This window comes from Moschus berezovskii, chromosome 8 (assembly GCF_049115385.1).
Source record: "Moschus berezovskii isolate FMDL1 chromosome 8, NW_MosBer_1.0, whole genome shotgun sequence".
In the NCBI taxonomy this organism is placed as follows: Eukaryota; Metazoa; Chordata; class Mammalia; order Artiodactyla; family Moschidae; genus Moschus; species Moschus berezovskii.
This window is the reverse complement of record NC_142467.1, coordinates 54,998,126-55,070,214: the sequence shown is the minus strand read 5'-3', so window position 1 is coordinate 55,070,214 and position 72,089 is coordinate 54,998,126. Positions and strand designations below refer to the sequence as shown.

At 40.5% G+C, this 72,089-nt stretch overlaps 1 protein-coding gene across 1 annotated transcript; it reads right to left on the bottom strand.

The window, feature by feature from the left end:
• Nucleotides 1–24,990: 24,990 nt before the first annotated feature.
• Nucleotides 24,991–42,460, bottom strand: LOC129558950 (uncharacterized). The gene is made up of 2 exons (XM_088839293.1): nucleotides 42,197–42,460; nucleotides 24,991–25,757 (listed from the first exon to the last, which is right to left on the bottom strand). The coding sequence occupies exons 1-2, from the start codon at nucleotides 42,458–42,460 to the stop codon at nucleotides 25,092–25,094; spliced, it is 930 nt and encodes a 309-aa protein (XP_088695419.1). The 3' UTR covers nucleotides 24,991–25,091.
• Between the last annotated feature and the right edge of the window lie 29,629 nt (nucleotides 42,461–72,089).

Genomic DNA, 72,089 nt, shown 5'->3' with positions numbered 1-72,089 from the left:
ACTGGAGTGGGTTGCCATGCCTTCCTCCAGAGGATCTTCCCCAATCCAGGGATCGAACCCAAGTCTCCCACATTGCAGGCAGATTCTTTATCATCTGAGCCACCAGGGAAGCCCTGGTGTTCTGATTATGTGATTCCATTTCCTAAAATGTTGTTTCTATGGTAGCTTATAAAAGGTTCAAACACTATAACTTTTTAAAAGAATGTATTTATTTGGCTGCATCAGGTCTTATTTGCAGCAACCAAAATTTTCAATCTGTGCTGCAGCATGCAGGATCTAGTTCCCTGACTAAGGATTGAACCTGGTTTCCATGCATTGTGAATGTGGTATATTAACCACTGGAAAACCAGGAGGCCTTACAAATAGCTGTAAAGAAGAGACATGAACGGCAAAGGAGAAAAGGAAAGATACACCCATCTGAATGCAGAGTTCCAAAGAACAGCAAGGAGAGAAAAGAAAGCCTTCATCAGCGATCAATGCAAAGAAATAGAGGAAAATAATAGAATGGGAAAGACTAGAGATCTCTTCAAGAAAATTAGAGATACCAAGGGAATATTTCATGCAAAGATGGGCTCAATAAAGGACAGAAATGGTATGGCTCTAACAGAAGCAGAAGGTAGTAAGAAGAGGTGGCAAGAATACACAGAAGAACTGTACAAAAAAGGTCTTCATGACCCAAATAACCACAAAGTATGATCACTCACCTAGAGTCGGTCATCCTGGAATGGGAAGTTAAGTGGGCCTTAGGAAGCATCACTATGAACAAAGCTAGTGGAGGTGATGGAATTTCAGCTGTGCTATTTCAAATCCTAAAAGATGATGCTGTGAAAATGCTGCACTCAATATGCCAGCAAGTTTGGGAAACTCAGCAGTGGCCACAGGACTAGAAAATGTCAGTATTCATTTTAATCCCAAAGAAAGGCAATGCCAAAGAATGTTCAAACTACCACACAATTGTACTCATCTCACACGCTAGCAAAGTAATACTCAAAATTCTCCAAGTGAGGCTTCAACAGTATCTGAACCATAAACTTCCAGATGTTCCAGCTAGATTTAGAAAAGTCAGAGGACCCAGAGATCAAATAGCCAACATCTTTTAAATCATAGGAAAAGCAAGAGAGTTTCAGAAAAATATCTACTTTTGCTTTATTGACTATGCCAAAGCCTTTGACTGTGTGGATCACAATAAACTGTGGAAAATTCTTAAAGAGATGGGAATACCAGATCCCCTTACTCACCTCCCAAGAAATCTGTGTGCAGGTCAAGAAGCAACAGCTAGAAATGGACATGGAGCAAAAGTCTGGCTCTAAATTGGGAAAGGAGTACATCAAGGCTGTATATTGTCATCCTGCTTATTTAACTTATATGCTGAGTATATCATTTGAAATGCCAGGCTGGATGAAGCACAAGCTGGAATCAAGATTGCTGGGAGAAACATCAATAACCTCAGATATGCAGATGACAGCACCCATATGGCAAAAAGCAAAGCAAAGCTAAAGAGCCTCTTGATGAAAGTGAAAGAGGAGAGTGAAAAAGTTGGCTTAAAACTCAACATTCAGAAAACTAAGATCATGGCATCTGGTTCCATCATTTAATGGCAAATAGATGGGGAAACAATGGAAATAATGACAGATTTTATTTTCTTGGGCTCCAAAATCACTTCAGGTCATGACTACAGCCATGAAATAAAAATATACTTGCTCCTTGAAAGAAAAGCTATGACCAACCTAGACAGCATATCAAAAAGCAGAGACATTACTTTACTGACAAAAGTCCATTTAGTCAAAGCTATTGTTTTTCCAGTAGTCATGTATGGATGTGAGAGTTGGACTGTAAAGAAGGCTGAGCACCAAAGAATTGATGCTTTTAAACTGTGGTGTTGGAGAAGACTCTTGAGAGTCCCTTGGACTACAAAGATATCCAACCAGTCAATCCTAAAGGAGATAAGTCCTGAAATTCATTGGAATGACTGATGCTGAAACTGAAACTCCAATACTTTAGCCACCGGATGTGAAGAACTGACTCACTGAAAAAGACTATGATTCTAGGGAAGATTGAAGGCAGGAGAAGAAGGGGACAACAGAGGGTGAGATGGTTGGATGGCATCACTGACTCGATGGACATGAGTCTGAACAAGCTCCAGGAGTTGGTGATGGACAGGGAAGCCTGAGTGCTGCTGTACATGGGGTAGCAAAGAGTTGGATGACTGAGCGACTGAACTGAACTGGACAACCAGGAAAGTCCCTGTGAAGTGAACGTATTAGTTACTCAGTCACATCCAGCTCTTTGGGATTTCATGGACTGTAGCCCTCAGGTTCCTCTGTCCATGGGATTCTCCAGGCAAGAATATTGGAGTGGGTTGTCATTTCCTGCTCCAGGGTATCTTCCCAACCCAGGGATTGAACCCAGGTCTCTTGCAGTGAAGGCAGATTCTTTACCTTCAGAGCCACCATGGAAACCCCAGGGAAGTCCCTACATGGCTTTTAAAATCCTCTGGGTTCTCCATTGGGCTTCCCTGGTGGTTCAGACATTGGAGGAAATGGCAACCCACTCCAGTATTCTTGCCTGCTGTTGCTGCTAAGTCACTTCAGTCGTGTCCGACTCTGTGTGACCCCATAGACAGAAGCCCACCAGGCTCCCCTGTCCCTGGGATTCTCAAGGCAAGAACACTGGAGTGGGTTGCCATTTCCTTCTCCAATGTGTGAAAGTGAAAAGTGAAAGTGAAGTCGTTCAGTTGTGTCTGACCCTTAGCGACCCCACGGAAGTATTCTTGCCAGGGAAATCCTATAGATATAGGAGCCTGGTGGGCTATAGAACATTGGGTCCCAAAGAGTCAGACATGACTGAGTGACTAACACTTTCAACACTTCTACTTTCTTTCAAGCTCTCCATACCTCCATCCCCCACCCACGTGCCACTGTCACCTCCCGGATCACCACACCCCTCACTCTGGTCTCTAGTCATGCCAGACTACTTAACTTTCCTTGCTCCAGCTGCTTATCTGGAAAGCCTTTCCTTCCTTTCCTGTCTCTCCCTTATCCACTTCTCCTCCCTCACCTTCCTTCCCCACCAGACAAAATCCCCTTTCTTAAGAACATCCTATTTACCAGGAAGCCTTTCCTAATGCCCCCCATTGAAAGTACCCATTCCCTCTCTGCATCCCTGTAGCTCTTGGCTTTTATCTAAATAACTCTTATAAATTTTTTGTACTCTAATTTTTTGTATATGTCAAATGTTCTCACTGGAGCATATATTCCTTAAGGCTAGGTACCCTGTCATAACATTTTTTATCTTTTTAAAACTTAGTAAGTTGCTTTCTCACGGTAATAATAAATTCTGGAACATTTACTTAGTTTTGCACACTGTTCTTAACAGTTTACAAGCATATCTTCTTTATTCCTCACAAGACTCAGAGCCTCTTTTTTAAAGAAGTGGAAAACGAGCTTCAGAAATGCCTAGTAACTAGCAGTAGGGCCAAATACAGAAGATGGCCAAACCAAGGCTGAAAAGTAAGTCAATTAGGTAGTCCTTGTCCAAAGACCATGACCCTACTAAACTTTATGTTATCCTTGAAAAAGACTTTATTTTAAAATAAACATTGTGCATGCTTGTTCAGTTATGTCTGACTCTTTGTGACCCCATGGACGGCAGCCCACCAGGATCCTCTACCTATGAAGTTTCCCAGGCAAGAATGCTGGAGTGGGTTGCCATTTTCTATCCAGAGGATTTTTCTGACCCAGGGATCAAACCTGTGACTCGTACATCTCCTGCATCAACAGGTGGATTCTTTACCACTGAGCCAATTGGTGAGCTCAAAATAAAAATGACACTGATTAAAATACCTATACACACTGAAAGAGAGGGGAAATAGACACAAAACGGTTTGTCATCTTTAAAAAGACTTCTTTGGAGTATTTTCCAGATATTGGAAATTTTTCTAACTGAAAATATGAGCTGTGATAAATTTCAACTTTAGTATCAATGTCAGCATTTATGTCATAACTAGCTAATGGTGGGTTAAATGAAAAGTCATCATGTAGATACAACATTTTGACATGATCACACACGTAAATTAATGATAAGTGACAGGTCATATCCAAAGGGAAATCAGGGAGTTAGCTTATCAAGTACTCTAGAGCCACTGGAAAAATGATTTTGTGAGCAGCTAAAAAACCTGAAGAGGGAGAATAGAATACTTTTAAAATATTTTCTTATTAAAGATATTGGCAATAAATAGATTATGCACCATGGTACATGCATTATGTATCATGAGAATTAAAGAAGAAAATTAGACCTTACTTGAAAAAACTGAAATTAATTTCTTTGAGTAAATTATTGGATCACAATGGCTATCCCTGGAAATATTATCATTGTACAGATAAAGGATTAAGAAATTAAGAAATGACTTGGTCAGAGCATTAAACCTAGTCAGGCCTAAATGCAGTTTTATGACCCCTAATTCAGCTGTCACCAAACTGTTCCTCTCTGATATTCTAATACCTTAAGTGTGCTGAGAAATAGTATTTCTTCACTATCAGAAAGCATGCAATTTCATCTGTTTTTTTTTTTTTTGTTTGCTCTGTGTGTGTGTGCACGCACGCATGCTTAATTGGGGCATAGTTGCTTTGCTGTATTGGTTTCTGCTGTACAATGAGGTGAATAAGCTATATATTTACATATATCCCCTCCCTCTTGGACTTCCCTCCTACCCACCCCCTCATCCTGTCTCTCTAATTGCTCGCAGAACAGCAAGCTGAGCTCCCTGTGCTATACAGCAGGCTTTACATATGGCAGTGTACATACATCAGTCCCAAGCTCCCAGTTCATCCCACCTCTCCCTCCCCACCGCCATGTCCACATATCTGTTCTCTTCATCTGTGTCTCTATTCCTGCCCTGCAACTAGGTTCATCTGGATCAGTTTTCTAGATTCCACACATATGCATCGACATACAATATTTGTTTTTCTCTTTCTGACTTATTTCACGCTCTATGACAGACTCTAGGTCCATTCACGTTTCCACAAGTGCACTCTTGGTAGTAATGCCAATTGGTGCAGCCACTATGGAGCGCAGTATGGAAATTCCTGAGAAACAAAGCCAAACTAAAAATAGAGCTACCATATGACCCAGGTAAGTCATATGGGCTTCCCTGGTGGTTCAGACGGTAAAGAATCTGCCTACAATTAGGAAGATCTGGGTTAAATCCCTAGGTCAGAAAAATTTTCCTGGGGAAGAGAATGGCTACCTACTCCAGTCTTCTTGCCTGGAGAATTCCATGGACAGAGGAGCCTGGTGAGTTATAGTCCATGGGGTCACAAAAAGTCAGATATGACTGAGCAACTGACTCTTCGTTACTATGACCCAGCAATCCCACTATTGGACATGTATATTGCTTGTGTGTATGTGCTCAGCTGTGTCCTACTCTTTATGACCCTGTGGACTGTAGCCCACCAGGATCCTCTGTCCCTGGGATTTTCCAGGCAAGAATATTGGAGTGTGTTGCCATTTCCTCTTCCAGGAGATCTTCTTCACTCAGGGATTGAACCTGCGTTTCCTGAGTCTCCTTCATTGCAAGTGGATTCTATACCACTGAGTCATCAGGGAAGCCCCTGAGAAAACCATAATTCAAAAAGACACACGTACCTTAGTGCTCACTACAACACTACTTACAGTAGCCAAGACATGAAAGCAACCTAAATGTCCATTGACAGATGAATGGATAAAGAAAATGATGTGTGGTTTTTTGAAGTGGAAAAGGTCGCTATTAAATCATTTATAGAAGTTGTTTATCTCATACTTCTTTCCTTTCTACCATACTGACTTCTATAATTTTTTTGCCTCCACCACTCAACCACAACTGCTCTTCTCCAGGCCACCGAAAATCTCCATGACACAAATAAATTCAGAGGAAGCTTCTTTTCGAATACCTTGTCATCTCTGCACTAAAGGCACAGTCCATCATTGTCTCCATCATCAGACACTCTGCAATCCTTCCCCTCTTTTCTAGCAGTCTGGACACTGGAAATAGTCTGGAGCATCTGACAATGGTGCAGGGATCCTGAGGGTATGAATGGAGCATCCCCAGAACCTGCTATAACATCTATTTTTAGATGTAGCTATTGCGGGAACAGAGCACTGAATTCCACATTAAGTACGTCCAGAATCTCTCCCCATATAAAATTGCTTCAAGACTGATATCTTTTATTTGGTCTCATCTTGCTTTATAGAGCCTAAATACTGAACCTTTTTTGATTCACCTCAGAGAAACTATTTCATCTTGGGTGAACCCAGCCTTACTTTCAGAGCTTAAAAATGTTTCCTATTAGTCCTCTGAATTTCCACTAACCTTTTAGAAGATAGCATTAAAAAGGAGGGGGGAATCTGGGGTCAGATAAATCTGGTTTTGAATATCAGTCACTTTTATTTAAGGAATTCTCGTAAGTGCTCAGAGCCCTGGTTTCCTCAACTGTAAAACAAAGATAATGTTAGTTTCTCTTTCATGTGCTGTTGTGATGATTATGTGCAATGATTTATATAAGGCCTTTAATGTAATGCATTAACAGTATTAGGGTTAATTGTGTTCATTGGACTCTGCTAGGATGGCGGTTTCATTATCTCTAATAGGGCAGTGTGTGTTCTTTAAAGCACCAAGCTCTTTACTGACTCTGAATTTTGTACCAACTCATCATTCTTCCTCATTGAATAAAAATTGTCTGGGCCCATTAACTCAACTCATGAGATTCAGTAAGGTATTCAATTACCATACGCCCCTTAGATCACACTGGGTTGTCTCACAGCTTTAGTGCAGACTGTGATCAATCTTCAAAAGTTCACTTGTCCCAAGATCAGGGAATTTTTGTTCTTAAACACATATACATATAGATGGTGGAATAAAAGGATATGCACTTATCTCCTCGGAGAGCACAAAAATTACAACTAGCTGTTGAACAACAATTGACAGGAGAATGCTGGAACCCATCAAAAAGTGATACCCATGTCAAAAGACAAAGAGGCCACAGTGAGATGGTAGATGGGGTACAGTCACGATAAAATCAAATCCCATACCCACTGGGCGGGTGACCCACAGACCCAAGAACAATAATATCAAAGAATTCTCGAATTGTTTTGAAGGTTTGGAATCCCACATCAGGCTTTCCAGCCTGGAGATCTGACAAAGGGACTGAGAATCCCCAGGGAATCTGGCCTTGAGGGTCAGCAGGATTTGTTTATAGAACTTCCAGAGGACTGAGGGAAACAGACTCCAGTCTTGGAGGACACAAACAAAATTTTGCATTACCAAGACCCAGAGGAAAGGAGCAGTGATACCATGGGAGACTGAGTGAAAACTACCTGCTAGTGTTGGAAGGTCTCCTGCAGAAGTATGGGTCAGCAGGGTCTCACCACAGGGGTGGGGGCACTGGAAGGTCCCCCTTGGTATAAACCCTGTTGGAGTTCACCATTAACCCTACCATATTGCCTGCAGACCCTAGGGCTGGGTTGCCTCAGGTGCAACCCCATCCATCAGCAGATAATTGGATTAAAGCTTTACTGAGCAAGACCCCGCCCACCAGAGCAAGACCCAGTTTTTCCCATTGGCAGTCCCTCCCATCAGGAAGCTTACACAAGCCTCTTAGCCTCATCCATCAGAGGGCAGACAGAAGAAGCAAGAAGAAGCAGTCTCACAGCTGCTAACACAAAAACCATACTATAGAAAGTTAATCATGACGGAAAAGCAGAAAGTTATGTCCCAGATGAAGACACAAGATAAAATCTCAGAAAAACAACTAAATAAAGAGGAGACAGGCAACCTTCCAGAAAAAGAATTCAGAATAGTGATAGTGAAGATGATCCAGGATCTCAGGAAAAGAATGGAGGCAAAGATTAAGAAGATTCAAGAAATGTTTACCAAAGACCTAGAAGAACTAAAGAACAAACAGAGATGAATAATACAGTAGAAGGAATCAACAGCAGAATAACTGAGGCAGAAGCACAGATAAATGACCTGGAGGACAGAATGATGGAAATCACTGCCACAGAACAGAATCTAGAAAAAAGAATGAAAAGAAATGAAGACAGCCTAAGAGACCTCTGGGACAACATTAAATGCACCAGCATTCACATTATAGGGTCCCAGAAGGAGAAGAGAGAGATAAAGGACCTAAGAAAATATTTGAACAGATAATAGCTAAAAAATTCCCAAGCATGGGAAAGGAAATAGTCAACCAACTCCAGGAAGCACAGAGAGTCTCAGGAAGGATAAAACCAAGGAGGAACACACCAAGACACATCATAATCAAACTGACAAAATTTAAAGACAGAGATAAATATTAAAAGCAACAAGGGAAAAGTGACAAAAATTATACAAGGGAAATCCCATCAGGCTATCAGCTGATTTCTCAATAGAAACTCTACAAGCCAGAAGAGAATGACATGATATATTTAAAGTGATCAAAAGGAAGAACCTACAACCAACAATATTCTACCCATCAAGACTCTCCTTCAGATTTAACGGAGAAATCAAAAGCTTTCCAGACAAGCAAAAGTTAAGAAATTCAGCACTACCAAACCAACTTCACAACAAATGCTTAAGGAAATTCTCTAGGCAGGAAACACAAGAAAAGGAAAAGACCTACAGAAAATAAACCCCCCAAAATTAAGAAAATGGTAATAGAATCGTACAGATCGATAAAATTACCTTAAATGTAAATGGATTAAATGCACCAACCAAAAGACATAGACTGGCTGGGTGGATGAAAACCTGTTCACGTATGCACTTCCATTTACCACATCGTTCTGCTTGACCCCCCTCAAATTGCATATAATTATTTTATATTGTTAAATTAAGCATGTTCCCATTATGGCTTGCAATTGTAATTATCCTTTATTTTGTGCCTGGCTAAACACTGAAGATGTTGATTACAGCCATGAAATTAAAAGACGCTTACTCCTTGGAAAGAAAGTTATGATCAACCTTGATAATATATTAAAAAGCAGAGACATTACTTTGCCAACAAAGGTCCATCTAGTCAAGGCTATGGTTTTTCCCGTGGTCATGTATGGATGTGAGAGTTGGACTGTGAAGAAAGCTGATCGCCAAAGAATCGATGCTTTTGAACTGTGGTGTTGGAGAAGACTCTTGAGAGTCCCTTGGACTGCAAGGAGATCCAACCAGTCCATTCTAAGGGAGATCGATCCTGGGTGTTCATTGGAAGGACTAATGCTAAAGCTGAAACTGCAATACTTTGGCCACCTCATGAGACGAGTTGACTCACTGGAAAAGACTCTGATGCTGGGAAGGGTTGGTGGCGGGAGGAGAAGGGGACGACCGAGAATTAGATGGCTGGATGGCATCACCGACTCTGTGGACATGAGTTTGAGTGAACTCCGGGAGTTGGTGATGGACAGGGAGGCCTGGCGTGCTGTGATTCATGGGGTCGCGGAGAGTCGGACACGACTGAGCGACTGAACTGAACTGAACTGATTGATTGTGAAAATTGATAGATATATTTTACTATCGTGATTATGTAACTATCACTTAATACAATTGTATCATGATTGGTCAACAGAAAAATAATAGAACTCTATATCACCAAAACTAGCATCTAATAATAATAGAAAACTATAATCACTTTTTAAAATCCAGATGCTTATCAAAATTATCTTGAAGTTTTTTGAAAAATACAAATGCCCAGATATTGTCTTTTTTCTCCAGAGCTCCAGATACATTTCTAACGAACAGTCATGTCTAAAGACAACTGGACTATATGAGGATCTTTTACTTTGATCTAGTTTGCTTCACTTTTTCTACTTCATATTCAGTGTTCCCATTTCATTTAGTTTTTGTTTTCTAATTTCTCCATCTCTTCTTTTTTTTTAATGTTGTTTCTCAAGACTTTATCAAGTGTAGTAGAAAAGCTTTTGTATACATATATATAAATATGTATAACATATATATTTGTTATAGAAACATATAGAAAACCTATGAATTTTTGCCTAACTAAATAAATTATGACATTTTGCTTCCACTTGTTTGACTTAGTATGAATAGAATGCTAGATTTCTAATTAAAAATAGATATGCAATAAAGGTTTACTATATAGTATAGGGAACTATAGTCAATATCTTATAATAACCTATGATGGAAAATAATTTCAAAAATAATATATGTGTATTTGTATAACTGCATCACCTTGCTGTGCACCTGAAAGCTAGTAAGTCAACTCTACTTCAACAATATATATATAGTTTTTAAATATATATACACATATAGACACTACTATGTGTTATTCTTGTGGATAGAATATGATACAACATAGAAAATCCCTGTCTTTATTGAAGCATACATTCAGATATAGGAGAAATAAATAAAAATAAATAAAAACAATGTACAACATTGAGTTGTGTTTTGGCTCCATTTTGTACTTAATAACTTTGGGATGCCTATTAGACATCCAAATAGGCAGCTGTGTGTGTAAGTGCAAAGCTCAGAGGCAAGATCTGGGCTGGAGATATAAATTTGGAAATCATGAGTATATGAATGATATTTAAAGCCCTGACATTTTCAGGGAACTTTGTGAGTGAGAGTATACAGAAAAAGAAAGAGATGGTCTGGGAACTCCAACATGTAGAGATCTGGAAGAGAAAAACAGACCAGCAAAAAGAACTGAAAGGGCGTGACCAGTGAGTTGTGAGGAAAAGTATGTTTCCAGACAAGACAACTCTCTGCCTGGGCTGCTCCCAGCCAGTGACAGGGCATGGTAGGGGTGCCAACATGAACCCCTTCCTGCCTCAATGGGCAACTCCGCTTGGGGACTCTATTAGCCTGGCTGAGGTTTTCTCAGGACTGTGCTGTGATCTGAGGCTCTTCCTACCTGTTCCTCTTTCCCCTTCTCCTTTCCCAAGTGTCAGATGAGTCATGTGGTCTGAAAGTTCTCCCTTCCAGCTTCTGCTCACACTCCCTCAGTCCATTCATAGATGTTTGCCTCAATACATCTCTGGTGTGTCTGTTCTCATCAAGCACCTGCTTTCCAGATGAGGCTAATTCTGAGGCTTGCATTCAACATACTTCAATCTCCCCAGGAAATTGTGCCCCAGCCCCCCGCTGTGCCTCTGGACTAATGGCATGTCCTCTATTGGCTGTCATCCCTTCCCCATATCAATTCCCTCTTACTGACCCATTTCCCTTCCACCTTCCAATACACTACTTGCATTTGAAACTTTGTCTCTGAGAAAATCCATACTAAGCTCGATATTATAGAGACACAAATAATCAAAACACTTTAAGTATTCTCCAGCAGTAACTTAGGGATGTTTTGATTCTGGGGTTCCATTCCAGTAAATAGAGACTCTCACATACCAGCTATGTGAGTAAGCAAGTAAAAGGAAATTTCAAATGGCCCTGGACCCACATGGTCAAAAAGCAATTCACACAGTGTCTGGGATTTCCATGTTCCCAAGAGCCATGAGAACAACAGATGGCAGAAATAGTCTAGAGTTTATTTATATGCAGAGATTGTGCAGTTAATGGGAAGAGGCTTAGCAAGTAAGCCAAATGCTAAAGCACACATCTGGATGGATGTTTTGGGCAGCTGGGCATAAATCAAGAGGGTTATTATTGTTGTCAAAGAGCTGAGGACTGTTATAACCTTCTCACAAGGCACCCATAGAAGGTCCTGCTTCCAAAAGTGTGGCCTTCATCAGCCCTGGACCTTGAGTTGTTTGTCTGCATTTGACCTTCACTAACACTCCCTGTTACCTAACAGGGAGTGTTAAATTAGGGCCTGAAAGCCTCCCTCCATTGGACACCACTGCTAACTCTTTAAAGCTGTGAGTTTTAGTCAACTCTTCATAACCCAACTGTGCATTCTCTGTGGCTAATACCTTTCTCATACCACTGTGCCCCATCTTGAGGTAATTTGTTGTTATGGTCTGAATACTTGTAATTCCCCCAAACTCATAAACCTGAAGGTAGTGGTATCAGTAGTTAGAAACTTTGAACATCAGGACAGAGCCTTCACGAAAGGGATTGGTGCTCTTATTAAAGAGTCCCCAGAGAGCCGACTTATCCCTTTACCATGTGAGGCGTCAACAACAAGCCTGAGATCCAGAAGAGGGCCTCCACACATCCACTCTGGCACTCTGATGTCAGACTTCCAGCCTCCAGAACTCTAGGAAATGAATGTCTGCTTTTTATAAGCTACTCAGCCTGTGCTATTTCGTTACAGTAGCTTAAATGGACTAAGACACTTGTTCAACTGCAAAGCAATTTTAAAAGAAGATCAAGAAGCCTAGTTTAAGGAAGCTAAATCTATCCCTTGAGTACCTCCTAAAGGACCCAGCAATTCTACTGCTAAAAATTTACCTAAATAAAATACAATCAAAGAGGAGCACTGTTCTCTACATGGTCAAAAGAAAGTGAAAGTCGCTCAGTTATATCTGACTGTTCGCGACTGCATGGACTACACAGTCCATCGAATTCTCCAGGCCAGAGTACTGGAGTGAGTAGCCAAAATGCAACCTAATGTTTAACAGCATGGTATATGTCAGATAGAAATGCAGTGTGTCAATGATTAAAATACTACACAGCCTTTGAGAATCATGAAGGAATGTTCCTGGTATAATTAAAAGAATATTATAAAAATATGGATAGAATTATATGGAAATTGTTTTTAATGTATGTTACATATATGTATACATGTGTAATGTGTAAATGTATGTATTATGTATGCATATATGTTTACATTTATATGTCCTAGTGTATAGGAAAGAGACTAGAAGGATGTCTATCACAAATGGTAATTTCTGAATGGTAGAATTATCAGTGATTTTCTTCTGCTTGTTTTTCTACAATTGACAATTTTTCTGAAAATGAGAGGTTTCCTTCAATATCAGAAAAGAAACAGTGATAAATACCAGTTAATAAAAAAGAAGGAGCTGTCATTGTGCTCCAAAGACAACCAACCAGCATCCCTTTTGATCAGGGTGGGATGGGGTCAGGGGTGAGGCATTGCACTTTATCAGCCAAAGGGAAGTTTTCATTCATTTTTTTTTTTTTTCTTTCTGTGCCCTGGGCTGTCTGAAGAGCCTGAAGGAAGCTGTGGTCACACTGCCGGCAAGAGAAGATTTAGTGACAGACATGAGGGATCATTGGGCATGTTCTAAGTTAGTGGGAAAGCAAACCTACTAAAGGGAGCTCGTGTGAACCCCTGGCCCTGCAATCAGAGGGCATCACAGAAGGATCCAAGGCAACTCCCCTGCCACTTTCTTCAGAGTGAAGGAGATTTATTCCTTCAAAGACGCAAAACTAAGGCCTTTGTGCTCTTACTCCACAAATAAATGTAAAATTCCCAGAGGTCCACACACCTATAAGCCAGATGCCTGACTTTTTAAATCTTGGATTAAGAAACCACTGGGGCTTCTCTGGTAGCTCAGCTGGTAAAGAATCTGCCTGAAATGCAGGAGAGACCCCAGTTTGATTCCTGGGTTGGGAGGATCCCCTGGAGAAGGGATAGGCTACCCACTGCGGTATTCTTGGGCTCAGTATTCTTGGTGGCTCAGACGGTAAAGAATCACCTGCAGTGCAGGAGACCTGGGTTCAGTCCCTGGATTGGGAAGATCCGCTGGAGGAGGGCATGGCAACGCACTACAGTATTCTTGCCTGGAGAATCCCCAAGGACAGAGAAGCCTCGCGGGCTACACTCCATGGGGTCACAAAGAGTCAGACACAACTGAGCAACTAAGCACAAGAACCAGTTGGCTCTAGGATTTGGGTTTCATCAGTTAACCTTCCAAGAACCCCCATTCTCATATCTGGAAAAGCATGGTCATTATCCTGCCTTGCTCCCAAGGAGGTTATTTGGCAAGCATCTTCTCAGGGACCCAGAAAAAAATTGCTGCAAATACAGACCTCCCTGAGAGCTTGTCGACATCCTGATCTCAGTAAGGAAGGACCTGATGATTTACCTGATGTTGCTCCCCTCACAGAGTGATGATGGACAGCTTTGGGTGGACAACCAAGGATCCCTGGAGTTCTTGGTTGCAAGGAATGGAAATCTGTTTTGAATAACTTAAGGTAAACAGGATTTATTGGAAAGTTGTCAGAGTTCAAGTGAAAGGAAAGAGTGGCTGGGGCACCAGGCTTCAGAAGAACAGGGCTGTGTATCCAGATGTCCAAGGAGGATGACGACTGCCTTACAGCCAGAGAAGCTACAAGGAGAGATGGATTCCACTGCTGCTGCGGTGATAAATCATCTCGGACACTCCTTCTCATCCCTGAGTCATTCACTCAGGTTACAGCACTCCGGGTGCCAGAGTGTGCCTATCTGATGATTTTATGAAGGCAAGAGGGAGGATGTGCCTCCTTGAAAACTGCAATAGAAACTGGTTTCCTGGAATCACCCTGCCAACAGCCCCAGTCACAGTGGGGGCTAATCTTCCTTAACCTGGGTGGATCTCATTTTCACAACCACAAGAAGTCAAACATTGAGCCCAGATATCTCACTATCAAGTCAAATGAAGAAAGCATAGAGAGTCTTATTTACAAAGAAGAAATCCAGACACAGACACAGAGAACAAGTGTAAGGATAACAAGGGGACAGAGGGGGACAGGATGAATTGGGACATTGGGATTGACATACATACACCATCAATGCGACGCATAAAATCAGTAACTAACAAGAGCCTACGGTAGAGCACAGGGAATTTTACTCTGTGGTGATCTAAATGGGAAGGAAATCTAAAACAGAGGGATATATGTATATCTACAGCTGATTCCCTTTGATGTACAGCAGAAACTAACACTACATTGAAAACCAACTATATGCCAATATCTTTTTTTTAATTTTTGGCATATTGTGACAAAAATCAGTGTTGTGTTAGAAGCTGCTTCACTGATATCTACCTTCAACCAGCTTTTCTGGTCTTATTTCATTCAGTTCAGTTCAGTTCAGTTCAGTCGCTCAGTCATGTCCAACTCTCCGCGACCCCATGAATCACAGCACGCCAGGCCTCCCTGTCCACCACCGGAGTTCACTCAAACTCATCTCCACAGAGTCGGTGATGCCATCCAGCCATCTCGTTCTCTGTCGTCCCCTTCTCCACCCACCCCCAACCTTTTCCAGCATCAAAGTCTTTTCCAGTGAGTCAACTCGTCGCATGAGGTGGCTAAAGTATTGCAGTTTCAGCTTTAGCATCAGTCCTTCCAATGAACACCCAGGATTGATCTCCTTCAGAATGGACTGGTTGGATCTCCTTGCAGTCCAAGGGACTCTCAAGAGTCTTCTCCAGCACCACAGTTCAAAAGCATCGATTCTTCGGCGATCAGCTTTCTTCACAGTCCAACTCTCACATCCATACATGACCACGGGAAAAACCATAGCCTTGACTAGACGGACCTTTGGTGGCAAAGTAATGTCTCTGCTTTTTAATATACTATCAAGGTTGGTCATAACTTTCCTTCCAAGGAGCAAGCGTCTTTTAATTTCATGGCTGCAATCAGCATCCACAGTGATTTTGGAGCCCAAAAAAATAAAGTTTGACACTGTTTCCACTGTTTTTCCATCTATTTCACATGATCTTTGTTTTCTGAATGTTGAGCTTCAAGCCAACCTTTTCACTCTCCTCTTTCACTTTCATCAAGAGGCTTTTGAGTTCCTCTTCACTTTCTGCCATAAAGGTAGTGTCATCTGCATATCTTATTTCATTACTGCCTATTAAACCCAGAGTACTTGCAACAATATCTCCTAAAGACTTTGTTCCACTTTGCTGGTGCTGCTAAGTTGCTTCAGTTCAGTCGTGTCCGACTCTGTGCGACCCCGTAGACAGCAGCCCACTAGGCTCCTCTGTCTCTGGGATTCTCCAGGCAAGAACACTGGAGTGGGTTGCCATTTCCTTCTCCAGTGCATGAAAGTGAAAAGTGAAGTGAAGTCGCTCAGTCGTGTCCGACTCTTAGAGACCCCCTGGACGGCAGCCCACCAGGCTCCTCCATCCATGGGATTTTCCATGAGAGTACTGGAGTGGGTTGTCATTGCCTTTTCCGTCCACCTTGCTACTTTGAATTAAAAGTGCCCCCATGCTCACCACACAGTCTCTCTACCGACTCCTTCAGTATATAAAAAAATTCATCCATTATTTCAGGCCCAGTTCAAAACCCACCACCTCCATGTTTCCCAGCCATCCCTACCAGAAGGACCCTTTCTCCTCCAAACTCCACTGTGACTCCATGTCTATAACCCTCTGAAGAGGATTCAGTCTTAGAGTGGTGCTGTGTGAAAAAGCGGAGCCTGAAAAGGCAAAAAAATATTTTTCTCTCATTCCCTACATCCATGGAGCCCTCAGACACCAGATCCCCTCCCGTCACAAAGCATCTCTTTATCCCAGCTCTTCATTACTTTATTTCCTGCTTTCCTCTCTCCCATCTTTATTATGTAAGTAAGACAAACTTCTCCAGCAAGTCTTTGTTTTGTCCCTCTCTGTACATTTTCTGATTCTCTTTTTCTCTTTCGCTCTCCTTCACCCCTCCCTTCTGTGTCCCTGTCCGTCTCTCTCACAAACACACACACGTACACACACACAACCTTAGAAACCATCTGGCAGAGGAACATACTCCCCAGGGGACCGAAGGAGGGAAATTAAGGTGGACATAAAGGGAAACTATATGAAACGGGAGATGCTCTAGGCACTGCCAGATTAATAAACTTTATCCTGTTATATATCTATTACACATTTGGAAAATTACCTCGAAATAAAGTGATCTGTGCACATACATTTTCTTTCCAACTGAATTTTAAGAAATTCCAGGGCAGAGACCAAGCCTCAGTTAACTTCTTTTGCTCTCACAGAGAGCACACCTGATACTTTTTAACCACTCAACATACATATAATGAATTAATGAGCACATGCATTAGCTAATTAATTAACAATAATCAGCGGGTCACCTGTAGCTATGGTTGTGCTGACAGTGACACAAGGAAGCAAATTAATGATTTTCTAGCTTTTGATCCCTAGAAGTTTTATTTCTGCCCTATCTGTACAGATATCATTAATGAGGACTTCAAATAAATGAGATCTATCTAAGAGACAGGCTTACTACCACGAGGAGCTGCAAACCCATTTTGATCTTTCACAGAAAGAAGGGCAGATGGTACTCACAACATACTCACTCTTTTAAAACGAGCTTTAATTTAATTTCCTTGCCTCTGGCAGTATCTTAGAAGCAGCAGAGTGGCTGCGAGAGGATTCAAAAGAGGGTGGAGGCTGAGGGGTCATCAAAGCTGGGAGGTTAGTGGCAGCAGGCCCCTCACCAGAATGCCTATCACAGGGCCCACCTCTCCCATCACCGCATGTTTGAACGCTTCAATAAGAGAGATAATTACTGTTTCATTGATGCAGTACTTTCTACTCCACTTTCCCAAGTCCATGACCTCATTTAATCCTCTAAGCCATCCTGTGGCCCTGTTTCCTTTTCCTCAGCTACCCCTATGCAATCCATAGCCCAAGGCCACAATTTAAAGCCACATTTAGCAAAAAGGTACATACCTACAACATCAGTGATGAAACAAAGAGAGAAAAAAATATTTAGGCCATGTTACAAAACATATATATATGATGATTTCAGTGTTCAGACTCTTAAAAAATAGTTGTGATAACGATGAGCTCAAAACTTATTAAGATCGACTAGATGTCTGTAACTTTCCATGCATTTCATCCACCAAACTATGCTACAAAAAAACATGGTTATTGTCCCAAATTTACAGAGCAATAAACTAGGGCATAAAGAGGTTAAGAGACTTGCCAAAGGTGAAAGCATAATGGACAATGCTTTGAACATGAAAGTTTTCTGCTCCTGTGTACTGAGTCACCATGTTAACTGTTTCCATGGCCAAATTAAGGTAGAAGATGACAAACTGAAGAAAATTTCTTTACTGTAAGACTTTACAGTTTTTAACATGGTGTTTTGCATTGCAGTTCTGTAAAAGCTAGCTTCTGAATTCATTTGATCATGATATACTTTTGTTCTGGTGGAAGTAGTATGCTAGTTAGGGAAAGATGCCATGAGTTTAGCTTCTACCTTGAATTCAAAGCCCCTGGAAAGCTGTTTGATGTTTCCAAAGAAGGCTCTAAGAGCAGCCTCACAGCACATCATGAAAAACAAGAAGAAACATGACCTGCCATCTTCATCACCCCAGGCTCTTCAGTAAGTTGTTGTGCCCATATTTGGAAAGAAGAAACAGGCCTACAGAGGCTTGTCCGATTTGCCTAAGTCGTGGAATCATGATTCAAACCAATACAGGCTAACCTCAGGAGCAACCCTCTGAATTCCTGGACAGTCATACTGCCACTGCCATGTGGGCAGTGAGCAATAAGAATCCCTGAGCCACAGCATATCGCCATGGCAATAGCACAGGCTAAAGGACAGAGCCTGGCTATGACTTTGGGCTGGGCCAACTTAGCTTCCCCAAATCTGTTTTTTCCATCTATAAAATGAGAGCAATAAAACTGACTTTTTAGAGATTGATGTAAAGATTAAAGACTTAGTAACTTGCCTACAGTAAATGCTTGATAAACATAAGCTAATTAAGTAATTAATTCCAAACAAAACACATCACATTTTATAGAAGAGTTTTACTCTTCAAGGTAAGGTGATATTGTCTTCCCTGAAATTTCTCCCAAGGCACAGATGACAACAGGCAGGACAGGAAAGACAATACAGAGTCACAAATCCCTGGTTCATTTGTCTGGCTGGGACAATTGCCACAAGAAGACATGAACACACAGGCTCCATGGATTCTTTTTAGTTATAACCAGCCTTCTTCCCATGCTCTTCTTTGTTGTCCTGTACCCACCCTGTTCAGATTCCATTTAGATTCTCCCTCAAAGAGGAACTGCCTCTCTTAGTCCATACTTCACTTTACTCTTTCTGACTGTTGCCTTCACTTCCATATGGCTTATTTAACCATGTCATGACCTAGCAGGACCCCTCTCACCTGGGCTCCTGAAAGTGGTGTCTACTCACCTACAAAACACCAGATCTTCTTCAAACAGCTGAACCTCCAAATGTTTTGTTCACCTCACATTTGGGACACAGGAATGTAAACACTCTGCAGTCTCTTTGGCCTCTCTGGCCTCTGTGTTATATATAAGCAGGTATTCCATGTTCTCTCAAACCTACTAGTATATTCTCATTCAATAATGTAATATACAGAATGTTTCCAACATACCTAAGGGCAAAAGGGTACCTTTGCAAATACACTAGTGCTATGTGTATATTTCTTTTTATACATTTTCTCCTCTGATACAATAGATTCCTCTTCTGATCAATATTATCCATGAAATAAACAAAAGAAAAAAGTAATGAACCCCAATCTATGAGCACCTAGCACGAGCCACCACGAATGAAACGGCCATCACTAATCCATATGATGTTTTGTTTTGCAAATTAGCAAAAGGGCACTTTCTCTGGACCTCACAACAACACACAAAAGGGCAAGTCTGGGTTGGACTACAGCTCCCACCTCCCCATCCTTCTGGATGCTCTCGGAACATTCCTAGTAACTGTACAGGGTGGCCTCGATCATCTTTTTCTAGATTACCACACTAACTTATCTGTTCTCCCTTCTTTTTTATTTTGACAACATATATCCTATTCTCAACACAGCCCTTGAATTGATCTTTTCAAAATGTGCATCAGATCATACAGCCCTCCTACTTGAAATCCTCACCCTTGGAATAAAATTCAAAATTCTTCACATGACCAACAAGACACTGCCAGATCTGGCTCTTTCTTTCCTCATTCTGAATGCTCTTCTCTTGTTCACTCTGCTTCAGCCACAACGACCTTCTTTCTGTTTCCTAAACACTCTGAGTTTGTTCCCACTTCAGAGTTTTTGTTTCTTCTATTAGTCAACTAAACTGCATAATAACGTGGCTGACCACAATAAATCTTTATGTATGGATATGCCTGCGTCGACAGGTCTACAGGTTAGCTGTGCCTGTGCAGGGACCAGCTCTTCCTCAGGCTGCAAGTTGGCTGGGGCTGGTTCCATGTTATCAGTTGGATTCAGACCTGCTCCATGAATAATATCCTTCCTGAATCACTGCTACCAGTCCTCTTCTTTTCATTGCAAGTGGCAGCAATATGAGACCAGGCTATACCATGTGAATGTTTTAAGAATTGGAGACTATTCCATTGGCTAGAATAAGTTATATGACCATGCCTAGCATCAAAGGGACAGAAAATCCACTCCACCCAAAATGAGAGTGTATCTCAAAGTTACCTGACAAATATGATGGGTATATATCCCTGTTATAGGGCAGTGAGGTATTTGGACCCCTAATCCTATAGATGAGATTATTCCCCATACTAAGAATGCTCTATCCTCACAGTTTCTCATGGCTAGCTCCTTCTGTCTGAAGATGTCACCTCCTCCCAAAGGCCATCTTGGGCCACTGTATTCCAAAAGTACATGTACCACCATACATACTGGGATACATGGCCAATGGAGGAGGAAATGGCAAACCCCCACAGTACACTTGCTGTGAAATCTCATGAACTATATATAAGTTGATATATACAATTGTATATAAGTTGTACATAACTGGATATCAGTTGTGTCCAACTCTTTGTGACCCCATGGACTATACAGTCCATGGAATTCTCCAGGACAGAATACTGGAGTGGGTAGCCCTTCCCTTCTCCAGGGGATCTTCCCAACCCAGGGATCAAACCCAGGTCTCTCACATTGCAGGTGGATTATTTACCAGATGAGCCATGAGGAAGCCCAAACTGTATAAAAATATATGAATAAAGATATGATACCGAAAGATCAGTCCCCCAGGTTGGAAGGTGTCCAATTTGCTATTGAGAAAGAGCTAAGGACAATCACTAATAGCCCCAGAAAGAATGAAGCAGCTAGGCCAAAACAGAAACGATGCTCAGTTGTGAATGTATCTAGTGATGAAAGTAAAATCTGATGCTGCAAAGAAGAGTAATGTATAGGAACCTGGGATGTTAGGTCCATGAATCAAGGTAAATTGGATGTGGTCAAGCAGGAGACGGTAAGGCTAAACATCGACATCTTAGGAATCAGTGAACTAAAATGAACGGGAATGGGAGAATTTAATTCAGATGACCATTATATCTACTACTGTGGCAAGAATTCCATAGACAAAATGAAGCAGCCCCCATAATCAACAAAAGAGTCTGAAGTGTAGTACTTGAGTGCAATCTCAAAAATGACAGAATGATCTAAGTACAATTCTAAAACAAAGCATTCAATATCACAGATATCCAAGTCTATGCCCCAACCACTAATGCCAAAGAAACTAAAGTTGAATCAGTTGATCATTTCTATGAAGACCTAGAAGACTTCCTAGAACTAACACCAAAAAAAAAATGTTCTATTCATCATTGGGGATTGGAAAGCAGAAGTGGGAAATCAAGAGATATCTGGAGTAGCAGGCAAGTTTGGCCTTGGAGAACAAAATGAAGCAGGGCAAAGGCTAACTGAATTCTGCCAAGAGAATTCACTGGTCATAGCAAACACCCTTTTTCAACAACACAAGAGATAACTTTACTCATGGACATCACCATATGGTCAATACCAAAATCAAACTGATTACATTCTTTGTAGCCAAAGATGGAAAAACTGTATACAGTCAGCAGAAATAAGACCTGGAGCTAACTGTGGCTCAGATCATCAGCTTCTCATAGCAAAATCCAGGCTAAAACTAAAGAGAGTGGGGAAGACCACTAAGTCAGCCAGGTATGACTTAAATCCCCTATGAATATGAAGTAGAGGTGATAAATAGATTCAAGGGATTAGATCTAGAAAACAGTTCTCCTGAAGAACTATGGACAGAGGTTCATAATATTGTACAGAAGACAGCAAACAAAACCATCCCAAAGAAAAAGCAAAGCAAGAAGTCAAAGTGCTTATCTGAGGAGGCTTTACAAATAGCTGAAGAAAGAAGAGAAGCAAAAAACAAGTGAGAAAGAGAAAGGTACATCCAACTAAACACAGAGTTCCCAAGAATAGCAAAGAGAGACAAGAAGGCCTTCTTCAGTGAACAGTGCTTAAAAATAGAGGAAAACAACAGAAGGGGAAAGTCTACAGATCTCTTCACGAAAACTGGAAATATCGGAATTGGAACATTTTATCCAAAGATGGGCACAATAAAGGACACAAATGGTAGAGACCCAGTAGATGCTGAAGAGATCAAGAATACATGGAAGAACTGTACAAAAAAGTCTTAATTAATCAGATTACTACTATGGTGTGGTAGTCACCCAGAGTCAAATATTCTGGAGTGTGAAATCTAGAGGGCCTTAGAAATCACTGCTATAATAAAACTAGTGGATGTGATGGAATTCCAGTAGAGATACTCAAAACCCTGAAGGATGATGCTATCAAAGTGTTTCACTCAATATGTCAGCAAATCTGGAAGACCCAGCAGTGGTCACAGGACTGGAAAAGGTCAATCTTCATCCCAATTCTCAAGAAGGTATTAAATAATGTTCTATTAGATAATTGTACTCATCTCCCAGGTTAGTAAGGTCATGCTTAAAATCTTGCATGCTAGCCTTCAGCATTATGTAAGCCAAGAACTTCCAAATGCCCAAGCTGGGTTTAGAAAAGGCAGAGGAACCAGAGATCAAATTGCCAACATTCACTGGATCATAGAGAAAACAAGGGAATTCCAGAAAAAAAAATCTACCTGTGTTTCACTGACTGTGCTAAAGTCTTTGACTGTGTGGATCATAACAAACTGTAGAAAGCTCTTAAAGATATGGGAATACCAGACCACCTTACCTGTTTCCTGAGAAACCTGTATGTGGGTCAAGAAACAACAGTTAGAACCCTGTATGGAACAACTGATTGATTCAGGATTGGGAAAGTACAGAAGGGATGTCTGCTGTCACCCTGTTTATTTAACCTACATGCTGAGCACATTATGAGAAATGCCAGGCTGGATGAGTTATAAGCTGGAATCAAGACAGGCTGGAGAAACAACAACAACCTCAGATATGCAGAATATACCAGTCTAATTGCAGAAAGCAAATAGGAACTAAAGAGTCTCTTGATGAAGGAGGAGAGTGAAAGAGTCAATTAAAAAACTAAGATCATGGTCCCATTATTTCATGCAAATAGAAGAGGAAAAGGTAGAAGTAACGACAAATTTCCTCTTCTTGGGTTTTAAAATCACTGTGGATGATGATTGCAGCCATGAAATCAGAAGACAATTGCTTCTCAGCAGGAAAGCTATAACAAATCTAGACAGTGTGTTGAAAAGCAGAGACATTACTCTGCCGGAAAAGGTCCATATAGTCAAGGCTATGGTCTTTCCAGTGGTCATGCATGGTTGTGAGAACTGGACCGTAAAGAAGGCAGAGTGCCAAAGAATTGATGCTTTCCAATTGTGGTGCTAGAGAAGACCCCTGAGAGTCCCTTGTACAGCAAGCAAATCAAACCAGTCAATCTTAAGGGAAATCAATCTGAATACTCATTGGAAGGATTGATGCTGAAGCTGAAGCCCCCGTATGTTGGTCACCTGATGAGAACAGCCAGCTCATTGGAAAAATCCCTGTTGCTGGGAAAGATTGAAGGCAGAAGGAAAAGAGGGAGTTGGTAGATGAGATGACTAGATGGCATCACCAGTGCAATGGACATGAACTTGAGCAAACCCCAGGAGAGGGAAAGGGACAGGGAGGCCTGGTGTGCTGCAGTCCATGGGGCTGGAAAAAGTTGGACTTGACTGGGTGACTGAACAACAATAGTACATGGCCACAGTTCAGTTCATGTACTTCCAATGACCCTTTAATCCATTATTTATTTTTGTTTTGTTCATTGTATGTATAGATTGAAATTCATTTACTTATATCTTGGCTTACATCTTTATCATATCTCCCATCACTAGGAATCTAAGCAAGGGTTTTCTCTGCCTTATTCACTGCTCTAACCACAATTTGGCATGGAATAACAGTTCAATAAATTTTGGCTGGATAAGTACAGTCTAGAAACCTGTATTTTTATTCCTTAATTCTATGTTTGTCCCTCAGCATATTTTCAATTACTTGCTGTCATACATGAATGTATGTGGATGTAGGGGTGGGCCTCCCTGGTGGCTCAAATGGTAAAGAATCTGCCTGCAATGTGGGAGACCTGGGTCCAATCCCTGGGTTAGGAAGATCCCCTGGAGAAGGGAACAGCAGCCCACTCCAGTATGGGGCCTCCCTTGTAGCTCAGTCGGTAAAGAATCTGCCTGAAATGCAGGAGACGTGGGTTCTATTCCTGGGTCAGGAAGATCCCCTGGAGAAGGAAATGGCAACCCAGTCCAGTATTCTTGCCTGGAGAATCCTATGGACAGAGGAGCCTGGCAGGCTACGGTCCATGGGGTTGCGAGAGTCAGATGCAACTTAGCAACTAAACCACCAGGCATGGGAGACTCAGGGAAGATGATTACATCTACGATGTAATATAGATGTAATATTGCATATACAATGTAATATAGATGTAATAAAAACAGAGGATTTCAAATCAAATTCTGGCATCCTAAGACCAAAGACTCAGTGTTATTGCTAAGAAATAGAAATAAAAATTGTAGATTTTTCTGCTAAGGATTAAATTAGATGATGCATGTGTAAGACGTACCTTAAAGAGAGGAGAGTAGTAAGTGGTGATTTGAAAACGGCAAGACGTGGCCCAGACAGTGGAGGACAATGTGAAAATTATAGGACAATGTGAAAATTTGTTGATGAGTGGCTCAGATGGGACATGTATTTCTGAGGTTTTCAACCAGATTTCCCCAATGATTTCATTGGTAACAAGTGGATTTTCAGACCTCTATTCCTGTTGTCATGAAGGCCATTCAGGTTGGGACTGGCTGTTGGCTGCATTCCCCAAGTAGCCTGTCTATGCTTCTCTGTGCTGAGGGACTATCAATGGCCTTCTTTTGTTTTTTTATTTTTTATTTTATTTTATTTTTTTTAGCAAATTGCACTGCTAATGAAGCTTTTATTTTAATGAGTCACAGTCAAAATCCAAACTGTTGAACAATCTTCAGAGAAAACTGGAATGTGTAAGGCTGAGTTCACTTTAGATATCATCAATGTCTTCATCATCATCTCCGATGTCATCAAACTGTATCTCATCATCATCTCCAGGACCAAATGTATCAGTTTCATTGATTTTAGCATGTTCCGGAAGCTCGCCATATGCCTTCAGACTTCTAGCCTCATCTGCATTGTATTTTAAAATTATATCAGCTTTATTATCCTGGTAGTCCCGGAGACCAACCAATATAATGTCTGAGGTATTAATCCAGACCTTCTTTCTCAGCTTCCCTCTGACGTGACACGATCTCTTAACACCATTGAAACACATTGCTTCCAGACGTCCATTTCCCAACATTTTGATTACTTGGGCATACTCTTGCCCATCTTCTTTGAACACCAGCTCTCTCTTTTCAAATTCATTCTCATTCTTGCCTCTGCGTCTGTTTTTACCTCCTTTACCTTTATTCTTAGGCGTGGCGGTGACGACGCACTTGAGGCCTCTCCGACTTCTCTCCAGGTGGTGGCGGCGACTCCTCCGAGGGGAGACGATGAGGTAGGGTGACACGAACCGGCAGCGAGAGCCCGGGTCGCGTATGCGGGAGTCTAGCGACCGACGTCTTCCGAGATCCGCCTTCACCGATGCTCGAACTAGTTTATACTCCCTCAGGCATTGCTTCAGGTCTACAAAACAGTCTCTATATCTATCCTAAATGATATGATCAGGTTTTTCCATCAGATCCTCATAAAATTCTATCTTGAGAACATGAAGCTGGATTCAATCTTTTAGTTTTTTAAAGGACTCGACACCCATCCTTTTGGAACAGCCTGCTTCTTAGAAGAACTTTGCTAAAGAGTTAATTTTCCCATAAGTAGGTAAGAAACAAACCAGACAGCCCTGTTTTGGTAAAAGGATAAATTAATGCAAAGAGCAGAAACTGACCCCAAAGTTAGTTCTCCTAGTTGCAAAAATATGTGGTTAATTCTCTTATTTTAGAACTGACTTTCAATTAGCATTGGATTCCTGAATAGTCATCCCTCCTCCTTTATAATGATTACCAAAATTTAGTAGTTTAATAATACTTTTGTGGCAAGAGTATAAGAAAACAGTTACTCTTGCTTCCTAGGAGTACAATTCTATAATATTTCCCAAGAGTAATTTGGCATTTACATTCAAATTTAAAATGCACATCCACTTTGGCTGAGAAACTCTGTGTCTAGTACTCTAGGCGACAGGTGTTCTTGTAAAAATATGTGTATATATAAGATAATCTATATATACATCATAGAATATACAGATCAAGATTATATATAGATAACTATAATTCTCAGCATTGTTTGAAATTGAAACAAACAAGCCTACTTACACTGTATATGCTAAGAAACACACTGGAAGGCTGCACAAAAACTATTTGGAACAGTTATTGGAGAGACAGTGGAACCAAAGGCACAGAGAATTAGAAAAGCACCAAACAGAAAGAAGAAACTTACTTTTCCATTTACGGGATGATGATTAAATTTTTACACATGAGCGTGTTTTAATTTTATTTTGAAAATATGTAGATAATAAAAGGAAAGCAAATGTATCTGCCCCTACAGGACTGTGTGAAGTAGACATTTAAGGCATGCAACTTCTCTTGTTCATGTTCCTGGTTCATTTGCTCCCAACTCAGAGACAACATACACATTCTTCCTAAAATGAGAGAACTGACTTCAGCATCTCAAGGATGCCAGCCTGAGGAGGAAACAAACCAGCAGGGAGTCCCTGGCTTGGGGAAACTGGCTGGCTTGGGGAAGTCAACAGGCAAGATTTCAGAGCACCATCAAGCAATGTCATACTATGGAAGGTATTAGCTTGTTCTTTGGTCCTTTTGGGAAGTGAGATCTGTCTCTCCACCCTGGAAGTAATGGTGCATAGTTGGAACATGGGCCTTAATAAGTTCAAAATCTTCCTTGCAATCTGCAGGGAGGGTCACTCTGTCAAGGTCAAACATTAGAATTCAGTTATTTTTTAATTTAATTTTTATTGGAGGATAGTTGATTGACAATGTTGTGTTAGTTTCTGCTGTACAGAAAAGTAAATCAGTTGCACATATATATATATCCACTCTTTTCTTAGACCTTATTAATATCCCCATATAGGTCATTGGAGACTACTGAGTGGAATTCCCTGTGCTATACAGTAGGTTCTTATTGGTTATCTATTTTATGTATAGCAGTACGTATATGTCAATCCAGTTATTTTAACGAAAGGGCCCATGAAATAGGTAAGAAATGGAGAGGATGTCATCCATCCTGCACTGGACAGATCAAGTGCATGTCGTAGGAAAATGGCTTTGAGCATCAGTGACAGGGGTTGGCAATCCCAACAATGACAACAATGGCTTTTTGTTGACTATATGCTCTGAGCCAGGCATTGTGCTAAGCTTGCCACACACACTTTCTCATTAGACCCTTGCAACAGACTGGCCATGTTGATCTTCCAGATTAAATACTTATCCAACAGATTAAGTGGCAGAGCCAGGAATAAAACTACATTGGCCTGATTTCTCAAGCCCAGGCTCTCATCCACTCTCAGACAAGATGCTTTTATTTTTGACCTGACATTCTAAGTGGCTTTTTAGAGAGACAGGGTCACTCAGACTGCCCTACGCAACAGTAGAAAGGTTTATGTATCTGAACACCCATTATATAGGCTTCCTGGGCCAGGGCTCATGGGCACTTTGCCTTTCCCTTTGGCCATCTCAGCCAGAACCAAAATAACTACTTGTTAAGTGCACAGTCATCATTGTATTGATCGTTTCCCAAGCTTCTCTGGTTTGTCCTGATAGAAACCCAACCTTCTATTTCACTCTTCATCCCCCTTCATTTTATGCATCAGAACAACAGAATACTATAAAGGAGATGCTGTTTTCTTCCTTTTATTGTTGCAGAAATGGAGCATCTTGCCCAGAGTTCCTTAACTAATTTTTAACATTTCAGAATCTCAAACTCTTTCACTGATGAACAGGAGATAATAATATGTAACCCTCAGAGGGGCAGAGATCAGGTCTCTGAAGTTCAGAGTACAAAGTAGTCATGCAATAAATTGCGCCTGCTGTCATGTCATTTCAAAGTAGTTATATCACCCTGGGAAGCCATCTACAACCTGTGTGTCCCTGCTCAAGGTATATAACTTCTCCAGACACAACCTGTCAAATGGAAATATTATTAAGCTCACCCAGCTCTAATTATATTTTGAGGATAAAATGGAATAAATACATGAAATAACTCTACCAGTGACTGGCTCATACTCAGAATCGAATATATAAAAACCTCCTCTGGTAAGAATGCTGTTGACATGTGCCCATCTAAGTACCTCCAAGAATTTGATATGTGGTTATAGAAGTAATATTCTCCTTCTCCTTGCCCCTTCCCTCAACCCTCTTTTCCCTAGATTCCTTGAGTAAATATTGAATATTGTTGTTGCTGTTTAATTGCTCAGCCATGGACCGTAGCCTACCACGCTCCTCTGTCTAGAAATTTTCCAGGAAAGAATACTGAATGAGTTGCCATTTCCTTCTCCAAGGGATCTTCCTAACCCAGGAATTGAACCCAAGTCTCCTGTATTGGCGGGTGGATTCTTTATCATTGAGTCTCCAGGCAAGCCTGATATTGAATATTATGTGGGTGTCTGTGTGTCTGTTAAGTCACTTCAGTCTGACTCTTTGCAACCCTATGAACTGTAGCCCACCAGGCTCCTCTGTCCATGGGATTCTCCAGGCAAGAATACTGGAGTGGGTTGCCATGCCCTCCTCCAGGGGATTTTCCTGACCCAGGGATAGATCCTGTGTCTCTTATGTCCCCTGCATTGGCAGGTGGGTTCTCTACCACTAGCACCACCTGGAAAGCCCCATATTGAATATTATGCAGTAATTATTCCCTTCCCTTAATGCTGCCTTTTAGTAAGACAAGACAGCTCTACCACTGGCTCCAGCTTTTCTTCTCATCCTTCAAGTCTCTGAGGACTCCTCCCAGTGGCCTGCAGCAAGATGCCTTGGAGGGGGGTGAATTTTGGCTGAAGTCTGTTTTAGAGATATAGCCCATGAGATTCTCAGCTCTGGCCATATGCTTGATCACTTTCCAGCACAGCTTTTGATGTGAAAGGGAGGAAGTAAGACTCTCTCTTACCCATGGCTAAAAATAATTTCAGAAGGCTGGAAGCAAAGCAGAGGTGATGCCAGCTATCTCCTGGAACAGTTGATAAAACGGCTCCCTCCCGCAAGCCAATTTCATGCATTTCCTTTTCTATCTTTCTGCTTCCCCTACATACTCTTTTTTTTTTTTTTTTTTCTGGGCATGCTAGGGAAAGCCTCACGTAATAAGCTAGGAAAACTGGGTATCCTGTCATCTCATCTTCCACCTGGGATTATCACTTCCTCTTTGCTAAGTCTTCTCACTGAGTCAGCCCACCTGATTAGATGACCTGTTCTCTCCTGTTCAGCCTTCAGTTGCCCAGTTTTTGGATCTCAGCAGCACTGTATGAAACATGCCAGATCTGTCAAAAGGCAAGATGTTTCATAGATGCCTGGAAGCAGGACAAAGAAGGCCGGCTGGGGTATACGATGCAAGATACAGGCAGATTATGACACTGGGAGGCTAGAAACTCAAAGGTGACTTCAACCTTGTAGCCCTTTGATTTCGAAGAGTGGTGTCTGCAGCCTCTAACTGCTCTCCTAAAATCCAGCTCAGTGGAAATTGTCCCTGGCAGCAAGCATGCACATTATGCCTGTCCTCTTGGGACCTCAGGGAGTTACTTCCCATCTGCTATCTGTGATGTGATGATCTTTGTGAAATGCACATGCACAGAGCTAGCTGAGACCTAAAGAGGCCAAAGAATTCAAACATTCTAACGACCTAGCGGGTAGCGGGTGGGGTACTGGGAGGGAGCTCAAGTGGTACAGAACCCACCTGCCAATGCAAGAAACATAAGATACCGTAGGTTTGATTCTTGGGTCATAAAGATCCCCTGGAGGAGGAAATGGCAACCCACTCCAGGATTCTTGCCTGGAAAATCCCATGGAGAGACGATCCTGGGGGACAACAGTCCATGGGGTCACAAAGAGTCAGAAATGAGTGAAGCGACTTAACATACATACACACACATGTGTATGTATATGTATGTATGTGTGTGTGTGTGCATAAATATATATAGCTTCCCAGGTGGCACTAGTGGTAAAGAACCTGCCTGCCAACACAGGAGACATAAGAGACACAGGTTCAATCCCTAGGTGGAGAAGAGCCCCTCAAGGAGGGCATGGCAACCCACTCCACTATTCTTGCCTAGAGATTCCGCATGGACAGAGGAGCCTGGCAGGCTACAGACTATAGGGTCACAAAGGATCAGATACAACAGAACCAACTTAGTACACATGCACACACACACACACACACACACTTATAGCTGATTCAGGCTATTGTATAACAGAAATTAACAAAGCATTGTAACACAATTATGCTCTAAGAAAAAAGTATAAAAAGTATAAAAGCATAAAAAGCAAATATACTCTAATAAACAATTATTTTAAATTTTAAAAATCATTTTAATTTAAAAATTATTAAATTAAATTTTAAATTTATATAAATATATATATTTTTATTTATATAACAAAAATTATATAAATAAATATAAATATTAATTTTAAATTTAATTTTTAAATTTTTAAGTTTCAAGTTTATTTGAAAGGAATCAGAAACAAAATGTGTGGACACAGACCCAGAGAAAGAATTGTGGGCTTGCAAATCCTTTGGAATTAATTGCATATATAGATATATCTTTTTATATTAATTTATATATTAATTCCTCTGAGAGAAGAAGGAGCCTACACAAGTGTTCCTCTGGTTTTAAGTGACAGAGTTGGGATCTATGCTAAGCCTTGATGATCTCAGAGACTGTTTTTTAACCATAATAGTATGACTAAAAAATTACCTGTAGCACCTCTGACAACAGATCATAACCTATGATGAGGGCTGTCTCCGTTGTCGAGAAACACTAGTATGCAGGATTGGTTTCTGTGATCTCTTTTAAATTGCACTGAATATAGCTAACATGAAACCAGGCAATTTGGGGATAAAAAACCATAGCCGATAATACTAGGACACTCATGCCTTGCTGAGCAAGAGCATTTGCTGTTTGGAATAATGACTAGAATAATGATATTTTCCCTGACTTTGTGGTGCATGACTGGCCCTCAATTTATCTTGTGCAGAGCACAGGTGATGCACTCAGTTTTGCCTGGCACCCTCAGGTTACTGTAAAATCACAAGAGGATTACTCCCAAATGACCCTCAGTCTCCTCCATCTGGTTAGGGGCCTTGTTCAGCACATGCAGAATAATTAACACAACTTTTGATTAAAAATTTTCTTTTTAAATGTTGGGATGTGATGTTCACATGGATGGAATGAAAGATTTCAACACCTGTCAATGTGTGAACTCAGGGAAGGAAAGGATGGGACTTGGTAAGCACCAGATATCCATTGTGCAATAAAGAGGTCATGGAATGGATTGTAGGAGGCTGAAAAAATGGAAGCGGCTTGTCTGACTACATGCCAATCTCTACTATGCCTGTGAGTGGAGATGCAATCATTCTTCCCTCTTCCCTGCCTAAACGTTATATCAGCTTGGGACAAAACTGACCTGCACATCTAAGTCAAGTACCAAATAAGCACAAAATACTTATGCAGGGTTTATAGACTACAAAGCATTATTCTACATACTAGGAAAACATAAGGAAAGAAGACATAAAGAGCTTTCTAGCCACTTAAGGCTTATGATGTGGTATGGGCAAGTGAGTGATGGCTTTGACATTGGATTCTGGATCCTAAGAAAGTAAAAGGTCAGGGTGTTATCTTGGCACTTAGTGAGGAGTGGAGGTGGTCTTGAGAAGGCCAGACTCAGGAAGGAATGTCTAAACTCAAAATGAAACCTGAAGATGAGTTGGCCAAGGAAGAGAAGGGGGTTGTATACAAAACAGGGAAGAGCTATGTGAAGGCCAGGAGACCAAGGTCTGTTGTGGTTGTGGTGTGTGCCAGGAAGAGGATTTGGGGGCAGGGGGAGGGGGAGGACAAGAGAAGAGGCAGGAGAGAGAGGTGTGGTCCAGGCTATAGAGGGCTTTGTAATTTGTGCTAAGAATTTGGATCTTTATTTTAAGGGAAATGAGAAGTCATTGAAGGGTTTGAAGTAGGCATTTTTGTAAAGTCAATTTCAGCTGTTGTTTATGCTAATAGCTAGCTCCACTAATTCAGGTCCAACATTAATTATCCTTGGATGGATTTCTTGGATCATCTGCCTGCATTACTTTCCCTCTGTAATTGCAGAACACTGCATGCTTAGGATGGCACCTGGGTTCACAGAATGTTTCTGAACACAGGAATCTGACTAGTTCAGGTGAGTAGAACATGACAGAAATAAAGCTGAGGGCTTGGTTCATGTATGGTGTGGGTGTTTTCAACTCTGTCTTTGGCCATTGAGTTAGCAGTCTTACAGATGTGTTCCTAAATTCTATCAAGGAGGGATTAGTGTAAAGTGGCTCAACTCAACTCAGTATTAGACTAAGTAGGGTCAGTGCCATAGAATGTGGCCTAAGAAGGTTTGCATAGCCCTCTGAGACATGTCCTGGGCTTCCCAGGTGGCTCAATGGTAAAGAATCCATCTGTTAATGCAGGGAACATGGGTTTGATCCCTGAGTTGGGATGATCCTCTGGAGTAGGAAATGGCAACCCACTGCAGTATTCCTGCCTGGAAAATTCCGTGGACAGAGGAGCCTGGAAGGCTATGGTCCATAGGGTCACAAAGAGTCTGCCACAACTGAGCACACATATACACACTGAGCCGTGGCCTAGTGACTTGTGTAGAGGTATTAGCTATCCAGAGTTGAGACTCTTAGTCAAGTCAGACTGACTTCTTGTCTGAATGTCTTAGATTATGCCCACCAAGGATAGTGGAGTGGACTTCACTCCTGCTTCTAAATAAACCAATTTAATGGGCCTTAAGTTATGGAGGTAGCTCTTGTTCACCACATGTCCTTCTGACCAAATATTCAATAATTTAACCTTCTTACACCCTGATTGCTTTTGGTTATCTGTGGTCCACTGTGACACTATCCAAGAACATAGGGCCTTGCCACTTAAATGAATCAAGGGAACACAAGCTACTAAAACAGATTCTTGTGTTACAGTCTTGATCTGAAGGTTTCCCAAGATCTCAGACTGACTCTGAGCCTACCAAAAAATGTTTAGGGATTGATCAATAGACTCAGTTCTATAGAAGAATAGGGACAATTAATATTTTGAAAAGTATTCACTCAACTTGGTCAGTTATTAATGATTTATCGAATACCTATTCTATGCAGAGCTGTCACATCAGTGCAGTGTATGCTTGGAGATAAACCAGGTAAGGTTCTGTGCTTAAAGCTAGAGGAGTCAAGGGGTGATATATAAGAGAGATGACATGCTGCTAAAATGTGAGTGATTTTTCCTTTTCTTTTCCTCAGCTAGGACTCAACAGCTTATGAGTGGCAAGCATCAGGAAACTTGCTCAGCACTCCTTCTTAGACAAAGGAAAATTTGGCTCAGCTTCTTTCACATTTGCCTGTATATGAGATTTTAAGAAGTCCTTGTTTTATTTATTTGACATCAAAACATAATATGTATGTGAGTCAGTGATTCACTTCCATAGGCAGGACTCATAGACAACTCTATTTGCTTTTTCTGATTTTAAATGAAGGCAGGCCACAGAGTTAAATTATATATTCAGTAAACCTGATACTTGACTCCTCTTGTCACGGCTTGACAGTATCCTTAAACTTCAATGGACCAGAAAATACAATTGCACAATTACTGCTCTGACTGAGAGCAATAAAATTGATGGATGGAATGATAAGGATTAGCTAAGATGACATAATCACAACCATATAGCACCCATGAGTACCACCCCTTTCTTCTCCCTAAGTTTAACTACTGCAAACCCACCCAATCCAAACTAATAATTTATGGATCAGATATGTGGTTCTTGATCCCCCCAACCAGCCCCCCATGTAATTTTGCAAGTTATCAATTAGTGAAGACATTATGCCTGATAATGACCATGTTATAAATATTTCCTTCAGTTTCTCTAGTGTTTTCACACTTTTCATAGCACTGTCAAATGCATTTGTGTCAGCTTGATCCTCATACTCCTGTAATACTGAACAGACATTACTTTTCTCATTTTATAAATGAAAAGTCAGAGTCACAGAGTAATGAGATGACACACTCATGTCTATACAGCTGGTGAGTATCAGTGCTAGATCTGGAATCAGGGCTTCTGATGAGCACACTTTTAGCATGGTGATCAACAACATGGACTTGGCTGAGATCAAGTCTCAGACCTACCACTACCAGTTACAAACACAGTGTCAACGTTTATAGCCTCTCATAACCTTGGTTTCCTCATTTGTAAGATGGGATTAATTATAGAATCTACTTCTTAGCATCACTTTGAGGATCTGGCCAGGACAGTGTACAATGCTTAGTGTTCTGACCACCACATAGTGAGCACTCAGACATGGTTAGGTATCACCAGGACTAGCACCTGGTCTGCAGTGCACTCTAGGATGTGCTGAGGTCTGCATTACAAGTACAAAGTGTTGCAACTTCAGCAAATAAAATGAATAAGTCTTAAAACTATGTCTGCACTGGACAGCCGACAATTCTTATTTACCCAGAGTGCTGTCCCCACCAGGGACTGCTCAGGATGGTTGGTGTCACCTTTTCTGCTAGCCAAGGTTTTGCTTTTCATGTATCTTTCAGCTTAGCAGGCTGTGGTGATTCTTCCAAGTTGGCCACTTTTTCCTTTGACTCTGGAAAACTGAAGAGAGCTGGACCACCTGGAGCGTGCTTGAAAAGCTCGCAGCCTGAAGCTCAAGTTGTACTTGCTTTGCTCTCCTATCATTTGTAGCTCCACCAACTCTGTTATTTAAAAGGGCTCATACATTTTCTAAGTGGGAGTTCGTACGTTAGTGCATGCTGTGTAGGAGGTAGGACAGGTGGCTGTGCATGTTTGAGTCTTTGCAGGTACCTGTGGTCAGTAAAGATAGAGTAGACATGATTTCAGTATGTGTTATGGTGGGACATAGCTTCAGGATTCTGCTCCCCTTGGAGGAGGCTCCTAAGAGCAGCAAAGTCAAGTTGTCCAGAGTCTGGTGAAGCTGATGTGGTGTCTGACATGTATTATGTACAAAGCTGAAATTGCAGGATGTTGAAGCAATTTGTGAGAAAAGTTTCCTGGATAAATTGAGAGGAGGATCCCTATATTGAGAAGAAGAGTCACCCCTCTTTGGTAATTCCCATTTTTGTTCAATCTCCTGTAGTTCATTCATCTGTTTATACTTTCATTTATTGTTTATTTCAACTAATATTTGTTGATGGGGATACAGTGGTGAGCAAAAAGCAGTGACAAAACTTGCCTTTAAGAGACTTATTTCCTAGTGTGAGAGACAGACTTTAAAGAAATAATCACATAAATATATAGTTATTGTTTCCTAAATTTAAAGGTCCATGGAAAAGAACCCAATATCCTTCAACTGATGAGTGGTGGCACATACATATAATGGAATATTATTCATCAAAAAATGAAGCAGTGCTGATACTTACTCATATGGAAAACCCTTGAACACATGTTGATATGTGGAAGAAGTCAGACACACAAGACCACATATTATAATTCCATTTATATGAATTATCCAGAAGAGGCAAAACCATTGAGACAGAAGCATATTAGTGTTTGCCTAGGGCAGAGTACATCATGAGAAACACTGGACTGGATGAAGCACAAGCTGGAATCAAGATTGCCGGGAGAAATATCAACAACCTCAGATATGCAGATGACACCACCCTTATGGCAGAAAGTGAAGAGGAACTAAAAAGCCTCTTGATGAAAGTGAAAGAGGAGAGTGAAAAAATTGGCTTAAAGCCCAACATTCAGAAAACTAAGATCATGGCATCCAGTCCCATCAGTTCAGTTCAGTTCAGTTCAGTCACTTGGTCATGTCCGAGTCTTTGTGACCCCATGAATCACAGCACGCCAGGCCTCCCTGTCCATCACCAACTCCCGGAGTTCACTCAAACTCATGTTCATCAAGACGGTGATGCCATCCAGCCATCTCATTCTCTGTTGTACCCTTCTCCTCCCGCCCCCAATCCCTCCCAACATCAGAGTCTTTTCCAGTCCCATCACTTCATGGCAAATAGATGGGGAAACAGTGGCAACAATGGCTGACTTTATTTTTGCGGGCTCCAAAATCACTGCAGCTGGTGACTGCAGTCATGAAATTAAAAGACGCTTATTCCTTGGAAGGAAAGTTATGACCAACCTAGACAGTGTGTTAAAAAGCTGAGTATTACTTTGTCAACAAAGGTCCATCTAGTCAAGGCTATGGTTTTTCCAGTGGTCACGTATGGATGTGAGAGTTGGACTGTGAAGAAAGTTGAGCACAGAAGAATTGATGCTTTTGAACTGTGGTGTTGGAGAAGACTCTTGAGAGTCCCTTGGACTGCAAGGAGATCCAAACAGTCAATCCTAAAGGAGATCAGAACTGGGTGTTCATTGGAAGGACTGATGTTGAAGCTGAAACGCCAATACTTTGGCTACCTGATGTGAAGAGCTGACTCATTTGAAAAGACCCCAATGCTGGGAAAGATTGAGGGCAGGCGGAGAAGGGGACAACAGAGGATGAGATGGTTGGATAGCATCACTGACTCAATGGACATGAGTTTGGGTAAACTCCGGGAGTTGTTGATGGACAGGGAGGCCTGGTGTGCTGTGGTTCATGGGGTTGCAAAGAGTGGGACAATACTGAGCAATTGAACTGAACTTAGGGCTAGAGAAGTTGAGGGAAAAGTGACCGACTGTTAATGAGTATAGAGTTTCTGTTTGGGGTAATGAAGATGTTTTAAAATTGAGTGTGGTAATGGTTGCAAAATTATGGAAATATATTAAAAACCATTGAGTTGTATACTCTAAATGGGTGAATTGAATGGTGTGTGAATGATATCCCAATAAAGCTGTTACAGTTACAGAAAGACCCATGAGAGCACAGAGGGCAGTCTGGTTTGTTGGGCAGAGCCAGAGAAGGGTGCCCTGAAGAAGTGATGTTTGAGGAATTATTCAGGATGTGCTGGGAATTATTTAGGTAGAAGATGGTTAGGAGGATGGGGGAAGAGTGTTCCCAACAGAATAAGATCTGTGAAGTATAGGAGAAGCAGAAAGAAGGCCAGAGCAGCAGGAACTTTAAGAGGGAGAAGAGTGCTGCAAGGTGGCCGAGAGATCTGCATCAGGATCACTTACTATGGGCGGATCCCACTGAGATGCAATGTATGGATTGTCCAACTCATGAGCCCATGAGTAAGAACAGTTATAGGCTGGGGCAGATAATCTTGAGCTTCATATGATGTCCAAAGGATTTTACCAGAGGGCAATGAAGAGGACACAAGAGAGACATAAGACTTGTATTTTAAAGATCCCTAAAGTGGCCAGAAACCTTAAGCCCTGGAAGAGAAGATTATAGTCAGTTTCCCCTATAAGCTTTTGTTTGTAATCTGTTATTGTTATCATTATTTTTTTACAGAATCAGTGGATGGACAGCATGTAGAAATGGAGATATTCATAAAGTGTGTCCCACAGCAATGTAAGAATGATTTGCCAAATGCATGAACCATAGCTCCTCTGTTCAATCAGTTTTAGATTAATAATTAGCTGCCTCAAGTAGGACAGAACATGGAGTCCCTCACTTATCTCCCTGTTCTTATAAGGTTGTTGAAAAAAGACATGTCCTGAGGCTTTATTGATCTGGGTCCTAAGAGGTAGTAAAGTGTAGGGGTCTGGGGCATGGACCCTGGAGTCAGACAGGCCCTAATTCTGAAATTATAGACCAAGCATGTGCCCTAAGCCAGGCATAATGAATCAACAGCAGGAAAGAGATCATGGCTGGCTAAGTGCATCACAACAGGAAGATGTGGTACCATTTCCTATTTATTGGAGGTTTCAGTCATCAAGCATGAGGTGTATCATAACTCATTACCAGTATAGTATGATGGCATTAAGCAAAGAGTGCTGGGCTTGATGGAGAAAGCTCTCAGTTGAGAACAAAGGTCAGTAAAGGCCCTACATTCTAAGTTTAGAGAACTGCCTATTGGTGAGGACAGCCACATTCTCATCCTGCTGCTGAGATTGGTCCTGTGCACTAACCCAGAGTGATTACAAGGTGGATAGATGGTTGCATTTGAAAGAGGTATTGATTTCTTATTGCTACTGCAAGAAATTACCACCAACTTTGTGGCTTAAAACAACATGAAAATTTCATCTCATAGTTCTGGAGACCAGAAGTGTCACGTGAGTCTGTCTCCCTGGACTATGGTGAAGGTGTCAGTAGGGCTGTGTTCCCACCTGGAGGTTCTCTGTGAGGACCCAATTCCTCATCTTTTCTGATGTCCAGACCTGCCTCCATGTCTAGCTTAAGTAAAAGAAGCCAGATGCAATAGGTAATAATGTTGTATAATTCTATATTAGAAATATCCAGAATATGTAAATCTATAGAGACAGAAATCAAATTGTTGGTTGCCAGGAGCTGGAGGAGGGATAAATGGGGAGTATTTATTAATGGATATGGAGTTTCTTTTGGGTGATGAAAATGTTTTGGAACTAGGTAGATGTGGGGTGATTGCACAGTATTTTGACTGTACTAAATGCCACTGGATTGTTCACTTTAAAATGGCTAATTGATATTATGTAAATTTAATTTCATTTAAAAACAGAGCTAAAAAAAATGTACCGCCACAAGAATTTGAATCCCTTCTCTACAGAGGTGCTGACTTCCTGATAGCCTTAGAGAAGACAGACAACCAGCTTGGTGATAGGGGGACCTTACTCAGACAAATTGCATAGGAGTTAAGATCTACTTTCCTCCTGATATCACAGGGAAAAGGCTTCAGTACAGAGGCAGGTGATAAATAGACTTCATGCTTCTCCTACAAGCTAAACCAGAGGAGCCATGAATGTCTATTTAGCACTGGGAATAGTTAGAAAGAATGAGGAAATTATTAGAAAAAATATAGTCATTTAGTGTTTGAATCAGTCCAAGGTTTGGAGAAGGAAATGGCAACCCACTCCAGTACTCTTGCCTGGAAAATCCCATGGACGGAGGAGACTGGAAGGCTGCAGTCCATGGGGTCGCTAGGAGTCGTACACAACTGAGCGACTTCACTTTCACTTTCATGCATTGGAGAAGGAAATGGCAACCCATTCCAGTGTTCTTGCCTGGAGAATCCCAGGGATGGGGGAGCTGGGTGGGCTGCCGTCTATGGGGTCACACAGAGTCAGACATAACTGAAGTGACTTAGCAGCAGCAGCAAGGTTAAGACTTCTCATAGTTAAAATAATTGTAATACTAGCTAACACATAGCATTCAGATGTGATACGCAAAGTACTTTTATGTTTAACTCAGTAAATCCTCAAAAAAGTTCTACAAGTTATATAATTTCATTATATCCATTTTACAGATGAGGTATTCAAGGCACAAAGAGAATAAATAATGTACCCAGCATCACATAGTTAGAAGTGGTAGAACTGGGATTTGAACCCTGGGAAATGACGCTGAACTATTAATGTTTTCAGTGGTTTAGGTTTTTTAGAACATTAGAGTACATTCATGGGTAATTAGTATAAAAATCTTTTTCCCAGTCACTTGAATTTTGTTCTGTGCTTTTGATTCATTCATTCAACAAATATGTGTTAAGAACCCAGCATGTTCAGGGAGCTGGAGCAGTGTAAAGCAGGAGAGAGAGTCATAGGAGATAAAGAGGAAATGAGCCAGATTATGTGATGTCTTAGAGCTTTTGAAAGGCTTTTAGCTTTACTCTCAGTAAGATGGAGAGTTTGGGGAAGATATTTAGCAAAGGAATGATATAATTTGACTTTTTCTTCAAAGAATTATTCTGGTTTTTGTGTTTATAATAGCCCAAGAGTCAGGAGGTAACAGTCCAGGAAAGACATATTAATATAATAGCTGGACCACTGGTAGCAAAGCAAAGAATGAGACATGGACAGATTGGGGTATATTTTGAAGGTAGGGTTAATACAGCTTATTGATGGATTGATTCTGAGATCCGGGATAAAAGCATGAAGTTACTACCATTTCTAACAATAATTCACAACCTGAAGTGTTTCGGCACCAGAACCTTTAATGGTTGGGGCTGTACTCATTATTATAATACTTGTGAAGTGTAATTTTATGGTATTTGAAAAAAATTACTCATGAAAATTTTTTTTTGTTAAGAGAGAGGGCAAAGATAGAGTGCAAATGCATGGAAATGGATTTTGTTAAAACATACCTGATATGAATGTTATTTTCACATGTCAGAGTGAAAAAATGCTGAGAACCTTTGCTTTGGAGGGCTGTTACAGGATGAATCATGTCCCTAAAATTAGATATATTGGAGTTCTAATTCTCAGTGCCTTAGAATGTGACCTTGTTTGAAGATGGAGTCTCTCTAGAGATAATCAAGTTAAAACAAGGTCTTTAGGGTGAGTCCTAAGCCAACATAATTGGTGTCCTTATAAAAAGGGGAAATTTGGATGCAGATGAGCTTGCCTGGAGAACACCAAGTGGACATGAAGGCAGGGGTCTGGATGATGGTTGTATAGGCCAAGGAATGCCAAAGATTGCCAGCAAACTGCCAGAAACCAAAGAGAGGCATGGAGCAGACAATGCCTCATAGCCTCCAGAAGGTGTCAACCTTGACGACATCTTGAACTTGAACCTCTAGCCTTCAGAACTATGAGACTATAGATTTCTGTTTAAGCCACCCAGTTTGTGGTACTTTGTTATGCCAGCCCTAGCAAACTAATACAGAGTCTCTGAATAAAGATGCTCAAGTCACAACTGAGCTGTGAGAGAAGTCTAGAGGAAGGATTAGGGGGCTGCCAGTGATTAATAACATTGAGACTAATGTGAGGTATCTGTGGGCTGATGACCAAGGAAGTACTACCACTGCACACCCAGTGTAGTTTCCAGCCCACAGTAAGTCCTCAGTAAACATCTGTTGCCTGATAGAATGCCTAACTGGAGAAGGGAATAACAACCCATTCCAGTATTCTTGCCTGAAAAAATCCCATGGACAGAGGAGCCTGATGGGCTGCAAGTCCATGAGATCACAAGAATCGGACACAACTGAGAGACTAAATGACCGCTATCAGAATGCCTAGTGTATGTGGACACTTTAAACTTTATAGGTACTTGACAAATACTACTTTCTTTCTCTCCTGAACAGTTAGCTTGAGCACTGAAATTCTGAGCTCTTTCAGAGGAAACCAGAACTGGAAACAGATGTTCCAGTGTCAGCTAGTCAGATCCTATTGCCAACTTTTGGCCTCTGGGTTTCTCTTCCACTGAGTCACTATGTCAAGGTGCTAAAATCCAGCATAACAGTAGAAGTTTTAGGAAGTCCGAAGTCAAGTCTCTATCCTCATGGACCATGGTAATGAGAATGAAAGTGTTAGTCACTCCGTCGTGTCTGACTCTTTGTGATCCCATGGACTGTAGCCCACCAGGCTCCTCTGTCCAGCCAAGAATACTTGAGTGGGTTGCCATTCCCTTCTCCAGGGAATCTTCCTGACCTAGGGATCAGACACGAATCTCCCACATTGTAGGCAGGTTCTTGACCACCTGAGCCACCAGGGAAGCCCAGGTAATGAGAATAGAGAATATAGAAATGCAAAGTAAAAATCAGAGCAGCATAATTATAGTCCTTTAAAAATGATAATTAAAGACTGGATCTACCCAAACTTCTTAAGAAGTTTAAGTTTAGAACTGCTGTTTTAGTAAAATTATACTTTCTTATGACCTTCCATCATTTTTTTTTTATTAACTCATCCATAAGGGTAAGAGAAACATTTCAGCCACTTTGATTTGTTTGCTCTGTTCCTAAGTTATTTTGAACTTAATTTTATTAAATTTCATTGCTTAGGTACAAGCTGATCTTGACAGTTTTTCAGCCTGCACTTTTTATCACTCAATAGGTCATAACTAGTGAGGATGCTGTTTGATGTTCTGGGTGATGATGTAATTGATAACCTTTGTAAAATCTTTACAGTGTTTCTCTGCAGCTTTGTGAAGGAAGTATGCAAATGGGAAACGTTCCAAACAGCAGTAGACCAGAAGAAGCAGACTGCCATGTTTCTTTATGATAGCAGCAATAAAATATATGCCAATTCCAGTGAGCTGAATAAATCTTAGCTCTGAGATGGTGGTGGGGTGGCAGGCACAGTGTGTAATAGCCTGTCCCCAGTTTCTCAGTGACCCGAGGCCTCCTCTTTGAGAGTAACACTGTATGGCCATGCCGACAATGATTGGCTGCCTGCGTTGTTCATAAATAAAAGCAGCCGGCTGCAACAAAGGTCTAAGTAGCTGAGGCTTCATCATTATTTATGAGGCAGGCCTGGGAGAAGAAGGCTCTAAAAGTGCAATTGCAAACACCATCTTCCCCCCAAGAAAACAGCTGACTGGAAAGAAAATTCTAAAAGGAAAGAAGCCAGTGTCGTATGCATTTTCATGTTATAGATGGTAAATAATACAAAATCACAAGCATAACAAAGGCTTTACAAGTTCCAGTGGAAACGAGTTTATTGTTCATGACTGCTGGTCAAATTGGTTGTTTTAGAGAAACTCCTTCTTATTACTGGCTTCTAGTCATTGAGAATAAGTTTGGGTAACCAAATCTTGAATAACATTTTTTAAAGCTCTTAATTCCAGTGATAGGACTAATAGTTGATATATAATGACAATAGGATGGTAGGTTTGCAAAAGATTATTATTATTATATTTTAGGGCAAAGGGAGAGCACTGTCTCTTGGGAGTGTGTTCCTTATGGGTGGATCTCCACTACAGTGTACAGTTGCCTCTTTTTCACTCAATTGCTCACTCTTTCTCAGGGGACTGAGTGATCTGATTGATGACTGTGGGAAAAGTATCGAAGCATCCATGGCTCAACCCTCTTCTTTGTCTTAGGGAGGAACTCTGACAACTTGAAGCATTCTTTCCATGCTTCTCCTATATGCCATAGGTACTACAGGAGCAGACCTCCTTAAATGAGGGGCAAAGTACCAGTGAGCCCAATTGACTTGCAAAACTGATAGCAATTTCTCCCCTTCTAGGTTAATTGTTAATAAAGCTGATTAAAAAAAAATCTTGCTTGTCTTTTGAAAAAAGTTGAAGTGTAATTGACTTACAATATTATACGTTTCAGATGTACAACAAAATGCTTTGATATTTTTATACATTACAAAATGATCACCATAATCTAGTTAACATCTGTCATGTACCAAGTTATTACAATATTATTGACTATATTCTCTATGTGTTTTTAATTCCTAGGGATGATTTACTTTAAAACTGGAAGTTTATACCTCTTAATCCCACTTACCATTTCACTCATCCTCCTACTCCTGTCCCCACTGACAACCATCAGTTTGTTCTATGTATCTGAATCTATTTCTATTTTGTTATGTGTATTCATTTTCTTTAGGCTCCACATGAGTGAAATCGTATATTATTTGTCTTACTCTATCTGACTTATTTCACTTAGCATTATATTCTCCATGTCATCTACGTTTTTGCAAATGGCAAGATTTCATTTATTTTAATGGTTCAGTAATTATATTATTTATGTGTATATTACATCTTTATCCATCTGTCTATCGGTAAACACCTATGTTGCTTTCATATCTTGGTTATTGTAAATAATGCTGCAATGAACATACAAGTGCTTCAGTTCAGTTCAGTCGCTCAGTCATGTCCGACTCTTTGCGACCCCGTGAATCACAGCACGCCAGGCCTCCCTGTCCATCACCAACTCCCGGAGTTCACTCAAACTCATGTCCATCGAGTCAGTGATACTATCCAGCCATCTCATTCTCTGTCGTCCCCATCTCCTCCCACCCCCAATCCCTCCTAGCATCAGACTCTTTTCCAGTGAGTCAACTCGTCACATGAGGTGGCCAAAGTATTGGAGTTTCAGCTTTAGCATCAGTCCTTCCAATGAACATCCAGGATCAATCTCCTTTAGAATGCACTGGTTGACTCTCCTTGCATATATCTGTTCAAATTCGCATTTTTGTTTTCTTTGGGTAAATAATCAGAAGTCGATGTGCTGGATAGTTTCATAGTTTTATTTTGTACTTTTTTGAGGAATCTCAATATTGTTTTCCACAGTGGCTGTATCAGTTGACATTCCTACCAACAGTGCATGAGCTTTCCTTTTTCTCCACATTCTCACAAATGCTCGATAATGGCCATTTTGAGGGTGTGAGGAGATATCTCAGTGTGGTTTTTATTTGCATTTCCCTGATGATTAGTAATGTTGAGTGTCTTTTATGTTTGTTGGATATCTGTATATCTTCTTTGGAAAAATATCTGTGGAGATCCTTTGCCCACTTTTTGTTTTTTGGTGTTGAATTTTGTGAGTTCTTTGTATATTTGGGGTATTTAATCCTTTATTGAGTGTATCATTTGCAAATATTTTCTCCCATTTTTGTAGGCTGCCTTTTCATTTTGTTGATAGTTTTCTTTAATATGCAAAAACTGTTTAGTTTGATGTAGTTCCATTTGTTTATCTTTTGCTTTTGTTTCATTGTCTGAAAGGGAAAGTGTTCACTGCTCAGTCCTGTCCGACTCTGTGACCCCGTGGACCATCGCCCACCAGGCTCCACTGCCCATAGATTTCTCCAGGCAAGAATACTGGAGTGGGTTGCTATGAATTTCTCCAAGGGATCTTCCTGACCCAGGGATCAAACCTGGGTCTCCCACATTGCAGGCAGGTTCTTTACCATCTGAGCCACCAGGGAAGCCCTCCTTGTCTGAGGAGACATAAAAAATAATATGAATAAGACCAGTGCCATAAAGTGTTTCTTCTAGGAGTTTTACAGTGTAAGTTCTTACACTTAAGAACTTAAGTTTTTAATCCATTTTAAGTTTACTTTTGTGTTTGGCATGGTGAAGTAGTCCAGTTTGATTCTTTTACACGCAGCTGTCCAATTTTCCCATACAGTGTATTGAAGAAGCTGTCTCTTCCCCATTGTATATTCTTATCTCCTTTGTCATAGATCAACCATATAAATGTGGGTTTAGTTTTGGGCTCTCTATTCTGTTCCATTGATCTATGTGTCTTATTTTTTTTTTTTGGACCATACTGTTTTGATTACCTATAGCTTTGTAGTATTGCTTGCAATTGGGGACTATGATAACTCCAGTTTTGTTCTTCTTTCTCAAGATTTTATTGGCTGATTGGTTTCCACATAGATTTTAGAGTTATTTGTTCCAGTTCTCTGAAAAATTTCTTTGGACTTTTATAGGGATTTCATCGAATCTGTAAACTGCTTTATGTAGTAGGGTCATTTTAACAATATCAAATTTTCCAATCCATGAGCATGGTATATGCTTCCATGTATTTGTGTTATCTTCAGTTTCTTTCACCAGTGTCTTGCGGTTTTCCAAGTATAAGTATTTTACCACCTTGGTTAGATTTATCCCTAAGTATTTTATTCTTTTGGATGCAATTATAAATGGTATTCTTTTCTTAATTTCTTTTTTTGATAGTTTGTTATTGTTTAGAAATACAACAGATTCCTATATATTAATTTTGTATTCTAAACTTTATTGTATTCATTTATTAGTTCTAATAGTTTTTTATTTGGTGGCATTTTTAGGATTTTCCATGTATAGTATTATGTCATCTGCAAATAGCATCAGTTTTAGTTCTTTTCCAGTTTGGATTTCTTTTATTTCTGTCTGATTGCTGTGACTAGAATTTCCAATGTTACACTGAATAAAAGTGGTAAGAGGATATCTTTGTCTTGTTCTTGATCTTAGCAGAAATACTTTCAACTTTTAACCCTTGAGGATGATGTTTGCTATGGGTTTGTGGTATATGGCCTTAATTATGTTAAAGTATGTTCCCTCTATATCCATTTTGTTGAGAGTTTTTAATCATAAACACATATTTAATTTTTCCAAAAGGATTTTCTGCATCTATTGAGATAATCATATGATTTTTATTCTTCAGCTTGTTAATAAGGTATATCACATTGAGTGAAAGAGTTGGCTTAAAACTCAGCATTCAGAAAACTAAGATCATGGCATCTGGTCCCATCATCACTTTATGACAAATAGATGGGGAAACAGTGACAAACTTTATATATATATATTTTTTGAGCTCCAAAATCACTGCAGATGGTGACTGTAGCTATGAAATTAAAAGATGCTTGCTCCTTGGAAGAAAAGTTATGACCAACCTAGATAGCATATTAAAAAGCAGAGACATTACTTTGCCAACAAAGGTCCGTCTAGTCAAAGCTATGGTTTTTCCAGTAGTCATGTATGGATGTGAGAGTTGAACTATAAAGAAAGCTGAGCATGGAAGAACTGATGCTTTTGAACTGTGGTGTTAGAGTCCTTTGGACAGCAAGAAGATCCAACCAGTGCATCCTAAAGGAAATTAGTCCTGGATATTCATTGGGAGGACTAATGTTGAAGCTGAAGCTCCAGTACTTAGGCCACCTGATGTAAAGAACTGACTCATTTGAAAAGACCCGGATGCTGGGAAAGATTGAAGGTTGGAGGAGAAGGGGACAGCAGAGGATGAGATGTTGGATGGCATCACCGACTCAATGGACATGAGTTTGGGTAAATTCTGTGAGTTAGTGATGGACAGGGAGACCTGGCATGCTGCAGTCCATGGGGTCGCAAAGAGTCAGACACGACTGAGTGACTGAACTGAACTGATCACATTGATTTATTTTGTGGATACTGAACCATCTTTGCATCTTTTGGATAAATCCAACTTGATCATGGTGTATGATCCTTTTAATGTATTGTTAAATTTGTCTTGCTAATATTTTGTTTAGGATTTTTTAATCAAACAGTGATATTGGCCTATAATTTTCTTTTTTTGTGGTCTCTTTGTCTGGTTTTGGTATAAGGATGGTGCTGGTGTTGCTTAATGAATTTGAAAGCATTCTTTCCTCTCTATTTTTTTTTTTTTTTTTTTTTTAGAATAGTTTGAGAAAGGTAGGTAGCTCTTTAAATATTTGGTAAAATTAGCTTATGAAGCTGTCTGATCCTGGACATCTGTTTGCCGGGCATTTTAAAATTACCAGTTCAATTTCATTACTGGTAATTGCTATGCTATGCTTAGTCACTCAGTCATATCCAACACTTTGTGACCCCATGAACTGCAGCCCCCCAGGCTCCTCTGTCCATGGGGATTCTCCAGGCAAGAATACTGGAGTGGGTTGCCATGCCTTTTGCCAGGGGATCTTCTCAACCCAGTGATTGGTCTATTAATGTTCTTGATTCAGTGTTGGGAGAATGTATGTTTCTAGGAATGTATCCACTTCTTCTAGGATTTCTATTTTATTGATGTAATTGTTCATAGTAATCTCTTATGATTCTGCAAATTTCTTCGGTATTAGTTGAAGTCTCCTCTTTCATTTCTGATTTTATTGATTTAGACCTTTTCTCTTAGGGACTTCCCTGATAGTTCAGTAGGTAAAGAATCCACCTGAAATACAGGAGACCCTGGTTTGATTCCTGGGTTGGGAAGACCTGCTGGAGAAGGGATAGTCTACCCACTCCAGTATTCTTGGGCTTCCCTTATGCCTCAGCTATTAAAGAATCCACCTTCAGTGTGGGAGACCTTGCTTTGATCCCTGGGTTGGGAAGATCCCCTAGAGAAGGGAAAGGCTACCCACTCCAGTATTCGGGCCTCAGTGATTCTATGGATTGCATAGTCCATGGGGTTGCAAAGAGTCAGACACAGCTGAACTACTTTTACTCACTCATTCACTCTCTTTTTCTTGATGAGCCTGACCAAATGTTTTCAATTTTGTTTATGTTTTTAAAGAACTTTCTCTTAGTTTTATTGACTTTTTCTATTGGTTTTTTAGCCTCTATTTTATTTCTGCTCAATTTTTTTTCTCCTACTAATTTTAGGTTTTGTTGTTCTACTTTTACTAGTTCCTATAAGTGTAAAGTTCAATTGCTTATTTGAGATTTGTTTGTTTCCTGAGGTAGGTTTGTATTGCTGTTAACTTTCATCTTAGAAGTGATTTTGCTGCATCCCTTAGATTTTGGGAAGTTGTCTTTCCATTTTCACTAGTCTCCAGTTATTTTTTATTTCCTCTTCGGTTTATTAAGTGAACCATTGGTTTTTCAGTAGCATATTGTTTAGCCTCTACAGTGTTTTTCTAGCAGTTGATTTCTAGCCTTGTATTTTTGTGTTTAGGAAAGATGCTTGATATGATTTTAACCTTTTACAAATTTATTGAAACTTCATGTGATCTATCCTGGAAAATATTCCATGTTCACTTGAAAAGTAGGTGTATTCTGCTTCTTTTAGAATGAAAAGGTCTCTCTATATTTATTAGGTCCACCGGGTCTAATGTGTCATTTAAGGCCAGTGTTCCCTTACTGATTTTCTGTCTGAATAATCTATCTGTTGACATAAATGGGGTGTTAATGTCCCCTACTCTTACTATGTTACTGTCAATTTCTACCTTTATGTCTCTTAATAGGTGCTTTATATATTTAGTTGCTCCTATGTTGGGTGCGTAAATGTTTACAAATGCTATATCCTATTCTTGTATTGATCCCTTGATCATTTTGTGATGTCTTTCTTTGACTCTTGTTACAGGCTTTGTTTTAAAGTCTGTTTTGTCTGATGTAAGTGTTGCTACTCCAGTTGTCATTTTGTTTCTCTTTGTATAAGTAGTTTTTCGTCCCCTCAGGTTCAGTCTGCATGTGTCTTTAGATCTGAAACAAGTTACTTTAAGGCAACATAAATGTGGATTTTATTTTTATCCATTCAGCCACTTTGTAATTTTTAAAATATTTTTTAAATTTTTATTTATTTTTGGCTGTGCTGGTCTATTCGTTGCTACATGCAGACTTTTTCTAGGTGGGACCAACAGGGGCTACTCTTCATTTGAGTGTTCAGGTTTCTCATTGTGACTTTTGTTGTGGAACATGGGTTCTGGGCACATGGACAGGCTCAGCAGTTGCAGCACACAGGCTGTAGAGTATATGGGCTTCAGTAGTTGTGGCTTGTAGGCTCTAGAGCGTGGGCTGACCAGAGCATTTAGTCTGATCTTTTACATTTACAGTAATTGTTGATAGGTATGTACTATTGCCATCTTGTTAATTGTTCTCTAAATTTTGTTGTTTTTCTTGCTGTATTTGTTTGTTTCTTCTTTTGCTCTTCTCCCTTGTGATTTGATAACTACCTTTACTGTTGTGTTTGAATATCTCTTCTCTCTTTCTCATATTTATTTCAGATTTTGGTTTGTGAATGATCATTTTAAGTCGATGAGCTCTTAAGTTTGAACACAGCCTAACAATTCCGCATGTTTTACTTCTCTCACATTTAATGTTTTTGACATCATATTTTATATCTTTTGGTTTTTGTGTATTTCTTAACTTCCTGTTGTGGATATAGATAATTTTACTATTTTTGTCCTTTAATCTTTCTACTTGTTTTACAAGTGGGTTTTCTACTACCTTTACTGTATGTTTGCCTTTCCCAATGAAGTTTTTCCTTTCACAATTTTTACATTTTTAGTTGTGGTCTGTCTTTTCTATTTGGAGAAATCTCCTTAACATTTCTTGTAAAACCAATTTAGTGATACTGAACTGTTGTAGCTTTTGCTAATCCCTAAGGAGATCCAACCAGTCCATTCTAAAGTAGATCAGTCCTGGGTGTTCATTGGAAGGACTGATGCTAAAGCTAAAACTCCAGTACTTTGGCCACCTCATGCAACGAGTTGACTCACTGGAAAAGACTCTGATGCTGGGAGGGATTGGGGACGGGAGGAGAAGGGGACGACGGAGAATGAGATGGCTGGATGGCATCACTGACTCGATGGACATGAGTTTGAGTGAACTCCGGGAGTTGGTGATGGACAGGGAGGCCTGGCCTGCTGCGATTTATGGGGTCGCAAAGAGTCAGACACGACTGAGCGACTGAACTGAACTGAACTGAACTAACTGAACTGAGTACTCTTTATCTCTCCTTCAAACCTGAATGACAACCCTGCCAGGTAGAATATTCTTGGTTGTAGGCCTTTTCCTTTCATCACTTTGAATATATTATGCTACACCTTCTGGCTGGCCAAACTTCTGCTGAAAAGTCAGCTGATAGTCTTTTGGGAGCTTTCTTATGCGTAACTAGTTGCTTTTCCCTGGGTGCTTTTAAGGTTCTCTCTTTTGCTTTATTTTTTGCCCTTTTCGTTATAGTAATCCTTGACATTAATCTCTTTGGGTTTGTATTATTTGGGACTCTCTGTGAATCTTGGTTCCTTTCCTAGGTTAGGGAATTTTTCAGCTATTATTTCTTAAAATAAGTTTTTTGACTCCTTTTCTCTCTTTACTTTCTGGGACCTTTAATGCAAATGTTCATGCATTTGTTGTTCTCCAAGAGGTCTCTTAAAGTATTATCAGTAAAAAAAAAAAAATTTTTCAGTTCATCTTGGGTGATTTCTACTAGTGTGTTTTCCTATTTATTTTCTGTGTATCATCCAATCAGTTATTGATTCTTTCTAGTTTTTATTTTTATTTTTTCTACAAGCCCCTTTTGTTGAGGGCTGACTTTTAATAGATCACAGCAAGGGAGCTTCTCTGCTTCATACAAAACTCTGACCCAGAAGCAAGTCATGCATGAATGGTTTAACAGCAGGTTCTCCTCACGTGTGTGGTGCATGATAGGGATTTTCTAGTGTTTTTTTAAATTCTAGTTATTGTTTTATTCATATCTGTCTAGTTCTCTATATTTTCTGAACTTCTCACTGTAATCATCCATTCTTTTCCTGAGTTTGTTAGCATCTTTATGATCATTACCTTGATTTCTTTTTTTGTGTAGATGCATTTTTCCACTTTGCATAGCTCTTCTTCTGGGGTTTTTTTCTTATTCCTTCATTTGAAACATATTCCTCTGCCTCATTTTCCATAATTCTCTGTGTTTATTTCTTCATATTAGGTAGGTCAATTATCCTTCCTGATCTTAGAGAAGTAGTCTTATATAGGAGATGGGCTTCAGCAATGTACTTCCATTTGGTCACAAAAGCTATATACTCTAGAGGGTCCCCCCATGTGGGCTGTGTGTGCCCTTCTGTTGCAACAGGCTGAATAGCATGGGCACACTGGTAGGTGGGACTGGCTCCTGGCTTTGTTGGCTGTCAGCCCCTCCCCTTTGATGGCTGCTGGCCCTTCTTCAGTGGACTGGGTCCTGGCACGGTTGGCCCCATGACTCAGGGGTCCTGTGGCTGATGCTCTCTGGTAATCACAGTGCTAGTGCGGCTGGTACAGTGCCTGGGACATCCTGATGCTTGTGCTGGCCCACTAGTCTTCCTTGTCTTGATTCGTGATCATCTCTCAAATGGGTCTGAATTTTAGTTGGGGAAATAAAGAGATGTTGTTACTGTTATTGATATTAAAACAAACTTCATATACAAAAATGATACATATGCTCTGGCCAGAGAGATTGCTGTTGTTTAGTTGCTAAGTTGTGTCCAACTCTTTCATGACCTAATGTGAAGACTATAAAAAGGAATTGTAATTTCATTCTAAGTGGGTGTGTAGCTTGCCTTTCATTCTAAGAAAGAAGTGACCTATGTAAAAACAGTTGATAGTTTGTTCAGTATTAAGAATACGTCACTTAAAGTTTTCTGTGTCCCATAGTTTCTTGCCTCTTAATTCTCATTGTTTGGTCCAGGTTTGCTGGGTATACTAGAGTCGTTTTGCAGTTGCTCTATTGACAGAATATTTTGGAAACCTGGTGACTTGAGGTATATAGCCAGTGTCTGTTGCCTTTACTGCCTCATTTCCATTTACCTTTCTTCTTATAACAGCACCCTGATTCTGCAGAGAAATAATCTGTTCCCTATTCTTTGACCTAAGATTCAAGTGGAGTTGACTCCATTCCATAGCTCCAAGGTGATTATGCACCATGTGATTATGTCTGGGCTTTCAAAGCACTAAATTCTCTTGGACACAGGGGTTGTTTCAGGGATAAGCATGTGACCTAGTATAAGCCAATGGGACTCATAGAAACACATGCTTAGACATAGGCCTGTTAGCATATCGAATCTTCTGTCAGCCCTCTTGCCACCACAAGAAGCCTGCCAGTGAAGTATATGAATGTGCAGAGTTTAGGATGACATCATCTAAAATCCTGAATCCAGGGACAGATATACTCTTGGATCCTCTTTTTTTTTTTTTTAAGTGACCCAGTAAATTTCTATTTTTGCCTGAACTATTTATTTTTGTCTCTTACAACCAAAAATGTCCTAACAAGGTCTGAGTGAGCTAAAGAGTTGATATATCTACCAGCAGACTAGAAGTGACCAGGTTTTTTGGCTTATAGATACCTGCATTACTGATTTAGCAATTGTCCACAATACATGAGAGGTTAAACACACCTTTTCTGAAGGCTTAGCTTTTGAGATTTACAAGTGAACTGAACTAAAGTATAATATTTAGCTATTCAAGCTGGCAGCAGAGACACGATCTGATGTAGCAAGCAGTGCCAGTGTCAGAATTAATAAAATAGTTCCATGTCAAAACAATAAAAGGCAAATCACCTGGAAGGGCAATTTAATCTCTTAGGCCTTATTACCACTGGCCAGTGGAGCACTGAGCCACCTGCTTTCCCTTGCTAGACACAGGTTTGCATGAAGCTGAACTGTCAACTGATTTAGGTTTTTTAAAAAAAAAATGGCTTTGAGAAATCACTGCTGTATTATTGGCAAAAAAAAAAATGCTCTTGTAATGATTTTCTGAGAGGTAACAGAATGCACCAGGCAGCTTTCAAGTGTTGGGAATAAATAAGATGAAGGCATGTTTGAGAGAGAGCTTTGAGCTCAAATTAGGAAAGAGAAACTTTACAAAATATTTCTTCCTTCAATTTGAGTATTTATCCAGTGTATTCTAAATGCTGGGCACTGGTCTTGAACAGTGGTCTATAGAGAGGCATCTTAGCTCACACACTGTCCAGCAGAGAGAAAGATCATAAATATATTTTAAAAGGAATAAAATGATATAATATAGAAAAAAATTTAATAGAATTTTGAGTTAAAGAGTTACAGGAAGAGGGATCTGCTTTGTTGGGAGGTGAGTAGTGACTCTGAAGCCGAGAAGCTCTCTTGAAGGTGAGAAGGGCTCAGCTATGCAACGGGTACAGTATAAGCAACCAAGCCAGAGGGAAACACACATGCCAAGGTTGGAATGGAACAAGAGTAAGCAACGTTCAAAGGCCTGAAAGAAAGGGAGAGTGGCTGTGGCACTATTGAAAAAGGAGGGCATGGTATGAGATGACATTGCAAGAGAGTTAGGAGTTTGATCCATCAGTTATGTGAAGATTGTAAAAAGGAATTATAATTTCATTCTAATAAAATGGAGAGTCACTGGATGTTTGCTGATGCTTGATGGGTGTTGATGCTCTGAAAGCAAATGTGTAATTTTTTTTTTCAAACCAATGCTTCTATCAAACACCCTTTGCTTATGGGTGACATCCAAATGTCTAATTGGTTCCAAAATGAATCTTTAATGACAAAATAGGGAAAAGTCATTAGACTAAGATCTAAGATGTCTGCATTTATACCTAGATTCTGTCATTGATTACTGAGCAGACTTGAGCAAGTTCTTACACCTTGTAGGACCTCAGTTCCTCATCTGGAGAATGATAAGTTTGGGTTGGATGTTGCCTTTGTCGTGATTTTTCATTGAAAGTGATAGAAACGCAGTCCAAAATAACAGGCAGAAAGGAATGTATTTGTTAACTGATCCGGATAATCCAAGGGTAATATCTTCAGATACCTTTGGATCTAGGAGACCACCAGGATCTGATTCTTCATCTCTTGGCTTTGTATTGGCTTCATTCGCCAGGAGGTCTTTTCTATGGATGGTTCCCAGCAGGGCCAGACTAGCATCATTAGTAGGGTTAGATATCCATCTAAATTATGTTATCAAAAGTTCCAGGATGACATGCTGACTTGGGTCATGTGCCCATGGCTGAACTGGTGGTCCAAATATGGGGAATTAGATCATTGACCAAGCCTGGATCATGTGCCTACCGCTTGAGTCAGTCTGAACCATATGAACCTCGAGTAAGGAAGGCATGGTTCTCCCACATGAAAACAGAAGAGGGAATAGATTTTGGATAGGCAAACAAGACATATCCATGAATCCTCTTTTTGGCTTTAACAATTTCATGAAACCTGCAGTGAGAGTCAGTTCTGTCCAACATCTTCTTAGTTGATCTTATGAAAAACTCCCTCTTTAGGCTAAAATTATATGTTCACATTGTGTAACATACAATATAATCACCAATTCTGTCCTTCAGTTTCAGCTCTGTGTCTCTAAACTCAATTACCATATCTCTAAATGGAGTTACCAGTTACTCAGTTACCTAGACTATCTCCAGCAATTCTTTTTCACGATTCATAAAACTGTGCAAAGAGCTTTGCTTTGGCACAGCCATCAACTTCCCAGCTATGCAAGTATCCAGAGCCAAAATTTGTTTCCTCATTTATGTTTTTCAGATAGAATTGTTTGTTGGAGTGCTAGAAAAAATCACAGTGGGCTTATTGTTCAACACTCTTCTGGAGTTATTTTAACAGACTTGAAAAATGCTTTAAAAAACACCACATATTCCCTGTTATAGTATCTCTTCCCACAATGAGTGTGAAGACAACCCTTCAATATAACTCATCTTTCTCACAGTCTCTCCATTAGTCCTGTGTTCCCACTTTTGTTCTCGTTCAGTTCAGTTCAGTTCAGTTCAGTCACTCAGTTGTGTCCGACTCTCTGCCACCCCATGAATCACAGCACGCCAGGCTTCCCTGTCCATCACCAACTCCCGGAGTTCACTCAAACTCATGTCCACAGAGTCGGTGATGCCATCCAGCCATCTCATTCTCTGTCGTCCCCTTCTCCTCCCGCCCCCAACCTTTCCCAGCATCAGAGTCTTTTCCAGTGAGTCAACTAGTCACATGAGGTGGCCAAAGTATTGGAGTTTCAACTTTAGCATCAGTCCTTCCAATGAACACCCAGGATTGATCTCCTTTAGAATGGACTGGCTGGATCTCCTTGCAGTACAAGGGACTCTCAAGAGTCTTCTCCAGCACCACAGTTCAAAAGCATCAATTCTTCGGTGATCAGCTTTCTTCACAGTCCAACTCTCACATCCATACATGACCACGGGAAAAACCATAGCCTTGACTAGATGGGCCTTTGTTGGCAAAATAATGTCTCTGCTTTTTAATATACTATCAAGGTTGGTCATAACTTTCCTTCCAAGGAGTAAGCGTCTTTTAATATGGGCACCTGCTAGTCTGCCTCTGATTTCCATTTAGTACCAATAATCTTTTGCTACTAGATTCTGGTTCATTATTAATTACTTGAACTGCATGACCTTACCAAAAAATGATACCTAATTTCTATAAGATAGCTTCCACCCCTTAAAATATACAATTCAGTGGGTTTAGTTTTAGTGTATTCACAAAGTTGTGTAACCACCACTACCGTCTAGTTCCAGAATATTTTATTTCCTAAAAAGAAAATCTGTACTCATTAGCAGTCACTCTCCATTCATCCTTCAGAAATGCATGAATTTTGTCCACTCCTTGAGGGCAGTGGCATATACTGCACTTGTTTTGCCTGTCTTTCACGGAAGCCCAGTTCTGGGGCCATAGAAGGCATTGATAGAAATGTATTGAATTGCTACCTCTTTATGTTGATTGCTGTTTCAATTCAAGGCAAGATGAAGAGGCTGTGTGCTATAGAGGAAAGAATACTGAGCAGAAAGTCTGTTTCAGTTTTCCTTTTTGTTCTGTTCCCAACTGTGTCCTTAGATAACTCCTTCCATCTCTTTAGGCCTAATTTTCCTCTGCTTTGGGGGCATGCGCTCTATGATTTCTCTGTTACCTTCCCAGTTCAAACTGGCATTAGACATTGTTAATTTTGAGGTCAAGACTGACTTGAGACATAGGACAATTTATTGAATCATAACAGCAGGGTCTCTTTCCATTTTCATTGGGGTTTTACAGGATATGTGAAATAAGAAAGCTCCTTTCTGGGGACTCGGTTTGGGAAGGTAACATGATCTGGCTCAGTCATGTTTGGGTTCAGTTGGACAAAGGTGGGCCTTCCCAGGTGGCACAGTGGTAAAGAATCTGCCTGCCAATGCAGGAGATACATGAAATGTGGATTCAATCCCTGGGTTGGGAAGATTCCCTGGAGGAGATAATGACTACCTCTCCAGTATCTTTGCCTGGGAAATCCCATGGACAGAGCAGTCTAGCAGGCTACAGTCCATGGGGTCGCAGAGTCGGACATGACTGAGTGACTTAGCACACATGCACAGACCAAGGTGGAATGCACCAATCCAGAAAAAATGCTGTTCTCAGTCAAGGTCTCAACTTAGCCTTAGTTATTTGGGGGGAAGTTTATGCCTGTTTGTATTCAAAGGCTTCTCTCTGTAAATTACGAGCCAAAATACCACATAGAGGTAATGGCACAGAAAGGCCAAAATACACGAATTATGCACCGTATTTATTCATGACTTTGAGGTTGAGCATCTTTCCATTTCCACCTAAAGAACATTTGTGGCCCTACAATTTCAATCATCCTTCAACTCACCAAGAGTCCACTATCTTCTGGAACATCTTAGAGAAAAAAAGTGAATCAATCCTGTTTTTCATGGTTCCCAAATGAGTGGTTCCATGTCATGAAAATGAGGACAGAATGGTAGACAGACAGCTGTTCTGTGTTTCTCCTTGCAGGGAGATGAAGGTCAAAGACACCTTCCTACTGCTTAGCAGATCCCTCCCAAATGGGTTGTAAACAAGACCGCAGCGCAACACTGGCTGCACTGGAAAAGAAGAGAGGCATTTAGAACAACCTTTAGAGGTGCTGAACATGCAGATCTTTGATTCTGTTTTCACATCTCTTTGCAGTATCTGTCTTTCACTACATGAAGCCATTGATTGAATGAAGTTAGAATAACTTTTGACATAGCTAACCAAAATAGATAGCAAAGGGACTGGTTGCTAAGCACAGCTCTGTTGGGTTTCTGGACTGACAGCCTATATTAGCATGCAGGGTTTTGCAGAGGCAAATGCTCAGTTATCAACGGCTGGTTGTTTAAATCTGCTATTGCCTCTCAGGTAGTAGTGAGTCAGCAGCACATGTGACATTAAGAAGGAATTACTGAAATTATGTGCCTCCCAAACATGATGTATGCTGCTTGAGGGTATAACTTGTTCCAACATATATTTCACAAACAATGTTGAGCACCTACTATGCTTTGAGTGTGTGGTAGGTTCAGGGGATATAATACTGAAGCCGCAGTTCCAGTTGTCATGGGTACTGAAGCTTAGAGAGTAAAAGGGAAAGCGAGAAACAGGTCTGATAGAACATTTCTTAGTATATTAGTGTCCTCAGACTTCTCCTCCTGTTCAGATAAGAGGGTTTTTGGTTTTGTTGTAACAAGGAAAGTGATTGTTAGTTGCTCAGTCATGTATGACTCTGCAATCCCATGGGCTGTAGCCCAGCAGATGCTCTGTACATGGGATTTTCCAGGCAAGAACATTGGTGTGGGTAGCGATGCCTTTCTCTAGGGGATCTTCCTGACCCAGGGATCCAACCTGGGTCTCCTGCATTGCAGGCAGATTCTTTACCGTCCAAGCTGCCAGGGAAGGAACAAGAAAAGATACTCAGTGTCTTCTCTTTCCATTTGGTTCTTTGCTGTTGTTAATGAACCTGGGAAAAAGGGAAGAGGTAGACAGCAAAGAAGTATGAGGATAGTTTGGGAAGGGCAAAAGATATTCACACAAGCACCAAGGCTAGAATAAAAGTTTTCCTAACTATGTGGGGGAAAGGGACAATGGGAATAAAGTAGATTCCAGAGAAAAGAATAGTTTAAGATGTATTGTTATGGATTTTCCTTATAACTTAATGGTTTTTAGTAAAAAATTCATTTTATTAAAAAAGTTATTAATTGTTTATTATTTTAAATTCAAGTAATGCCAGAGAGGATACAATGGTAGATAAAAGCTTCCTGTTCCCCCACCCCATTCCCTCAATCCACGTGTCAGTGCCATTTTCCAGAAGTAACTACTAGCTTCCCTGCAGATCACATGCCTATAAATAGTATATAAATAGTAACATATATGGATGTGCATACATGTACACATATAGCATATTTTAAACAAAAGATACTATATTTTAAAGTTTTACAATCTTTTAGACTTTATATATAACAGCATATTTTCAGGTCAGTAGACATTTATCTCATTTTTGATGAGCCCCATGGCATTTTATTTGATATGCTCTCTATATAAAGTAATTTCTCAATTGATGGGAATATTTTACAGTATTTCCAAGAGCATCTTTTTACATATGTCTCTTTATGTTTATTTAAATATTTTTGTTGAATGGAATCTTAAAGATTGGTTTTCTGGATCATAGAGAATGTGCATTATATTTTTTTTGCATAAACCTTGCCAAAATGTCCCCTAAAAATGTGTCATGTTACTCTACAAAGGGATTGAGAGAGAATGTTTTTCACAACCCCAATGACTCTGTCATTAAATGCAAGAACTACAGTGTTACTCTTGAATTTGCTTCAAAATCCTCAAATTTTTTCTTTTCTTTTTTTTTTTAATAAGGATATGCACATTGTCTTGCAAAGCCAGATTCTCTTCTTTGTGGAAGATCAACTCTTATGGGTGTGCTCCAAGACATGTCTCAGATAAGAAGGCACGGAAGCTTTTGACTCTCAGACTTCTCACACTTCTAAAACCAGCTCTAAAACAGCTTGGAGAATTTTGAGTGGCATAGAAGTTGAGCTCTCTTTGACTGTCAGCATTTCTAGGGGCAAAATGTATCTATAGAGTTATTAACTTCATTTAATAGTCATCACTGGGAGATTTTTAGTCTTCCTGCAGGAGTACACGTAACTGATGAGACAGTTATCTATGCCACATGTATATCTATCATTTGGTCCGCAGGTATTACAATAATGGCTTCCCTGGTGGCTCAGATGATGAAGAATCTGCCTGCAAAGCAAGAGACCTGAGTTCAATTCCTGGGTCAGGAAGATTCCCCTGGAGAAGGGAATGGCTATCCACTCCAGTAATCTTGCCTGGGAAATCCCATGGACAGAGGAGCCTGGCAGGCTACAGTCCATATGGTCGCAAAAAGTCAGACTTGACTGAGTGACCAACACCAGGTCTATAACAGTAACAGCAATGAAGTTCTTTACTCCTCCTTCTTCAACTCTGATGTTGCAGCTCTACAAAATACCATTTTTAGTTAATTATTGAGTGCATATGTTAGTTCTGTACTAAGGACTTTCAAATACATTTTCTTATTTAACCTTTAAACCCCTATATGAGCTGAGTGTTAATATTCCTATTAAAATTAGAAACCAAGTGTCAGAGAGTTTAAATGACAGCCTTGCAGCGAGACCGTGACAGAATCAGCATTTGAAAGTGCGTCCCTTTGACTCCGAATCCCATGTTGCTAACCACTATATGTGCTCATTAATCAAAGTGACATTAAATAGTACCTTTTGAAGATCTGTTTAGGGACATCTGATACATTTGGTAAGATGTTGCCTTCATCTTATTTTGATTCTCACTGATTAATCCTCTTGTGATTTCATCTTGTGGCTCACACAAGGACAGGCCACATTTATTAACAAGCCATTTTTGTCCCAGATCTCATGAAGAAATGGTGCACTATTCTGGTCAAAGGTTTAGTCAGGCTCCCCAGTTTCATACTATGGTGCTGCCACTTGCTAATTGTTGACCTTGGGCAAGTTACTAAATCTCAGGTTTCTCATCTGTAAGACTGGTACAATAGGTTTGCTGACCTCATTGGATTAGTTTGAAATTATACTGAAATAATGTATTAAAGCATTGGGAAGGCTATTTGGCTCATGCTAAGTATAAATCATAGGTGTTGATGTATTTCTGTCCTTACCAAGTTGACTCCCTGTGACTCTCCCTTTGTTTCTCCAGCAGCATCTCCTCTTGGGGTTCTATCCAGCTCCTTAATAACCCAGTTCATCCACTTTGTGGTCACTCAATTACCTGTATCTTTATCTGAAATAGTTCTCTCAGATGGCGATCTTCCAATATTCCTGCTTTGGCTCCTGACCCTGATTTCTTGTCCTACTATTTCAACTCAAATTAGTGATTTTGGTCTAGTATCTAACCAAGCTCTTGATAGCTGAAGTTCTCTGTTTTCTCAGTTCACCCTGAATCAGTACTTTTCATAAAATATTCCCAATTTTTCCAACTTTTTTTGACTTGTCTGTTCCTCAGTTTGGGCAAACCTATGCTTTGTGAATGAAAAACTGTGTTCTCATGTACTGTTTCAGATTTTTGCTTATACTCCAGTTAATCAACCTTTATTCAGTGAATACTTCAGAGAATTCACCGTGTATGTAGTGTAGTGTTAGTCGCTCAGTTGTGTCCAACTCTTTGTGACCCCATGGACAATAGCCTGACAGATTTCTCTCTCCATGGGATTTCCCAGGCAGGAATACTAGAGTGGGTTGCCATTTCCTTCCCCAGGGAATCTTCCCAACCCAAGGATCGAACCCAGGTCTCTTGCATTGCAGGAAGACTCTTTACCATTTGAGTCACCAGGGAAGACCTACGGTGTATGAGGCACAGAGTCAAGTGCCAGGGAGGCAAATGTGAACAAAACAGAGAAACACAGAACTTACAGTCTTTAGATAATTATCAGATTATCAAAGAGTCACACAAATTTAAAGTTGCAATTGTGATAAGTATTGTAAAGGTGAGCGATATGGCATTAGAACAGTCTATACTGGGAGCATTTGACCTTGTCAGGAAGGTCAAGAAAGCCTTCTTTGGAAATGAAGCTGAGATAAAGTCCAGAGGGTGGGTGGGGATTAACTAGGCAAATGGGGAGAACGGAGTGGTGAAGGCTGAGAGAAGAGCATTTAAACAGCAGAAAGGGAGCATGGGGAGTGGGAGTTACTGAAAGGAGGTCAGTGAGGCTGGAGCAAAGAGAGCGGAAGAGGAAAAGGTGCAAGATGAGTAATGTCAGGGGGGATCCCTCTGGGCCTAATGGGCTATGCTAAGGATACTGGTCTTTATATCAAGTGCGATGGGAAGCCATTCGATGGTGATAGCATGGCATCAGGGCAGCAGGGACATGATCAAGTTTTCATTTTGCACAGGTCTATCTGGAGAGGACAAGGAGTGGACTGTGGTTAGGGCAGCTAGAAGATACCCGAGGCAGGGAATGTCGGTAGATTTGACTAGGATAGCCGTTGTAGAGGGAAGAAATTAATGGTATGGAGAGATACCAGAGATCAAGTAGTAATTTTTGGTGATATTTGAGATGATACAGGAAAAAGAGGGATGACCTCAAGTTTCCTGGCTTTTGCAGCTGTCCAGAGGGTGATTCTTTTTACTGGGGTGGGAGAAAAATGCAATTTTGAATACACTGGGCTTACTCAATGATAAATTGTTTACTCCAGATAAGGTTCTTAAAATCTCTGGGAGTAGAAACCCACTCAAACTAGCTTGAGTAGAAGTTTTTGCATAAGGATATACGGAATCGCATGGAAGCAGTAATAGAAGGGCTTTGGGGAAGCTGAGGAGTTACCAGGAACTATGATCAACTCTCTGGCTCTCAAGGTCCATTCGTCTCTGCTTCTGTTTAAACTCAAATCTCCTTTACTCTTCTCAAATTTAGTTTTTATTTGTTTATTATTATTGTTTTATTTTTGGCTGTGTTGGGTCTTCTTTGCTCACACAAGGTTTCTCTAGTTGCAGAGAGAAGGGGCTTCTCTCTCTCTAATTGCACATGGGCTTCTCATTATGGTGGCTTCTCTTGTCACTGAGCACAGGCTGGAGGGCATGCAGGACCCTGGCTATTGTAGCATATGGGCTTAGTTGCCCCGTAACATGTGGCATCTTCCTGGACCAGGGATTGAACTAGTGTCCCCTGCATTGCAAAGTGGAACCTTTACCACTGAGCCACTAGGAAAGCCCTCTTCTGTTTTTCTCGACTGGATTCTTTTGCTGGCTCTCGTTGCGCATGACTCACCATGGCCACCACCCTGAAATCTAATCCTAATATATCAGCAGTAGCACTCCTCACTAACTGCCTATAATTTCCATATCTTACTTCACATTATTGATAGAGAAAGTATGGGGAGAGAATTGTTGCTCAGCTGTCTGGTATGTGTCCCTGACCCAATCAACAGGGATGCATCATAGTTGGTGGTGGTTTAGTTGCTAAGTCATGTCCAACTCTTGCAACCCCCCATAGACTGTAGCCTTTCAGGCTCCTCTGTTCATGGGATTTCTCAGGAAAGAATACTGGAGTGGATTGCCACTTTCTTCTCCAGGAGATCTTCCCAACCCAGGGATTGAGACCAGGTCTCCTGCATTGTAGACAGTCTCCTGAATTTCAGGTTGATTCTTTACCATCTGAGCCACCAGGGAAGCCCATAGTTACTGCCACCCCATATCTAGAGTTTGTGAACAGGGAAGTCAGTGGTATACAAGCCTGGTAAAACTCCTTGAAGGCAAGAAAAATGTTATGCTTTTTTGTGATTTTTGTAGAGAAGAACAAATAATTTGCATCCAGTAGTTGCTCAATATTGTCCTTATTGAGTCATTGGTGATCTTTCAATATTTTTGAAAAGTTGGAATATGTTAAGAATCTCCCATGGCATTTTTGTAAAGTCAGAGATCAAAGTCCACCTTTAGAGGAACAAATCAATAGGTCTGAAGAGGGCCCCAGGAGTATGCATTTCTGAAAAAAAAAACTGCCCAACATTAATTTGATGCAAGTGGTCCATGGACAACACACCATTTTTTGAACATGGTGAATCATGGCCAGAAATCTCTATTGTAAGCACTGGACACTGAATTCATTTTGGATCTTGGACCTCTGTTTCTCTATTTATATAATGGGCCAATTATTTCTTTCTTATATTCAAGAGTGAAGTTGAAGGTTAATAAGATAACTTTGGAAATAAACTTTGACCTCCCTTTCATGGAGTTATAAATATGAAAGATGGTGTTAATATATATCTGAACAGCTTCTGTATTGTTTGAATTATATCACATTCTTCTTAGCTGTTCACTATTTCCTGATTATGACCCAAGAATGAATAAGGCCTCATCAGTGTTTTATTGTCTGCTTTTAGGAACTGGAAATGTAACTCTTAAATTACTGCTGCTTTTCCTGAGTGCAGTTCTTATAAGGGGAATAGAGGAAAGATCTTGGAAAGTCAGACAAAAAGCTGTCTGTAACTGCCTGCTTTTTCAAAAACAAGCCTTTCTGATCACAAAAGATGCATTTTGAGGAGTGCTAGCCAACAAGACAGCCCCAATACACTCATTGATTTGTGACAACGGAGTCTGGCTCTAAGGTCAGAGCATTTCAAAGTGAGGGAAGCCTGGGAAAGTTGCCAGCCAGCTCCTTGAAAGAGTGGGCCCTTCCACCTGGTTCAGGTCCTATCCATTCTCCTTGGCCTCGGCCAATGCAGTCTGGCTTCTGCTGCTGTCACCTCCATGAGACTTCTCTCTCTGGGGTTAAAAATGATTGCCGCTTGCCAAGTGCTAAATGTAAGTAAACTCTACGGTGATGTTATGTCTTAGTTATTTTTAGGTCCCCAAAGTCTAGTATACAGTAAATACTCAGTAAATATCTTCAGGATGTTCAGAAGGAGGAGTGTTTTCATAATCCATTCAATTGTCATTGGATCATCTAAACATTTCTTCTAATTAAAATAGTTTTAGGTATTAACATATAAGCATAATGGTTTCTCAGTAGGCTGCTCAGAGTTTATTCATGATGTTCTGTGAGCAAGTATTTTCAAAAGCATTAGTTGAGACTAACTTAGAAAGTAGTTATTTCTGCTTGAAGCACCCAGAGCCCTGATACAGCCAACCAATCATATGATACACACAATCATATGATGAGGTACCTCTCATCTGTAAACCGCAGAAAACCTGACTCAAACAATAAAGGGCATTTATTGTCTTGTCATAGAAGAGAAGAGTGGCATGATGAAACTTGACCTGGTGAGAGTCAGATGTGGTTTCCTTTTTTTGGTGTTGCTTCCGTTTTCAGCAAACTTCTCTGTTGTGGCCCTACAGGCGACATGCCTGCTTATTCATACATTGGGAGAGGAATTTGTCTCTTGCCCCACTAATCAACAGGATTCAGCTTGTTTGGATCAATTTATGTCACATACGTGCGTGCAAAGTCTCTTCAGTTGTGTCCGACTCTTTGGGACCCCATGGATTGTAGCCTGCCAGGCTCCTCTGTCCATGGGATTCTCCAGGCAAAAATACTGGAGTGGGTTGCCATGCCCTCCTCCAGGGGATCTTTCTGACCCAGGGATTGAACCTGTGTCTCCTGTGGTTCCTGCATTGCAGGCAGATTCTTTATCACTGAGCCACTGGGAAAGCCCCCTTTAGGTAACACCCTTCTCTAATATTAGGTCGCTTAGTCGTGTCCAACTCTTTGCAACCCCGTGGATTATACAGTCCATGGAATTCTCCAGGCCAGAATACTAGAGTGTGTAGCCCTTCCCTTCTCCAGGGGATCTTCCCAACCCAGGGATTGAACCCAGGTATCCCGCATTGCAGGCAGAGTCTACCAGCTGAGCCACAAGGGAAGCCCAAAAAAGACAGGGGGAACATGTGATGTGAATGTGATGGCCATACCTTCCACAAAAGACACAGTTTGGTCTTGTTTCTGTGGAGGAGGAAGGGGTACCACAATGCACCACTTTCCTACATGATCTGATACTTAGAAAGGGAGATGTGCTGTATATTACCTGCTCTCTGCCAGGGAATGCTGACTTGCATGGTTTGCATCAGTGAGAGCTCCAGATTCTGGAGAATTTGGCCAATGGGAAGACCAGACAGCAGGAGGAGGGTGTGATCGGGGTATTTATTCCTCTGGCTCCCTCCCTGTGAGGCTGAGTTGGCTGTATTGCTGCTGCTGCTCCTGCCAAACAGCCCCCTCTCTACATCCCTTCTTTCTTGGGATTCTAAACCATTCTTTGCCTTTCTCCATCTTCATGCTGTTGCTATTCCCGGGGTTCTGCTTGTTGAGTTCTCTAAACTCTGCCTACACCTTTGTAAAGATTCTTTTTATTAAACTTGTCTCAAATCACCCAGTTGGAGTATGCCATCTGTTTTCTGCCAAGATCCTTACCAATACAGTGGGTAATCATCTCTCTTCTAACATATTTACAATTACTCCAGTAACACTTTTCCAAAATAGAATGATCATGCTATCAGCCAAAGGTAAATTTTCTTTAATTGGAAGAAAGCAACGCTTCCCCAGTCAACTTGAATCAATTGTGATTCAGTCAGAAAGTTAAAGGCTTTGCAACTTGAGGACAAAAGCATTAGCTAGAAGGACATAGAACTTTTTTTAAAAAATTATTAATTTATTGAAGGATAATTGCTTTACAAAACTTTGTTGTTTTCTGTCAAATCTCAGCATGAATCAGCCATAGGTATACATAATATCCCCTCCTTTTTGAACCTCCCTCCTCTCTCCCTCCTCATCCCACCCCTCTAGGTTGATACAGAGCCCGTTTGACTTTCCTGATCCATACAGCAAATTCCCGTTGGCTCTCTATTTTACATATGGTAATATGAGCTTCCATGTTACTCTTTCCATACATCTCACCCTCTCCCCACCTCTCCTCATGTCCATAAGTCTGTTCTCTATGTCTGTTTCTCCACTGCTGCCCTGTAAATAAATTCTTCAGTACCATTTTTCTAGATTGTGTATAGGTGCATTAGAATACAATATTTCTTGTTCTCTTTCTGACTCACTTCACTCTGTATAAGAGGTTCTAGTTTCATCCACCTCATCAAAACTGACTCAAATCCAATCCTTTTTATGGCTGAGTAATATTCCATTGTGTATATGTACCACACCTTCTTTATCCGTTCATCTGTTGATGGGCATCTAGGTTTCTTCCATGTTCTAGCTATTGTAAATAGTGCTGCAGTGAACAATGGGATACAAGTGTCTTTTCCATTCCTGGTTTCCTCATGATATATGCCTTGGAGTGGGGTTGCTGGGTCATATGGTGGTTTTATTTCTAGTTTTTTAAGGAATCTCTATAACATCTTCCATAGCGGCTGTATCAATTTACATTCCCACCAACAGTGCAAGTGTGTTCCCTTTTCTCCACACCCTCCCCAGCATTTATTGTTGTCAACTTTTTGATTATGGACATTCTGACCAGTGTGAGGTGATATCTCATTGTGGTTTTGATTTGCATTTCTCTAATAATGTTCAGCATCAGAGTCTTTTCCAGTGAGTCAACTCGTCGCATGAGGTGGCCAAAGTATTGGAGAATGAGATGGCTGGATGGCATCACCGACTCTGTGGACATGAGTTTGAGTGTACTCCGGGAGTTGGTGATGGACAGGGAGACCTGGCGTGCTGTGATTCATGGGGTCGCGGAGAGTCGGACATGACTGAGCGACTGAACTGAACTGAATAATGTTCAGATATGACCTAAATCAAATCCCTTATGATTATACAGTGGAAGTGAGAAATAGATTTAAGGGACTAGATCTGATAGATAGAGTGCCTGATGAACTCTGGACGGAGGTTCGTGACATTGTAAAGGAGACAGGGACCAAGACCATCCCCATGGAAAAGAAATGCAAAAAAGCAAAATGGCTGTCTGAGGAGGCCTTACAAATAGCTGTGAAAAGAAGAGAAGTGAAAAGCAAAGGAGAAAAGGAAAGATATAATCATCTGAATGCAGAGTTCCAAAGAATAGCAAGAAGAGATAAGAAAGCCTTCCTCAGTGATCAATGCAAAGAAATAGAGGAAAACAACAGAATAGGAAAAACAAGAGATCTCTTCAAGAAACTTAGAGATTCCAAGGGAACATTTCATGCAAAGATGGGCTTGATAAAGGACAGAAATGGTGTGGACCTAACAGAAGTAGAAGATATTAAGAAGAGGTGGCAAGAATACACAGAAAAACTGTACAAAGAAGATCTTCACGACCAAGATAGTCACGATAACGTGATCACTGACCTAGAGCCAAACATCTTGGAATGTGAAGTCAAGTGGGCCTTAGAAAGCATCACTAAGAACAAAGCTAGTGGAGGTGATGGAATTCCAATTGAGCTTTTTCAAATCCTGAAAGATGATGCTGTAAAAGTGCTGCACTCAATATGCCAGCAAATTTGGAAAACTCAGCAGTGGCCACAGGACTGGAAAAGGTCAGTCTTCATTCCAATCCCAAAGAAAGGGAATGCCAAAGAATACTCAAACTACCACACAACTGCACTCACCTCACACGCTAGTAAAGTCATGCTCAAAATTCTCCAAGCCTGGCTTCAGCAATATGTGAACCGTGAACTCCCAGATGTTCAAGCGGGTTTTTGAAAAGGCAGAGGCACCAGAGATCAAATTGCCAACATCCGCTGGATCATGGAGAAAGCAAGAGAGTTCCAGAAGAACATCTATTTCTGCTTCATTGACTATGCGAAAGCCTTTGACTGTGTGGATCACAATAAACTGTGGAACATTCTGAAAGAGATGGGAATACCAGACCACCTGACCTGATTCTTGAAAAACCTATATGCAGGTCAGGAAGCAACAGTCAGAACTGTACATGGAACAACAGACTGGTTCCAAATAGGAAAAGGAGTACGTCAAGGCTGTATACTATCACCTTGCTTATTTAACTTATATGCAGAGTACATCATGAGGAACGCTGGGCTGGAAGAAGCACAAGCTGGAATCAAGATTGCTGGGAGAAATATCAATCACCTCAGATATGTAGATGACACCACCCTTATGGCAGAAAGTGAAGAGGAACTCAAAAGCGTCTTGATGAAAGTGAAAGAGGAGAGTGAAAAGGTTGGCTTGAAGCTCAACATTCAGAAAACGAAGATCATGGCATCTGGTCCCATCACTTCATGGGAAATAGATGGGGACACAGTAGAAACAGTGTCAGACTTTATTTTTGGGGGCTCCAAAATCACTGCAGATGCTGATTGCAGCCATGAAATTAAAAGACGCTTGGTCCTTGGAAGGAAAGTTATGACCAACCTTGATAGTATATTAAAAAGCAGAGACATTCCTTTGCCAACCAAGGTCCGTCTAGTCAAGGCAATGGTTTTTCCAGTGGTCATGTATGGATGTGAGAATTGGACTGTGAAGAAAGCTGATCGCCGAAGAATCAATGCTTTTGAACTGTGGTGTTGGTGAAGACTCTTGAGAGTCCCTTGTACTGCAAGGAGATCCAACCAGTCCATTCTAGAGGAGATCAATCCTGGGTGTTCATTGGAATGACTGATGCTAAAGCTGAAACTGCAATACTTTGGCCACCTCATGCGAGTTGACTCACTGGAAAAGACTCTGATGCTGGGAAAGGTTGGGGGCGGGAGGAGAAGGGGACGACGGAGAATGAGATGGCTGGATGGCATCACCGACTCTGTGGACATGAGTTTGAGTGAACTCCGGGAGTTGGTGATGGACAGGGAGGCCTGGCGTGCTGTGGTTCATGGTGTCGCAGAGAGTCGGACACGACTGAGCGACTGAACTGAACTGATACTGTCTTGATGACTGTAGCTTTGTAGTATAATCTGAAGTCAGGAAGGTTGATTCCTACAGCTCCATTCTTTCTCAAGACTGCTTTGGTGATTTGGGGTCCTTAGTTTTTCCATATGAATTGTGAAATTTTTTGTTCTAGTTCTGTGAAAAATTCCATTGGTAATTTGATAGGGATCACATTGAATCTGTAGATTGCATTTGGTAGTGTAGTCATTTTCACAAAATTGATTCTTCCTACCAAGGAACATGGAATATCTCTCCATCTGTTTGTCATCTTTGATCTCTTTCATCAGTGTCATAATGTTCTGTGTACAGTTCTTGTGTCTCCTTAGGTAAGTTTATTCCTAGATATTTAATTCTTTTTGTTGCAATGTTGAATGGGATTGGTTCTTTAATTTCTCTTTCTAATGTTTCATTGTTTATATAGAAATGCAAGTGATTTCTGTGTGTTGATTTTGTATCCTGCAAAATCAATCCTTTGCTAAATCCACTGATTAGCTCTAGTAATTTTCTGATACTATCTTTAGGGTTTTATATGTCTAGTGTCCTGTCATCTTCAAACAGTGAGAGCTTTACTTCTTCTTTTCTGATCTGGATTCCTTTTATTTCTTTTTCTTCTCTGATTGCTGTAGCTAGGACTTCTAGAACTATGTTGAATAATAGTGGTGAGAGTGGACACCCTTGTCTTGTTTCTGATCTTAGGGGGAATGCTTTCCATTTCCCACCATTGAGAATAATGTTTGCTGTAGGCTTATCATAAATGGCCTTTACTATGTTGAGGTAGGTTCCTTCTATGCCCATTTTTTGAAGAGTTTTAATCGTAAATGGCTGCTGAATTTTGTCAAAGGCCTTTTATGCATCTCTTGAGATGATCATATGGTTTTTATCTTTCAATTTGTTGATATGGTGTATCACATTGATTGATTTGCATATACTGAAGAATCCTTGCATTCCTGTATTAAACTCAATTTAATTGTGGTGTATGAGCCTTTTGATGTGTTGCTGAATTCTGTTTTCTAACATTTTGTTGAGGATTTCTGCATCTATGTTCATTAGTAATATTGGCCCATACTTTTCTTTTTTTGTGTGTTGTCTGTCAGGTTTTGGTATCAGGGTGATGTTGGCCTCATAGAATGAATTTGGAAGTGTTCCTTCCTCTGAAATTTTTACGAAGAGTTTTAGAAGGATAGGCTTTACCTCTTCTCTGAGTGTTTGATAGAATTCTCCTGTGAATCCATCTGGTCCTTGGCTTTTGTTTTTTGGGAGATTTTTGATCACAGCTTCAATTTCAGTGCTTGTAACTGGGTTGGTCATAATTTCTATTTCTTCCTGGTTCAGTCTTGGAAGATTGAACTTTTCTAAGAACCTGTCCATTTCTTCCAGGTTATCCCTTTTTTTGCCATATCAGTTCAGTTCAGTCGCTCAGTCGGGTCTGACTCTCTGCGAACCCATGAATCACAGCACGCCAGGCCTCCCTGTCTATCACCAAACCCCGGAGTTCACTCAAACTCATGTCCACAGTCAGTGATGCCATCCAGCCATCTCATTCTCTGTCGTCCCCTTCTCCTCCCGCTCCCAACCTTTCCCAGCATCAGAGTCTTTTCCAGTGAGTCAACTCGTCACATGAGGTGGCCAAATTATTGGAGTTTCAGTCTTAGCATCAGTCCTTCCAATGAACACCCAGGATTGATTTCCTTTAGAATGGACTGGTCGGATCTCCTTGAAGTCCAAGGGACTCTCAAGATTATTCTCCAGCACCACAGTACAAAAGCATCAATTCTTCGGCAATTTGCTTTCTTCACAGTCCAACTCTCACATCCATACATGACCACTGGAAAAACCATAGCCTTGATGAGACGGACCTTTGTTGGCAAAGTAATGTCTCTGCTTTTTAAAATACTATCTAGGTTGGTCATAACTTTCCTTCCAAGGAGTAAGCGTCTTTTAATTTCATGGCTTCAATCAGCATCTGCAGTGATTTTGGAGCCCAAAAAAATAAAGTCTGACACTGTTTCCACTGTTTCCCCATCTATTTCCCATGAAGTGATGGGACCAGATGCCATGATCTTTGTTTTCTGAATGTTGAGCTTCAAGCCAACCTTTTCACTCTCCTCTTTCACTTTCATCAAGATGCTTTTGAGTTCCTCTTCAATTTCTGCCATAAGAGTGGTGTCATCTGCATATCTGAGGTGATTGATATTTCTCCCAGCAATCTTGATTCCAGCTTGTGCTTCTTCCAGCCCAACGTTCCTCATGATGTACTCTGCATATAAGTTAAATAAGCAAGGTGACAGTATACAGCCTTGACGTACTCCTTTTCCTATTTGGAACCAGTCTGTTGTTCCATGTACAGTTCTGACTTTTGCTTCCTGACCTGCATACAGGTTTCTCAAGCGGCAGGTCAGGTGGTCTGGTATTCCCATCTTTTTCAGAATGTTCCACAGTTTATTGTGATCGACACAGTCAAAGGCTTTGGCATAGTCAATGAAGCAGAAATAGATGTTCTTCTGGAATGCTCTTGCTTTCTCCATGATCCAGCGGATGTTGGCAATTTGATCTCTGGTGCCTCTGCCTTTTCTAAAACTTGCTTGAACACCTGGGAGTTCACGGTTCACATATTGCTGAAGCCAGGCTTGGAGAATTTTGAGCATGTATAGTTGTTCATAGTAGTTTATTATAACCCTTTGTATTTCTGAGTTGTCTGTTGTAACCTCTCCTTTTTCATTTCTAATTTTGTTGATTTGATTCTTCTTTTTTTCTTGATGAGTCTGGCTAAAGGTTTGTCAATTTTGTTTATCTTCTCAAAGAACCAGCTTTTAGTTTTATTAATCTTTACTATTGTTTCTTTCATTTCTTTTTTTATTTATTTCTGCTTGGATCTTTATGATTTCTTTCCTTCTCCTAATTTTGGGTTTTTCTTGTTCTTCTTTTTCCACTTATTTTAGGTGTGAAGTTAGGTTGTCTATTCAATGTTTTTCTTGTTTCTTGAGGTAGTATTATATTGCTATAAACTTCCCTCTTAGAACCGCTTTTGTTGCATCACATAGGTTTTGAGTTGTTGCATTTTCATTAATATTTGTTTCTAGAAACTTTTTTATTTCCCTCTTGATTTCTTCAGTAACCTGTTGGTTATTTAGAAACGTATTGTTTAATCTCCATGTGTTTCTTACAGTTTTTTCTTGTAATTGCTATCTAGTCTCATAGCATTGTGGTCAGAGAAGATGTTTGATACAATTTCAGTTTTCTTAAATTTACTGAGGTTTGATTTGTGACCCAGGTTGTGGTCTATCCTGGAGAATGTTCCATG

Bases quoted from the DNA above. Each gene is read 5' to 3' on its own strand.
- LOC129558950 (XM_088839293.1), bottom strand. From the start codon at position 42,460: ATGGCCATACAGTGTTACTCTCAAAGAGGAGGCCTCGGGTCACTGAGA. The intron at 25,758-42,196 runs GTTATCAATTAC...CATATCATTTAG, and splicing joins ACTGTAAAGATTTTACAAAG to GATAGATATAGAGACTGTTT.